This window comes from Cryptomeria japonica, chromosome 1, assembly GCF_030272615.1.
Source record: "Cryptomeria japonica chromosome 1, Sugi_1.0, whole genome shotgun sequence".
Lineage (NCBI taxonomy): Eukaryota > Viridiplantae > Streptophyta > Pinopsida > Cupressales > Cupressaceae > Cryptomeria > Cryptomeria japonica.
Window position 1 is genome coordinate 485038671 of NC_081405.1, and position 72089 is coordinate 485110759.

Here is a 72089-nt window from a genome sequence, read left to right on the forward strand (position 1 = left end):
TACCTCCATGAGATTCACATCCTTCTTAACCATGAAACAAATTTTGGTAGAGTATTTCTCTACTATTTGTTTAGGTATCCTTATTCTAGTCTTCAAAGATTTTTGAAAAGCCTTTAAGTAACCCCATACATTATCATCTCTAAGACTTCCCAATGTAGTAATTGATTGCTTAAGGTGTCTTCCTACTAGGATGTCAAAAGCCCATTGCTTCCTTCCAGAACTGGGGGTATCATTCAAAAAGTATAACATTAAGCATACTAATAGATTTCCATACCAGAAGGTGCCCTTCTTCTCACCTTTAATCTTCTGTAAATTTATCAATAACTCCTCAAGCATATAGTCACAAAGATCTAACTTGATATTTTCTCCCATCATTTTATAAGCGGCCAGAATACATGAACTTGAAATTGAATTTTTTTGGTTATACTGAGTTACCTTTTAGCCTATGATCATACTTCCAAATTTGATGTCGGTGTCGATGATGGTGCTAACCTTCATCAATCTCCTACCTAATGTAGCACCGATGATCTTCCTTACAAAGTCATTTGATACTTTCTTATTCAGATCTCTCCTTGTTCACGACAAAATAGTAATTGCTCATATGGCTTCCTTAGTGATTTTGTAGGGTTGTTCCAGCCATATGAATTCCCCATGTACTCTTCTTAGTACATATCTGACAATCTCATCCTTGAACTCTAGAATATCTAGAATATTAGTGAACCCTAGATATTCGATGTGTTTATATGCCAGTTTGATTTTACTAGATTCTCCAATCAGTTCATTCATATACATCCCCTTGATCTCTAAAGTGCTTAAGTCCTCTATATGACAATGAATATAGGCCCTAACATCTTCCACATATACCACTCCCTTTGGGATGTGAGAAAATGCTTCAATTGAATCTTCCTTGGTAGCCACATGTGGATATCATTTGGAAATTTTCCTAGGGCAGTCCTTAACTTCTACTACAATTGGATTTGCAACAAAAATAGGAGCAGAAGATGATTTTGATTTTATGATTCAATAAAAATACCTTTAGAATTCTACGAGTGAAAACCTCTAACAAATTCTTCCAGATGTCGGTGTGATCGCTCAAGATGAAATCTGATCACCTCTAAATAGCTTCTGATTGCACTTAAGTTTCTCTGAATCACTCTGAAATCACTCTGAATTCTAGGTGAATAATAAAGAAGTGTAATCGACCTTTTATCCATCGAGAAAACCCTAATTTTCTCTTGACATAAATGATTGGTGGTGAATGATACTGGATCTCATTCTGAATATATTAATGCTGGATAATCCTCTCCAATATCTAGAACATCTTCCAAAATCTCCTCTAGGGGCATATGCATCATCTTCCATGAAATTTTCCTACCCCTAAGGCATCTGCCTTAGTTACCGGATGAGCTCACTACTGGTGCAGAAGCAACCTCTTCTTTCGGATAGGTAACCGAGACATTCCCATCTGATGATTTCTCTTCAGTCTTTCTAAGCCTTCTCTATGTATGATCTTGCCGGATTTCATTAACCTTCTCTTTGCCTTTATCATTTGATCATTTATTGCCAACTAGTGGATTTTGGTTTCGTAGAACTTAGCAATATGTCCAACTTCATTGCATGCATAACATGTAACATTGTTCTTTTGAATTGCCTTACTAAAACCGATGAAATTGCTTGAATTGCACTAATTAGCCATATGTCCAAATTTTCCACAAGCATAGCATTTTACATTCATTCTGCAATCTTCTGTCTTATGACCAACTTTATTATATTCAGAACATTTACCGGGAGTAGAATCAGGGTTATGATTTGCTCCGTTTCTACATTGCCTAGCCATGTGACCAAATCTATTGCAAACAAATCATCTACCATTGAATTTATAAGCATCGAATTTCCTTACCGGTGCCTTATAGATTTGATGTTCATTAGCAGTACCAAAACTCTGTCATTGCTCAAATCCAAGTCCATTGGAATCTTCAATCTTCCTTTGTCTCTTCAGTAACTCATCAAGTTGTGCTGAGTTGATCTTGAATTTTTCTTTGTACTCACTTGAAACTATTAAGTCTTCTCTTAGTACTGTCATTTGTCTCTCAATATCTTTCTCATTGCTATGAAATTATACCAAACTAGACCTTAATATTTCATTTTCATGAGTCAAACTACCGCATTCTTCAAATTTGTTCTTCAGGGATACAACAAGATTTTCTTCCTTTTTCTTTCTGTACTCAATATTCTTGGACAACCTCATAGTCATAGTTTGCATTTTATTCTTCATAACCATGTTCTCCTGACTCAATTTCAGACAAATTTCTTTAAGTGCATCTTCATCATCCTGATTTTGCCAAAGTTCTTTTCTCCTAGCTTGAACATATGATAGTCTCTCTTGTAGGATAAGAATGAATTCTTTAGTAGAATCAAACTCATATTGTAGCTTTAAGTTCTTCAATCTTTCAACATCACAATCTTGAAGTGCCATCTCAAGGTGCTTCTCCAAAGCCATATTCAATGATTCTGATTTCAAGATCTTCCTCAAGCTATTAAATTTCCTTTGAGGCACAAGGATTTGATACCAATTGTTGGAAACCAATAACACTGAGAGGGCGGGGAGGGGGGGGGGTGAATCAATGTTAAACCAGAATAGAATATTTTAGTCTTAACAAAACATACATACACCAACTGGTATACCGATGTAAATAAAGTTGAAAGAAGTAATGCAACCAATAAGCCAAAAAAATTAATGAGAAACATAACACACATATTTATATGTGGAAAACCTCAATGATGAAAAACCACAGTGGGATTTGTGACCCACAATATCAATTCATTGGCCATATGAAGAGATATTACAATATATGATGGACCTGCACTTGCAGGAAGGCTTATAGCCTCGAGCACACTTATCATCACAATAGGAGCCTCACTGATTCCATAACTATCTAGACAACAATCCAGAGAATATTGAACTGCTTAATATAGCATCTCCTATGCTAGAATACAGTTCCGGTTTAAGCTCTGTCCATTCCAGTTAAAACTCTAAACCTTAGTACCAGAATAACTCTTACAATAAATTCCTCACATAAATAGTCTATCTAATATATTTCACATTATATTACATCCATATATCCATTCCATATATCTATCCCTATTCTCTTATTCTTCTTCCTATTACAAAATATTCTAATTAATCTCCCCTATATACCCTATATAAATTTATGCCTTATGTCAGCTTACAAGGATATATACAATATCATATTATATGTCGGCCATATAACATAAATGAATAAGCATTAAAACAATTGCCGATGTTGGATCCAAGAGTGTCGACCTCTAATATCAATGACCTTTACTATACCATGTTGGCCTACATTATCGGTGATCAAAGAAATCTTCTATCTTGCCAGTGCCAGTTCCGGTGTAGAGTTTGTGAAGTACTTGTTGGTACACAATATGAAGCTAGAACCGAAAATCATGTTTCCATAAATGATAACATAATGAAACCTAACCAATAGAGTGTCAATTGACAACAACAACTAGCTCGCCTTTGATCATAATCCATAGAATCTGATAGACATCCTCAGGAGTAACTATACTCTCTCCTGTCGGTAAGTGAAAGGTATTATGATCACTATGCCATCGTGCATCTAAGGATGTCAAAAGAACTATGTTCTTCTAATAGGAAGGCATGAGAAACAAATGTACCATTCTGCACGCCTCGAGCACCACTCGATCATCATTTGTCAGTCGACTGTGCATGGAGAGTGTCTTCGGGTATTTCTCCCAAAGCTTTATAATAACTAGGTCCACCTATATCAACACATGAGTACCATATTGTTTCACCTATTCTAAGCAATCAAGCATCAAATTTCAATCAAACAGGGGCACCTATCAAATTGATGACGAGCACAATGTCACACATAGAGTTTCAAACTAGGCACTCTTGACAACTAAGTGCGTTCAACTTAACATATATATCAAAATCAAGTTTCATATCACAATCAAGTATCATATCGAAATTAAGTCTCATATCGAAATCAAGAATCATATTGAAATCAAGTCTCATATCTAAATCAAGAATCATATTGAAATCAAGTCTCATATCGAAATTAAGTCTCATATCAAAATCAAGAATCATATTGAAATCAAGTCTCATATCTAAATCAAGAATCATATTGAAATCAAGTCTCATATCAAAATCAAGTCTCATATCGAAATCAAGTCTCATATCGTAATCAAGAATCATATCGACAAGTTTGACCCATATCAACAATCACTTTGAACCATATCGAATCAGTTGACTCATATCAACCTTTGACTCATATTGACCTTTGACTCATATCAACCTTTGTCCCATATCGACCAATTTGACCCATATTGATGATCAATTTGACCCATATCAACCAATTTGACCCATATCGACCTTTGAATCGTATTGACCATTGACCCATATAGAATTTAAACCATATCAACCTGACTCATATCGACTCTACACATACTTTTCAACATCGCACATCTCAACAGACACGATCGACGCATATCAATGCATCAAACAGGTGCAAAATATCCTAATGAACCTAAAAATCAAATTTACACGTGTCCCAAATTTCAAAATTTTCAAAAAACTCAAAACTATTATAAATTCGCTAGAACAGTCGATAAATGCACTAGAATGTATGTGTTGTACGACTCAATAAATGCATGCACTACGCCGTACGATGTATGCTCTAAAAGATTTAAAAAAGTAAAAAATGGAAAATGCCCTACCATACACGAAAAATTTGGAAAATCTAGCCTAAAAACATTAAAATCTAGCTAAAAATTCATAAAAGGGGATTAGAATTTTGACCTTATTGGTGGGTCGTACTCTGTTGACCTTTGATAATGTCAAACTCGCTCAAATCGATGTTTGTGGTAGGGGGTTCCATTTCTTCTCTCCTCTCAAAGATCCAATCTCCAAATGCCAAGTGCACAAATGAGGTGGAAATGGGCCCCTCGAGGGTTTATATAGTCCATGCTGACGCAGACAACTCTGCTGCTTCAGTCGACATGTGGGCCACGTATGCGCTATGCCCATATTAACTCTTCATTATTTTTCACTATTCTTTTTTAATAAAATGTATCAATAGATAAATATCAAAAAATTAAAAAAAAAAAAAATTGAAGAATTCTGAAATTCCAAAAAATCGAAAAAATTTATGAATTCCTAAAAAATAAAAAAATTTAAAAAATAAAAAAATAAAAAAATTCAAAAATTTAAAAATTATAGTGCATTGCCACACTGCACCAAAAATCGTATCGTAATTTTTCTCAATTTATCTCCCGAGGGGGCATATCGACTTCAATTTTATATTAGTCTCATATCAACACCAGCTTCATATCGACTTTTCATATCAAATCAATTCTTTATATCCAGGGCTTCATATCGACAATTTTGATGAGAACACCATATCAAGAATTCTGGTGACATATCGAGCATTTTTCTTTGAATCAACATGTGGTCACATGTCGCTTCAAAGAGGGGCAAAATGTAGATACCTAAAACTTGCTCCTATCATTTATTCACCTATTAATTAGACCAAGGTTTAGTTAGTATCCTTATTCTTCCAATCAACTTATTAATCAAATTAAACACTTGATTAAAATCCATTTCTTCTAGCCTAGTCTATTAACTAAACTAAGGTTTGATTAAATCCCCTCTAGCCATTTAATTGAATAAATCTTATTTATTTAATTACCCTTTTAATTGAATTTACATTTGATTAAAATCCCTTTGGTACTCTTCCAAGTGAGGGCCACCTTGAATCTTGAAGATCCTTGGAGATAGAGGACCATAAGATGATTTTGAGTAATTTGACTTGATGAACATGTTTTATTCATTTAGATTTCTTGATGTAATATTTCATGGGTGCATTTGATGTTTGCTTGTTGTCTTGCAGGCTCCCAACAAACCAGGTGCACAAATATCATAATATATTATTCATTATTATTCTTCATAATCTTGTAATCTTCATTCATCATATATTAATAAAATCCATTTAGTATTATTCTCCATTAATTCATTTAAATCCATTACTATATTATATTATTAATCCGTTTTCCAAATCTCCTACATATCAACTTCATCATCTATTTATCATCTCTCACTCTATCCATTTCACTCATCTAATGAATGTGGGATAAATGCTCTTCATTTTCAAATCAGTTGTTTATCCCACATTTGTCTTGATATTGGATTTACCCTTGAGGACATCTATTTAAACTCAACCCCCTCGTATTTCATTCATCTAGTAATTTAGTTCACTTTTGCATCCTTGCATTATTGTTAGCCCACACTTTTTATTTCTCTAGCTTTCATATCATTTGTATTTGAATCTTTCAAATCTCTATTTCCTCATTGCCTTTTGTGCATGATATTTTAAGAGCAATATTGTTAAAATAAAAAATCTTGAGGAATAGGAGGGCAATGTAATGAGTTTTGTGTTTGCATGCATGTGTTTTTAGATTAGATATATGTATTTGCATGTGTGTGTGATTTTTGGGAACTCCATTATGGATGTTGGAATTTGAATCATTTCCCTCATCTTCACTATAAATCAACAGATGGATTGAAGATTTCCCTGTAGACTGCAAAGCTACCTAGGTGTCTTAGGGGGAGGCATTTCCATGATTGCTTTGACTTTTGTTGGATCTACTTCAATTCCATTGTGAGGCACAATATTTCTATATGTGACCTTGAAGACACATTTCTTAGGGTTAAGTCGTAACTTGTATTTTTCCAGTCTTTCAAAGATGTGTCTCAAGACAAGAATGTGTTTTTTTCATGTCTTAAGACTTTCCTAGGAGTTTTTCCACAGAGTATTCCATGATGTCATGTATAAGGTCATGAAAAATGGAAGTCATTTCAATCTAATAAGTGGCTCCTATATTCTTTAACCCAAAAGACATGCAATGATAGCAAAATATTCCCGATGGAGTGGTGAAAGTTGTTTTATGTTGGTCTTCCTTGACAATCTTTATTTTATTGTATCTAAAGAAGCCATCCATCAAGGAAAGTATCTCATGCCCAGCTACAAGATTAACAATCATGTCAATATTGGGTAGTGAGAAATCATCTTTAGGACATGCTTTATTGAGATCTTTGAAATCTATACAAATGTGTATGCCTTCATCAAGCTTGCCAATGAGTACAATGTTTGAGACCCAATTAGGATAATCAATAGGTCTTATTAATCTGACATCGAGCATCTTCTGTAATTCTGCTCTGAATAGTAGGACAATTTATGGGTGCATCTTGAGGAGTTTTTTCTTTATTGGTTTCACATCTAGTTTCACTGCAAGGTTGTGTACTACCAGTTCTAGATCAAGGCCTATCATATCAATGTAAGACCAAGCAAAATTGATTTGTCCCTCTTTGAGGAAGCTTATGATGTTATGCTTTTCTTGATCTATGAGAGACTTAGCCACACACACATGTTTCGGGTTTTTTTTATTCCTATGTTGATGGTATATGTTTCTTTAATCACTGTGTGTGTGAAAAGTAAATCAGTATCTGCAAGCTGTGAGACACAACAATAAGTCATTAGATGAATGGTTAGTAAATCAATAATAATTAATGAACAATAAACCATTGCAAAGTGACCTATTTCCTTCTAGTAGATGCGAGTTTAGATTGCTCTCAGATTTCTAAGCTATCCAATTACTAGACAACACCTAAACGAAGGATTTTTAATCTGTATGAGCATAAGATTGAGCTAAATGAATGCAAGATTTAAGTTAGATATGCAAGATTAATCTAACATGATTTAAACAATATATGAATATTTAAGCTAGATGATTTAATGAATATGAAATAACTAATATGAAAATATCTCAATGCAAATTATTAATGAACCTAGAGCAAAAACAACATAATAACAATATATTCTCCAAGATCTTTGAATAGGAGATTAGAGCCTAAATTTATAGAAAACTCAGAAAGAAACCAAAGGCTGAGATCAAATGATGATGAGCAGTCAAGATTTTAAAAGAGGAAGCACAATCCAGGTGAATTGATGTGATTGGCTTCTTTTATTACTTTTAAAGGAAATTGAACTAAAATTAAGATAAAATCAGAAAAAATTGTTTTATTCTCTATTTCTTTCAATTTTAATATTTAATTGTTTTAATTGCTTTCTTTGAGATTATTTATCAATTTTTAATTTGTTTTTTCAAGATTATCTCTAATTTGATTTCTTTTCTCAATTTTTTTTTTGTCAATTAATTCATTTTTTGACTTATTTCCTTTTTTGAATATTTGTGCTCATAATTTCCAATTCCTCTTTTTTGATTTGTTTCCTTTTTTGAAGATTTATGGCAATTTTTATTTATTTTTCAAATCAATTCCTCTTTTTTGTGATAAATCTCTTTTTGTAAATTAATTCCTTTTTTTTGGTGATAAATGACAAATTTATTTATTAATTAAATATGCTAGGATATTTAATTAAATAAATAGGATAATTGATCAAAATGATTTACTTGGAATGATTTAATTAATTAAATAAATATTTAATTAATTTTGAGTGATTAATTTTCCATGTGACTGATGATTGAAGAAATTAATTGTGTGCTCAAGATTGATTTAATTGCCTTTGGTTAGTACCTTGGTGATGTTGTCGAGATTAGGGGCCCATGGTTTAGGTGACCATTTTTAGGGTATTACATTTGCCCCTCTTTGAATTAATGTGTGAGCAATACGTTGGTTCAAAGAATAGTTGATGTCTAGGAGATACCAGTTTTGAACTTGATTGATCATGAACTAGATGAAGAGTGAGGTATTCAGTTTGTTTTGAAGCGATGAAACTGAACAGAGCTGATTAAAGCGACACTGATCCCGAACTTGATTGAACTAGGACCGATGAAGAGAAAACATACCGAAATTGAATTTGATTGATCAAGAAGTGAATCTTACTGATCTAGAACTTCATTGAACTAGATACAGTGAGAGCAGATAAAATTAATCTTGAACTTGATGGATCAAGATAGAATGAGCGAAGATAAACTATCCAGCTTGATTCGATGTGATGAAATTGAAAACCTGCTTGGATTGAGCATGTGATCAAAGATACTCTTTAAACCCTTGATTGAGTTTAAATGAATAATCAGCTTGATGAAAAGCGATGAAAGTGATTAACGTTAAGAGACTAATTTAGATGAAGACAACATCAACTTGATTTGAAGCGATGAAATTGATATGCCCCTAGAGATTGATTTGATTTAGATGATCAAGAAATATCAACTTGATATGAAGTGATGAAGCTGAGATGCCTCTAGCGATAAGGTCTTGTTTGATGTTTGATAAAGATTAGCTGCTTGACTTGAATATTTTGAAATAAATTCTTCAGTTTGAGGTTGATAATCATTGATGTTGATGATGTCGTGAGTATGCACCCTCGGGAGAGAAATCAAAAGATAGCGAGGGTTGCGTAGTGATTTCAAGAATTTTTTTGAGTGATGATAAGTTATTTGAGCACAAAGATTAATGTTGAATAATTAAAATCACAGTTGATTTGAGAATTGAGATTTAGAATTGAGCAAAAATTTACTTGAGAATGAAAGTGCTAAGTGGTCAACATCGTGAAATTTTGACTAGAGAATTGATGTCAGATTTCAATTTTGATCCCGAAAATGGACTTAGGACAACCGATTTAGTTTAGGGTACAATTTTTATGTCCATCGGAGCAAGTTGAAAAATTAAGGGTTTCAATGTATTATTATCAATTTTATAGATGATCTCTTGATTTGATTTCATCATACTTGTGTTGATTGATTATGAGATGTCTTTCTATATGCTTTATTCTATATGTATGCATATCTTTTTAGTATGGATGAATGTTATGGAGGTGTGTATGGATGTTATTTTTGTTTCTTTTCATACACAAATAAATGATGAAAATGAGTAATGAGTCATGTAAATGTTTATTTTTCTTCATGCAATAATATGAATGCAAATAAGTAATAATGAAATGTATGGATCTATATAAGATGCTTATGTATGCAACTAACATCTCAATACACAAGTACTTGATCAAAGAAATGATGATAAAAAAAGAGACCACTTAGCTGAGAAATGATGATGCTTCAAACTCTCATTCAAAAGATAAAGAGATCATTGTTATCATTCTGAAATCACTTGAAATGCATAACATTTAGAATGGATGCAACCTAAACCTAGTCACTGGATTTGGAATTCTTAATTTTCATCACTGAGTGTTTACAAACAAAGCAAGAGAAATAGAGTTCCTTTCTTTTCATATGCTATATTAATTATCTTGTCCGCAATGAACCTTTGTTCGTTCACTTGGATAGATTACACATGCATCTAGATTGCACATTAAAGAAATTCCCTCAAAACAAACAAACAAGTGATGTCAACCTCCCTCTAGCATACAAATAAGTAGAGTCAAGGTATGTGTGGTGATTTCACCTAGATATGAAGGTACTTATCATAGACACCCAGCTAATTAGATGTTTCCAGATCACCAGATTCATTCCTACAAGCATAAAAAAAAGAAAAGTATTATGCTCCCAATCCTTGCTCCTCTTAGTCAAGATAGACTTCCTTGAGTCATTCAGAGGGAATAATAATCAAAAACCAATGCAAAAGATAACACACAAAGAAAAAATTCATGCATATCTCAAACAGTTTAGTGATTGTTTTCAGTAGCCTTGTTTTGCTTGTGTACTCAGTGATAAAACTCTGCAGTAGTTAGGAGACAAGTAACTAACTCAGATTGGATAACCTGATACTACCGATAAAAAGGTGACTTGGTTGATACTTCTTAGGACATGTAAATTAATCAGTAGATTACCCTAAGACTAGGATGTTTGATCGGTTTCAAGCCAGGAGGGTTCAATAGAACCAAGATGCCATGAAAGTGACTAAAATATATGTACAAGCGAAAGCAAAGATGTAGGAAAGCAGGAATAAAAATGGGAAATGACAACTATGCATTGACAGATGGAGTGCTTGAGTACAAGAGGCGCCTGTTTACTAGGTTTTCACCTGCTTGACAAAGATTTTTTTTCTCTTTTTATTTTTTTTTTAGGATATTTTAGGATTTTTTAAAGACATTTTAGGATTTTTTTAGGATTTCTTCAGGATTTTTTCTAATTTTTAGGATTTCTTGAGGACTTTTTAGGTATATAGTCTGCTGGAGCAGAGAATATTTAGGTGAATAATTTCTTCAAGTGGATGGTGTTGATCAGTTCATGGAGCTATTCTCCTTCTGATGTTGAGAGTTGATAGGCACCAGAGACAAAGACTACAATAATGATGTAGGGACCCAGCCAGTTGGGTTCAAATTTCCCTTTGTTTTCTCAAAACTGTTGATTCTTAGGATTTTCTCTCAGGACAAGGTCACCATACTGAATTTATCATTGTCGAACCTTTTTGTTGTAACCTCTAGACATTCTCTTTTGATATGCTCTTAGATGATCAAGCACAACTTGTCGATGTTAATCCAGCAACTCAAGTTCCTGCAATCTAGATATTCTATAGTCTTCATCAGTAACAACACCTTGCAAATAAACTCTTAAAGATGGTATTTCCACCTCAATAGGTAAGATTTCTTCAGACCCATACACCAAAGAAAAAGGTGTAGCCCCAGTAGGTGTTCTAATACTTGTTCTATAAGCCCACAGGGCAAGATTGAGTCGCAAATACCAATCCTTTCCAGATTTATTTACTGTTATGTGTAAGATAGTCAATAGATTCTTGTTAGATGTTTCAGATTGTCCATTACCTTGAGGGTAGTATATGGCTGACTAGTGCTATGTTTCAAATTGTCAATTATAATGGATGAAGGTATACCATACCTGCAGATGATATAATTAAGAATGAACATAGCTACTTGTTTACCGGTTGCTTTGATGAGAAAAACCACTTCTACCCATTTAGTGAACTACTCCATGGCAGTTATAATAAACTTGTGTCTGTTAGATGATGTAGGATATATCTGGCCAATGAGATCAAACAACCATTGTTGAAAGGTCCAATGTGTAACAAAGGGTATGAGATCCCTTGCTGGAGCATGTATAAGGTTACCATGTAGCTGGCACTTCTCATAGGTTTTAGCAAATTTTATAGCCTCTTTCTCCATGTCTAGCCAGTAGTAGCCAACCCTTAGTAGTTTCTATGATAAAGTTAGACCGTTTGAATGGGATCCACAAACACCTTGATGAACCTTAGATAATGTGCATTGGGACTCCTTAGTTTCTAGACATCTAAGAAAAGTACTATCTAAACCTTACCTAAATAGGTCATTAGCAATGATGACGTACTGCGAGGCATTTCAAATTAGGTTCCTATTTTAATTTTGGGAAAGATGAGCAGGGACAACTTGGTCACCTAGGTAAGAGTAAATGTGGCTGTAGCGAGATGATTCATGTCCAATAATAGAATAGATCATCTGGGACTCAGGAGAATCATAGGCAAGATAATGTAACTCTTCCACCAAGAATTCAAAGTGAAAAATAGATTCCTGTAGTTGTGGTATAGATGCCAAGGTGGCCATTGCATTCGCTGCTCTATTTGCCGATTTGGGGATCTGCTGAAATGATACAAAGGTAAAGTATTTCTTGAGATCATCCACCATTCTCTTATAAGGCATTAGTTTCTCATCTCTAGTCTGATATAGATTATTGATTTGGTTGATGATGAGTTGAGAATCTCCATAGATGTGTAATTCAACAATCTTCCACTCGATGGCTAGCTTGATCCCGTTTACCAAATCTTCATATTTTGCAATGTTGTTTGTGCAAGGGAAGAGAATCTTGTAAGCTTTTGGGATTAAATATTTTTGAGGAGTAATAAAAAGTATTCTGACACCAAAACCATGTTGAGTGAAAGACCCATCAAAGAACTGGTGAATACTAAGAGGGGGGGGTGAATTAGTATAGCAAAAAATACTGTAAACAAACTTTTAAATAGTTTAGAAGATAACTGGTACAATAGATTCACTAATAAACCAATTAAGATAAATGCAAACCAAATAGAAAACAAAGCATTCACCCACAAGAGCAAAATCACCATAACACAAGATATTTGACATGGAAACCCAAATGGGAAAAACCACGGTGAGCATAAAATCACAAGTAACTATCTGTAGAATAGAAACTAGACTGGTTAAGGTCAGACCGGTTAAGGTCATACAATGTTCTTCACTAGAACATATCCTATTAGGAATCTAGATCTTTGTTAGGAGATAAGTCCTATTAAAGACTACCTTGTCAGAGGATTTTAGATCCATAGTTGTGAACCACCTTGTTAGAGGATTTACAAAGGCTTTGCTAGGCCTACCCGGTTAAGGGTTTCAACCTTGTCGAAGATGTGAGTAATCAACAAGTGAGTGATCTAGCTAATAGCAGCGACTGCTTAATTAGATCCTTGATAGCTCATTGTTAATGTATTTCAGAATTACTTCAGTCTTCAATATCTCCACACTTTATCTCTTCACACAGACTTAATCTTTTCTGCAAAGATCACACATAACCTTTTCTATTCTATCTCTCATACATCATACATCATGCATGCAAGCCCTAGACATGATGTCCTTATAATTGAAATTGATTTCATGTCGGTCCAATAGGATTAGACTAAAAGTGCCTAGGTTCAGTGCATCTAGACACATTTGGTACACGACATAAAATCACCGCCAAAGAGTTGGTGGATGATAACTCATCATAGAGTAATACCGGTTAATACAATATACTAATTACCGGTTGTCAAAAATGAAGACTGGTAGAACATAGTGTTCTGATCAAAAGTTAACTACCACTTGGGTCCTTCGTACCGCTTGATCTCCTTGAACCACTTGGGGTCTCCATATCGCTTGAGCTCTTTAGTCAATCTGTGACTGGTAAACATCTTCTGCAAAATATCGATAGTCTAAGACTATACATTACACAATACACAATACCAGTTGGAACAATTACCAGTTGAGTCATAACTCATACATCAAGAAAGTCTGTGTCCATCAATGACAATCAAAACATCATCAAAATGCCAACAAGAACATATTCCATGATCGTTGAGTAAGGTGCATGATTGATTCATCCAAAAATTCTATATGTAGAGGTTGACTATCTTCAAGTGGAGCATCAAGAAGTTGGTCTGCAATAACTTGTCCTTTGATGGCTTTACGTTCTACATATTCAATATCAAATTCCATAAGAACCATGACCCATTTAGCCAGTCTTCTTGTTAGCGTTGCTTTGCTGAGAAGATATTTGAGTGGATCAATCTTAGCCACCACCTTAATAGAGTGTGCTAACTAACATGTAGTGTCTTAATTTTTGTAATTAAAAGACAAATGCCAAACACACCTTTTCTATGATTGTATAGTTCATTTCATAAGACACCAATGTTCTGCTGATATAATATATGGCTCTTTCCTTTTTATTCTCATCTTGTTGTGCCACAAGTGCCCCAAGTGAAGTATCTGTAGCTGATATGTATAGAATCAATGGTTTACCTTGAATTAGTGGCATAAATATGGGTGGATTAGGAATATAATCTTTGATTTGTTTTACATGTTGTTCACAATGTTCATCCCAATTGTATTGAACTCCTTTCCTTAATACCTTTGTGAAGGGTTGAGCTTTGTCTGCTAGTTAAGATATAAAGCTCCTTATTTATTGAAGATGTCCTTGTAAACTTCTCATTTGACTGATATTATTGGGCAGAGGCATTTTCATTATGGCTTGGACCTTTTCAGGATCAACCTCAATTCCTTTCTTTGAAATTATGTAACCAAGCAATTTCCCTGATGTTACTCCAAATGCACACTTTTTAGGATTTATCCAGAGCTTGAATTTTTCCATTCTATCTAGTATGAGGCCTAGCTCTTGAATATGTGTATATCTCTTCATGGTTTTTACTAGGGTGTCATCAACATAATCTTTCATGTTTTTGTGCATCATATCATGGAAGATAGTCATTACCGCTCTTTGGTAAGTTGCTCCTACATTCTTTAGTCCAAATGGCATGAAATTCTAGCAGAAGATTCCCCATGCACATGTGAAGGCTATCTTTTCTTAATCCTTAGGAGCTATCTTGATCTGATTATAACTAGAGAATCCATCGATTAATGAGTGCATTTCATATCCAACAATCATATCTACTATCATATAAATGTTGGGCAATGGAAAATTGTCTTTCGGGCATGCTTTGTTGAGATCCTTGAAGTCTGTGCAAAATCTAATAGATTTGTCTGCCTTTGATACAGGTACTATGTTTGATATCCATTCTACATAGTCTATAGCTCTGATAAATCCAGCTTTTAGCAATTTGTCTATCTCAACCTTGACTAGCAATGCCACATGAGGATGCATCTTATGAAATTTTTGCTTGACTTGTTTAACTCTTGGTGTAATAAAGAGATGACGCATGATGAGATTAGGATCCAGTCCTGGCATATCGGATTATGCCCATGCAAAGTTCATCTTCTTTTCTGAAAAGGGGTTGCTGAAATCTTTTAACTCTTCTGCTGATAATGATTGAGCTAAATGAATGATATGTGGTATCTTTGGACTTCCAATATTGACTGGTTGAGTTGGTTCAATCAATATTGAAGACCTTTCTTGGAAGTGACTTGGCATCATATCAAGTATCTCACCCTCAGGTGCCTCAGATAGATTTTCACCCTTAGGTACGTCCTTTATTTTTACTATTCTTTATTTTGACACAGCCACAATGTGGTTTTTGCCATCACATCTCTTATTTTTTATTTTTTTTTGTGACTGAGATACTTGATGTCTATTTCAATCATGTTCTCACTTTGCTTATTGGTGGAAGAGTTCATTGGTTCAACTGCATTAAGGTAGCAGGCTAATGTGTAGTCATTGTCGAAGGTAGGTATATTTGAAGGTTGGTTGTAAAGAGTACATTCAATTAGTTTGGGATGTATCAAGGATAAAGTTTGAACAGGTTCAAAGGCAGTTCACGATATTATCATCATAACCTCGGACTGACCAGTTGAGTTCGAGAACACTACCTTGCGTAGGTGTCTCAAGACTAGGAAGAGTTACAACATGATTATAGAAGTTCATGTTAGTATTTATTAGACCTAATCTAATCGATCTAATCCTAGCATCATCCCCTACTTCAAACTGGACTACATACTGTGGTGTGACAGTAATAGGGTCAGTAGACAACATCTCAACATTCATGACATAGTAGTCATAATATGATGTTGAATAGATGTTGTTATAGATAGAGCTTCTGTCTGAGTTATGCGAGTCATAAGATGAAGTTTATGACTCATCTTCAAGTGATTTAGTAAAAGTATGTATAGTATCAATACCTATATCTTTGTTTCTGCAAGTTCCTTCATGATTTGGTTCATTGATCATTTGTATTTGACACCCCTGTGGACATAACCTTGATGGTTTTGTTAATCCCCATCATCTTTCGCATTCAACTTCCTCTAGACTGATGAATGGTCTTGCTTCTATAGCTTCTAATTCTTCATGTGTAGTTCCATATTTGATTTGTTCTATCTCATTAGAGGGAGATATAGTAGGTGAAGAATTTTCTTGTGTCTTTTCTTCCTTTAATTGTTGTCCATAGTCTTCTTGTCTTTTTAGTCTGATTTCTTCTATTTCCTTTTGTAGTTTTAAGCGTATTAGCTCTTTTGTATCATCTGTGATATCACTAAATTCTTCAAGCATTTCTATAGTAGATGTATCTGAGAGATGATTTAGACCCCATTCATATTCATTTGAATCAGTTTTTGAATCATCTACCTGCTATCTACTAGTATATGTGACCGAAATATTCAGTCGTGCAAACAATTCTCTGATTCTTTCCACTTCTTCTCTCATATCCTCTGAGACTTCTACTTCTTGTAGTGTTATAGTTGATACAATCGGAACTTGATTACCATCTACTTCCTCTCTCTAGGTTGGCAATTCTTCTTGTTCATCGTCACACCTCTTCCTGAGTTTGTTGAGTATTAATTTCCTGTGATGTTGAAGGTAGTACCTCTTTCTTCCACTTAGGTTGATGGTGAGAAGTATATTTTTGATTTGATGACTTTCTTGGATCATATCCCAGTCTAGCTTTATCATTTGTAGACTTAGTTTGTAACTGAATAGGTTCAACAATACCTTCTTGATGTTTTCCTAGAGGACTGGTACTTGAATATCCCATGCGTTGAAGCATATTATAGCCTGGACCATATTGTGTCAGGGAAATCTCACAATGTTGTATTTCTTTGTTTGCACTATCTTCTTTGAAAAGCCATTTGAAAACAACATCCTCTTCTATTTCAGCTACAAGGGAAGTAGAGGACTGCATAAAGAGATGGTCATAAATGACATTTGGAGTTGAAGTTTGTGGCTTCATATCCTCTGATGGTTTTCCTAACTGTCTTGGTGATGGAGGAAGAGACATTAGTGAAAGTAATGGTTCTATTTTGTATCCATCCATGCTAGTATTTGTGATTTTCAACTTCTTCTCTAAATATTTCATTAAAATTTCCAAACTTTTAGCTATAGAGGCTACTCTATTATGAGGAACAAAAGAATCAACACTCTGGGTTAATGCATTATAGGTATAGCTTGTATCAACATGAATACTGACTTCAACTCCGTTATAAGGAAATTTCAAGCACTGATGATATGTAGAGGGTACTGCCTTCATTTTGTGAATCCATGGCCTTCCCAATAAGATGTTGTATGAAAGAGGAAGGTCAAGGACCTGAAATATGACATCTCTTTCTATAGGTCCTACCCTGATTGGTAATAGTACCAGACCTTTAGAGGTTCTTTCTTCTTCATTATAAGCTTTGATTTTTATTTTCTTTGTTGGATCAATGACATTTTTAGAAAAATCCCAGTTGTGTCAATAGATTGTAGGTACAACTATTCAACCCAACACCTCCATCTATCAAAACACATTTAACTCAGTGTTTATGGATCATAGATTTGATGTGTAATGGCTGGTTACGCGGGTGATCCAGTGAGTTATCATCTTCTTTAGATAAAGTGAGGTAATGAGGAGAAGTCAGGTGACCCACCATAGATTGGAATTGATTTACGTCTAAATATTTAGGGACACTAGTAGTGAGAAAAGCCTTGTCTAGGATCTCTCAATGAGCAGAAGAGATCTTAAGCAGTTCCAAAATGGACATTTGAGCATTAGTTCTTTTCAGTTGTTCGACAATGCTATAACTAGGTGATGATGATGAAGCCTACTATTTAGATTTGGCCATGATTGTGTCTATTTGACTATTTGAAGGAGTTGATAGGTTTGAGCAGAGGTTGAGGAACTAGCTCCTTGGAGAGTAACCTTCTTTTGAGTGTGGGTCACAACATTGGCAGTTTGTGCTTGATTTTGTTTATCTTTGATTATGATCACATTGCAATATTCAGATTGGGAAGATTCAATCATGTTGATCACGTTGTTGTTGTTAGTGTAGGTATAATTGAATTTAGCACCTCCCTTGGATTTTGAGGAATCACCTTGTTCATAAGTTAGTAAGGGATCTTTAAAAGCCTTATGATCAACATTAGTCATGTGATTTCCAATAATGATTTTGCCAGCATCGATGAGATCTTGAATTTCATGTCTGAGCTTCATGTAGTTGTTTGTGTTATGTCCCTTGTTTTGATGGTAGTCATAGTATTCATTTTCTCTCCACCATATGGGTTTAATTTCAAGATCATATGGTCTAGAATTGTCTAGCAATGTTATTATATCATTTGCCAATAAAGTTTTAAAAGCTGATTCATATGATTCATCTAGAGGAGTAAAATCACGCTTAGGCTTTGAAAGCCAAGGTTTCTCTTTAAACCATTATTTTGATTTTTTTGGAGGATTTTCCGCTGCGTTTTCAACTGCTTTGAGTACTTGTGTGCCACTAGCTAGGTTAAATATTGTGGATTTTTCTTTTTCTTGAACAATGTCGACCACTCTGTCATTAACAATGTTTTTGTTGTTATCTTTGTCATATTTCTAGTATTTGTTCTTTTCTTTAGAACTAGAACCTTGTGATGTTTCTTTCCAAAGTGATATATCTCCTTTCTTTATGAGCACATATTCCACTCTGATGGCACTATCTACCATTTTTTTGAATGAAGGATACACTTACATTTGGATACTATATTTCAATTCAGGGACCGGGTTATTGACGAAGATATCCATTTTCTCAGAATCTAGAATGGGCCATGAATATCTAGAGAACATCTTTCTCCAACATTGAAGAAAGGTAAGAAAAGGTTCTCCTATTTTCTGTTTAGTGTTGCAAAGTTCAATCATAGTCACTGGATGATGAATGTTATAGGAGTACAACTGTAGAAACAATTGTATTAACTCCGTAAAAGTTTTGATTCCCATAGGTAGGCTTGAAAACCATTCCATGGCTTGCCCTCCTGAAATTCTTGGGAAAAGGCACATGAGGTATGTTTGTTCATGCATGAATTCCATACCTAAAGTGAAAAATTCTCTGACATGGTCTTGAGGATTTTCATTTCCATCATATTTATCAAACATAGGCATCTCTACTTTTGAGTGAAATGGAGGCATGTAAAGGTTTTTATCAAATGTAAATGGGCATATTGTGTCCAAAGAATATTGCTTTGATGATTTATCTTTGTTTTTCAGTTCTGTGATCTCAGTTTGTAATGCTTACAATAATTTGTTTACCAAGATTAAAGGTATCTCTTCCTCCTTAGTGATGAGGGTTTCAATGTTATAATTGATAGGAAGTTTGGCACCTTGCTTCACTAGTTCTAGAAAATAGTATTCTTTTTCTCTAGCCATGATGACTTTCATCATCTTTCGAAAATTATTATCATTTAGACATTTAGTTATGCTAGTTTCTGAAGGTTTAGAGACTATGGATTCTTCTGATGAGGACTCATTGTCAGTGGCATGATTGCTGAGGTTGTCATAAGTATCTCGCTTAGTTGCTTGTATTTCTTGCCTTTCTCTAGACATGGTGGGACATAGGGTCTGATCAAAGATTGGTAGGTTATAAATTGGTATTTGTGATAGTGAAAGTTTATTTGGGCCGAGTTCCTCTACAAACAATGGATTGTCATTTTATGAAAATGATTCTCCTTTACCTTTGTCTGTTTTGCTGTGAGAACTTCTAGTTTGAACAGACATTTACAATCGATGGGACCAAGAGCTAGATGTGTTGCAGAAGTCAAGATCAAATTGTAGCTAGTTGTTCATTTAATGTAGTGATTGAGTGAAGTAACTAAGATCTGGTCTGGTTTCATGAATGATCTATCCTGTGTAAGATGTTATCTAAGTTAGGTTTGATAGGATGCTGTTTGAACTAGTTGAGAGATGATCGAAAAAATCATGCAACGGAATGACAGGGGTACACTATCAAGATCATTTATGCTCAGAAGGATGATAACTAGTTTTATGCTTGATGTAGACTAGTTTAGGCAAGTTTGACTATTTTGGAATGAAAAAATCAAGAATTCGTACAACAGTGTTTTATGACCCAGATGACAATTTAATATCTCCCAGACGATAGAGATAGTTTTTTGTACGAGTTGCTGCCTGATTTCCTACGACAGTTGGGCACACTTTAGATGATAATCTACTGACTGTGATGTATATTCGTACGACAAAGGATTGGACATAGAAGGGATTCTGACAGACAAATTTTCAATGACTAACAAAGACTAGTTTTTGATAAGGACTAAGTTTTTGATGTTTGACAGAGACTAGTTTTGGACACGAACAGTTTATCATTGAGTTGTTGATTTGTTTTCTCCATTTTTAGCATTTTAGTTTCAGTTTTAGGGATGAAAACACAAAAAAAATGCAAGATACATAATAATTCAATCACAACATGCTAACCCTACAAAAGTTGGCTTAGAGAAGAAAATATTTGCTTGCTAACTTAGGTACACACCCAATAGCTAATCAAAATATGGCTATTGAGTCTCATGAAATGGATTCTCAATGCTATATTAGATGACTCCAAATGCTAATGGGGACATGATATGGCAAGTGTCTTGGTAGAGTTACTATCTCTCTTGCACAAAGATTATCCCCCTTTTGGAAGTGAATTGGGTAGCTTCTATCTTATAGTGCTTAGTAAGGGTTCCATTCAAAAGGACCACCTGACTGTCATGCAAGTGTGATTTAGATACAAAACCCAACAGGATAAACCATGTAGTCACACAAGCATGATTTGGACCGCAAGGCCCTACAAGATGCTCAACATGAGACACTCCTTATAAACGAAGCAGTAACACCGATTATTCCGTCTCCTGGGACTTTCACCCTAGAAGCATTTTATTATAGTGATTTGGATTCTTGGCTTTGGCCGGACTCACTTGGGCCGTTCCCTGTCACCGAGCCTTAGGGGATTCTCGGGAGGCAGGCCCTCTAAAGGTATCAACAGATCTTAAACTCTAATAGAAAAAACCTCAAGGTCTGGATTTCTGATTGTCCAAATGGACAAGAGAATACTCTCCTACTTTAGATTTCTCCTAAAAACACGTAAAACAAAGTTCTTTCCCTTACAAAAATTGAAGTGTTCCTAAAAAGATTAAGAAGATAGAATGTTTGTTTGTATCTCCGCAGGCAACTTGCAAAACAAAGATATCAGTAGTTTAAGTTTATAATCTTTGGCAAGTGTATGTTTAATGATTGAATTATTTGTCAAGAGAACTTGCAAACATTAAAAGCCCAAAATTAGATTCCAAAATAACATTAAAAAAAATCATCAAAAGAAAATTCTAGCACGCAAACTGTAAATTAAACTAATCTAACAAGAATTTCCATTTTTTATGACTATCCTAGTTATGACATTTTTGATATTATTGCACTATCATCTATAACTTTTGAACCAGTATTAATTAGGAAAATCGCTTTAGTGGATATGTGGGAAAAATTATTTTGAAACAACATATAAATTTTTTATTTAGATCCAATGATTTAATAAAAAGTTATGCCCTCCGAACAAAGACCATTTTTGGTTGTCACAAAAGAAAAAGTAAAATGATAGTACTGCACTCTATCATTCATAACTTTAAAACCAGAAATCCTTAGGAACATCTCTTCAGTGAAAATGTGAAAAACTTGGTTTTAAACAACATATAAAAAATTGGTTTAGATCCAATAGTTCAATAAAAAGTTATGCCCTCCAAATAGAGACCATGTTTGACTGTCACATAAGAATAAGTAAAATGATAGTACTGCACTCTGTCATTCATAACTTTCAAACCAGAAATCCTTAGGAAAATCTCTTCAGTGAAAATGTAGAAAACTTGGTTTTCAACAACATATAAAAAATTGGTTTTGATCCAATGGCTCAATAAAAAGTTATGCCCTCCAAGCATGGACCATTTTTGACTGTCACAGAAGAACAAGCAAAAAGAAAGATTTTTATTTGCGAATTTAACCCATGTTTATTAGTTATAAAAACCAAATATTAAATTTGTTCAAGAAACATTAGAAATATTATAAATCATGGGTTCAAGCCCAACGATGGGCACCAAAAATGTGTGTGTGAAAAGTGAATCAGTATCTGGAAGCTGTGAGACACAACACTTCAATAAGTTATTAGATGCATGGTTAGTAAATCAATAATTGATAATGAGCAATAAACCATTGCAAAGAAACCTATTGCCTTCTAGTAGATGCGATTTTAGATTGCTCTCAGATTGCTAAGCTATCTAGTGACTAGACAACACCTAAACAAAGGATTTTTAATATATGAGCATAAGATTGAGCTAAATGAATGGAAGATTTAAGCTAGATATGCAAGATTAATCTAACATGATTTAAGAAATATATGAATATTTAAGCTAGATGATTTAATGAATATGAAATAACTAATATGAAAATATCTCAATGCAAATTATTAATAAACCTAGAGCAAAAACAACATAATAACAATATATTCTCCAAGATCTTTGAATAGGAGATGAGAGCCTGAATTTATAGAAAAACAAAACAAAACCAAAGGCTGAGATCAAATGATGATGAGTGGTCAAGATTTTCCAAGAGGAAGCACAATCCAGGTGAATTGATGTGATTGGCTGCTTTTATAAGTTTTAAAGGAAATTGAACTAAAATTAAGATAAAATTAGAAAAAAACTGATTTATTCTCTATTTCATTCAATTTTAATATTTAATTGTTTTAATTGCTTTCTTTGAGATTATTTATCAATTTTTAAATTTGTTTTTTCAACATTATCTCCAATTTGATTTCTTTGTTCAATTTTTAATTTTTTTTTTTTTGAAAATTTATTCCTTTTTTCATTTATTTCATTTTTTGAAGATTTGTGCTCATAATTTCCAATTCCTCTTTCTTGATTTGTTTCCTTTTTTGAAGATTTATGACAGTTTTGATTTATTTTTCAAATTAATTCTTCTTTTTTGTGATAAATCTCTTTTTGTAATTTAATTTTTTTTTTGTGATAAATGACAAATTTATTTATTAATTAAATATGCTAGGATATTTAATTAAATATGCTAGGATATTTAATTAAATAAATAGGATAATTGATCTAAATTATTTAATATATATTGAGTGATTAATTTGCCATGTGACATTGATGATTGAAGAAATTAATTATGTGCTCAAGATTGATTTAATTGCCTTTGGTTAGGACCTTGGTGATGTTGTCGAGATTAGGGGCCCATGGTTTAGGTGACCATTTTTAGGGTATCACGATCAGCAGTGATGATTTCTCTTGATACAAGGGAACCGTGGTAGGTAGGTCAAGACCCTCATCTTCTAGCGCCTAATCTATTTTTTAACTAGAAGATACATCCTTTGTTTTTACTTTTTCTTTGTCCAAAGGTGCGTCATAGAGGTTTTCACCAAGGGACTTTGATGATATGATGAAAAAATAAGTATCTGGTTGATTACTGTGAGGGCGGGTGAATCAGTAAATTGAAAAATTGATACAAACTCCCAAACTCAAATACTCAAGATAAAACTTATCAACAAAATAACTCTATCAAGATAATATCTCATAAGATTACCGGTTTAACTGTTATGACAATTTAATAGTAAACAACTTCAATCTTTTAAACATCAAAATGCTTAATCATATGTCAACATATTTATCTCTCATTGCTTCCAGTTAACATGCCTTATCTGAATAGTTAAGTAGTGAATCAAATAAACAAATAAAATCATAACAAAAGCATTCACCACATGACACAAATATTTATACATGGAAAACCAAATAGGTAAAAACTGTGGTGAGATGAGACTCACAAGTATAGCTATCTGAACTCTTCTGAAGTTCGACCTATTAGGAGTCAAGTCTGTTAAAGCTTTTACAATAAGTCCTATTAAGAACTGATTCTGTTAGGAATCACCCAGTTAAGGGATTTACAAAAATGCCTTGATGAAAAGCAAAATACCCTGTTAGGAGTAACCTTGTTAGAGGGTTTGAGAATCCAAGCTAATGGATCACCTTGTTAGAGGATTTATGAAGTAACCAAGCTCGTTAGAGCTTACTCGGTTAGAGGATTTCAATTCTGCTATGATTGTTAGAAGACAATAGGTTTTTCTTGATTTGTTTGAATAGAACTACATCTGCTTGATCAAATCCTTCTTAAGCTTCAATCTGCCTTTACTCAAACTGCAGATTCATTCTCTGGTTAGGCAACCTTACACTCAACTAATTTTTGAAAACTTTTGCCAACACCAAAATAAAACAACTTCATCGACCTTAAATGCAAATCAATTAGGTCGGTAACACAATAAAAACCTAATTCTCATCATTGAGATTACAAACAAGTCAGTACAAGCATGACCGTTAGATTTCATAACAATCCCTTCACATTAATCAAAAAAATTCCAACTGCTCCATGATTACCACTTCATTAGACTTGTAACTCATCACACACTATTCATTAGATGCACTCCACTTTTCTCCTTCCCTAGACAATCAAACATGCCAAAATAACTTGAAATTATCTTCATACAATGACCACAGGTGTCACCATCATTACTGCTCAACATCAGATCTTAAACCAACAAACTTTAATCAGTTAGGGTTTAACAAAAACAACTGGTAGGGTTTACCGGTTACATAACATAGAAAGGGTTTAACCTCATACACTGATTCAACTTACAAACTTACATACTGGTTTACAACATCTTCCACAAAGTTCATCCTACCAGTTACAAGACAAATAATATTAACAACAATAACATCAACAATATCATAAATACCATTATCGGTTCAATTCGCTATTGTGATTAGTGAATAGGAATCCTAGTTTACATACCAAGTATTTACCATGCTCTATCGGTCATCATCTTGTCACTAGTTCACATAATCAAACACATAATTCTTCTCCCCCTTTGACAATAATTCTAAATTTAAAGTAGAACATGTAATTTCAGATTCTCGCTGTGTATCAACATGTTGTAATTGATGCTCCCCCTATGGAATACATCCATGTTGGCATATGTGTAGAGCATGATGACATGATGATATTGTATGTTGTCATTGATGTCAATATGTTGAAGTATGAACCGGTATATTGTAGTAAGCTAATCGACAATAGGACCAGTATGATGATGTAAACCGGTACATGTGAAAAAGTGAAGCAATATGTTTGTTCAAGGTGAACCAATATTTTGGAATGAGAACCGGTATATGGAAGTTTTGTATCGGGGCTTCATTTGGCATGACTAGCGGTTGGTAGTCTTAGCTTCAGGGTTTCCGGTTGATGCATAGCTTGTGTGATTCAACCGATGACATCTTATGATGAGTTAGCATTGTAATGAAGACCAGATAGTGTTGCCACATCAACCTTGTGCGCGTGAAGGATTTCCTTGAGGATCTTTCATGGACACTGATCCTATCTACCTCAGGAATATGCAAAGTCTCTGTAAATGGTGGAGAGCATGTGATGGGTTATCAGCTTCCTGAAGCAGCAAAGAATGAACATTGGAGAATGTCTTGAGATATATTCAAGATTGTTGTATTCAATACAGTGTGATTAACAGTTAGGATTGAACCGACTAAATTGTTAAACCTAAATGTTTAGGGTTTAGGGTTTATGCTACCGACATATCTATTTCCTATAAGGTCATTGATGTTTTTCATTTTGAAGTTGTTGGAAAATGTTATGTGTGTATCCAAGTGAAGATATACTTGATTTCTACCAGACTGGAGAAGTGTATTGATACCTGCAGAGTGTGATTGCAGAAGAAAAGGAGCTAAAGTGGATCTATCTTGGCATTGAGTGCTGTTATCAGATCAGTGTATTACCTATTGACTTCTAACCATTTCAACAGTTGGAAAATCCCTTAACCGGGTAGCTTTAACAGGATTTTGTGTAAATCCTTTAATAGGGTGACTCAATTCAATGAGTTCTTCAAATCCTCTTGTGAGGTAACCTTTAACAGGGTTCTAACCTTTAACTGGGTATTTAGCCATTCCTTAACCAGGTGATCCCTAGCAGGATCGGATCCCAGCAAAACCTATTATAAAAGTCTTTAACTGGACTAGGCTCCTAAAAGAGCGGACTTCAAAAGAGTTCAAAGAACAACTTGTGGGTATTCATCCCCACCGTGGCTTTTCCTAGTTGGGTTTCCACATAAAAAATCTGTGTGTCATGTGTGATGCTTTAATATTTTTTGTTAAGTGGTAAAGCATGTTGAACCGACAGTCATTATATTTCTAATGATATTGTACGTTAGGAAATAGGAAATCATCACAAACAAGTATAAACATAATAGCTCAATCACAAATGCATTCATTGCAATGATCTATCCTAAACAACACTCAATAGAGACATGAAATAAAGACATTCAAAAGCAAAGATTATGCAAACCAAAGATGTGATTTGAATGCTCCTTCATGCGGCTCCATTGTTCTTCTTTCCTCTTCAAATGACTTTTGGTTATGGATCTCACCTACAAGTGCACACACAATTGAAAGCAAGTAGACGGGGTTTTTGATCAAGAGTACTAGAAGCATAAATTCGATAGTCTGATTAAGGATTATTCTCATTATTAGCCAAGATTGAAGAAATTCATCCAATTTATAGAAGAATTGGAGAGATGACAAGATTAACATGATAGTGATTCGAATGGAAATTTAAATCAAGAATAGCAAAATTATGACATGTCTATGACAAATTGCTATGCAAGGATTTATGACAATTTATGACAAATTTCTATGCAAAGATTTATGACAATTTATGACAAATTTCTATGCAAGGATTTATTGATTGTCAATTATGACAAATTATGACAAATTTCTATGTCATTTCCATGAATTTAGGAGAGAAATAGGAGGAAATTGAAATTAGGAATTAGAAAATTAAGAAATTAGAAAATGAGGAATTTAGGAATTAAGAAATTTGATGAAAATTAGAAATTAGGTAAATTAATTAATAATTTATCATTTATTAATTAATTCACAAAGAGGAATAATTAGCCAATTAAATGAACATTTAATTGCAATGAGAAGACTTAGGATAAATAAATAATTTATTAATCCTAGAGAAAGAAATGACAAACCAGGTTAAATGATTAAATCACGAAACCCTAGAAGATGAATTAGGTCTTGATGAAAGATAATTGACTTGATCATGATTTGATTTTGGATTGATAAATGACCAATGTGATAAATGATTTGATTAATAAATACGCCAATTGACGAGGAACAATGACGAATTGATCCAGATTGACATAATTGAGACAGACAACAATCGATGACAAATCGATCGCCAAATGACAAGATTGACAAGAGGACAAGAATCGATGACAAAATAGATTGCAAAATGATAGTATTGAAAATGACCATGATCAATGACAAATTGATCACAAAATGACAAGATCGAACATGACAACGATTGATGACAAATCGATCGTCAAACGACAAGATTGAAAATGATAAGGATTGATGATAAATCGATCGCCAGAGGACAAGATTGATAAGAGGACAACAATCAATGACAAATTGATCGCAAGATTGATAGGAGGACAAAACCCTAATTAGGATTGACGATGTCCAAAATGATGACAAATAAGCACACACATTGATGCAATAGGATAAGATCGATTAAAATCATGATTGGATAGTGTTGTCAACAAGACCAAATTTGAGAGCGAGATGAATGAAGAATGTAGAAGAATGACTCGATGCTCGCAAATGATAAAAACCAAGTGCATGACATAGGAGAAATGTTAATGTGACGCAAAAAACCTAAAATGAGGCAATGCGCAAATGTTAAAGTATGACTTCGCAAGCGTTGACCATTTGTAGGTGTCTACATTTTGCCCCGCTTTGAGACAATGCGATTTTAAGCGTTGTTTCAAAGAACTTAATGAAAATGCCCCAGACAATAACAATGATATATGCATGCCCCCTCGAGGAATTGGCCGGAAACATGCAGAAAATAGGCCAATTGATCGATAAAAAGGATAGGATCGAACGGACTGACAATCGGATACCGGATGCATGAAGGACAACCAATTGAAGATGCAAAAGACCACGACCAACATAAGATGGAGAGGGTGCATGTCCATCTATGCACTGACAAAGATCTATAAATGAGGCCAAGAGAATGAAAAAGTGCTCATTTGCACTAGCCAAGGAGGAGAATTTGTTGCTCTGGACAAGAACACTTGCAGAGAGATGGCGAACATTCCAATGGCGGATCACCTCGGGGAACATGTACGTACATTCAGATGACTGGATGACACAAGAGCAGCGGTATGGATCTTAAATACCCATGTTTTCAATTTCATGAATTTTGATTGCTTGCGGGACATTGCGGGGCCCACAGGGGATGCAAAAAAGGACTCCTGCGCTTGTGTAGGGCGAATCCTGCGCTTGTGTAGGGTCTTCTGCACTTGTGTAGGGAGACACAGGCGCAGGTTACCTGACATAGGTGCAGGTTACCTTACACAGGTGCAACTGTGCAATGCAAACCCTAATTTTGGTCAAAATGATATGCCAATGATCCGGAAAAAGGGGACAAGGGTAGGATAGGTCAAATTAGATGAAAAACACCCTGATTAGACATGAAAAAGAGGAAATGCAACCCATAGGAGCAAACCCTAAAACTGACAAAATTTTGCCCCAATTGTGATGCAGAGTCGACAATATCCGTTGATCACACGGGAAAACCGACCAGATTGCTTTATGCTACGACATAGACTCAGGAGCACAGAGAGAGATACCTTAGCAGGACTTGGGATATACTATGTCACATTCATGCCTGAGATTAGGGAAAACACAGGACTGCTTACCGCATTGGCAGAGTGATGGCATTTAGAGACTTCCTCATTCCATCTGGCGACTGGAGAGGCGATGGTGACACTAGAGGATGTATGGCGTATCCTCCGCATTTCGATTCATGGAGAGATGATACAGTATGACCCAGTGACAGGGAGAGACGCACTGTGCAGATTGTTTGAGTGCGACGCAGATGAGTTGGATATCGTCGAGAGGGAGATTGGCTGGGAGACTATGGCATCAGAGTATGATCGACGATACGTGGTGATAGCAGTGGTAATAGTATGTCTACTAGTGAGAGACAGATGAGGACATGGATTCCCTATTAGATGGGGAAGAGTGCTGGAGCGGATGGCGACAAAGGGGATGGTGTACGCATGGGGACCATGTGTACTAGCTATGCTCTATTTTCAGCTGCATCAGATAGCATATCGGGGAGTGCAGACTTTGAGTTGTGGAGTTACATTACTACAGGTATGGGCATTTGAGCACATAGCCATATGTCGACCGATTACAGATAGACAGGTAGTACCACACTGACCATATGTGTATTGCTATGGTGGAGCATTGAGACAGGGTCCTTTTGGATAAATATTGTACTGGCGACATGAGCTAGACCGACTGAGAGAGTTCATATGGAGGCCATATCGTGATTGTCCGGGATGGTCAGATGACAGTGAGGAGTTACCATATTGTAGATAAGAGAGGTACCTGATTGGGCGACTAGTGAATCGCCAGAGAGTAATTGAGTTGTACCTGCCAGAGAGAGTCAGACGATAGTTTGGAGAGAGGCAGGATGTACCTCGGAGGACTGCGCATTTTGCCTGATCGCACAGAGAGACGAGTCAGTGGGGGAGTATGATTCAGCCACACATAGCATATGCGGACTTCTCACAGCTACAACAGAGACAGTGGGAGTGGAGATCAGATGTGGCAGACGCTGGGATGACAGATGAGTATGAGAGATGGTTTGCACGATGACGACCAGTGCCATTGACAGATCCGGATATTCCAGTACTGAGGCGACAGGAGGACTTCCCACTCACAGGAGAGGAGGAGGGAGATGATGAGGATGAGGAGGATGAGGACGGGGATGAGGATGAGGATGATGATGGGGATGAGGAGGGCGGGGATGATGAGGACATAGATGAGGATGGGGAGCAGGAGGCATTACATGACATACCCATAGAGCCAGAGACAGCTAGGATAGAGGAAATGGAGATATTCAGGGCTACCATAGCGAGTCAGCAGGATCACATTGAGACTTTAGAGAGAGAGCATGATTAGTTCAGAGCGGAGATAGCTAGACTCACAGTGGCTCAAGATACAGCAATTGCTCGGGCACAATGAGAGGAACAAAGAGTCACTGAGTATATTGGGTCGATTCGGGATGCCAGTGTACGAGAGCTAGGAAAAATGTTGGTAGAGACTGGAGAGGAGATATGCCATTGGAGGACACTATATGAGAGTGCAGTTCCACCGGAGCAGAGAGCACCTTCATATCGGGCACGATCGAGGACAGAGAGTAGGGCACGCTCTCGAAGGTCATTGAGCAGCATGGGGGTGAGTGGACCGATGAGACCACCATAGCCAGGACCAGGAGGGACATCATCCGCAAGACCTTGCAAGGATGAGGAGGACCGAGGGAGCACCCAGTGATAGAGGCACGTGCTCCTTAGATAGACAGTAGACATTATGTAGTTTGACATTTTATAGTCAGCCTGCGGACCATATCGAGGACAGACAGTCCGATTTTGTACTCCGATATTATTGTGACATATGATATGATATGCATCGATATGATGGGATGCAACATGTTATGACTTATGTTATTTTTCCATGTATGGATGACTTATGCACTGTTTATGTATCATTATGGAATATGTATGGATATGTTTTTGTTTATGTGTTTTTGATGCATTGAAAACATGAAATGGATAAAATGCTTGATATGGTGCTTAATGTAATGCAAATGTACTAACCAAATGGATGCAGGATGTAGCATATGTGTGCGAGGAAATCAGAGCACTAGACCGAACTGACTATCTGAACTGATGGAAGAAATGTTAGTAAGAAGAAAATGAGACAAAGAACAGTTAGAGATGAAGAAAACTTGCTTTCAGTAATGCACTTTGTAGGTGAGAACCTTTATTTTAATGTAGCAAATGGATGCATAGCATCATGGCATTGAAGGCCAGAGCTGAAATGCAACCCCTTTTTGCAAAAGATAGACACATCACAGACAAACAACAATCACAAAAAAGAAAAGGGACCATGATCCATCCCGGTCACTCTAAATCACTTAGTGACATCATTGAGCAACATAGGAACATGACCGAAGCCAAAGATAAATCAATAAAAAGATAAGATGCACAAATTCCAACAAATCAAACAAACTCCTTGATCTTCATTGTCAAAAGTTGAAAGTGTTGATAGGACGATCATGCTGTCTGGTTTCAGGACATGCGGTACCCCGTCTAAGACAAGACATAGTCTAGTTTCAAGTATACCACACCCTGTATAAGACCCATGATAGTAGAGACAAGGACAAATGATTTTGAGGTTGATTGATATGACAATGTTGATCAGTTTGAATGTCTGGTTTGAGTGAAAAGTTCATCTGTTTACGCATGATTTCATTAAAGCACAGTGTTTGATTGATTGCGAGTCGTTGGATGGATGCTCAATGATCTGTCTATGCACAAAAAGAGATCCTTTATTACAAAATGCATGTTTTTGGATTTTAATGTTTTGAAATGTTTTTGTTCATTTTTTCAGGACTTTATTTGATTTTTTTTTTTAATGATTTTTTCAGGACATTTTGCAATTTTTATGATCTTTTTTTTCAGGACTTTAGTTGATTTTTTATGATTTTTTTTTCAGGACATTTTTGAAATTTTAAGAATTTTTTCAGGACTTTATTTGATTTTTTATGATTTTTTTTCAGGACGTTTTTCAATTTTTTAGATATTTTTTTAGGACATTATTTGATTTTTTGGAGATTTTCAGGACATTTTTCAATTTTTTTTGAGATTTTTTTTCAGGACATTTTTAAAATGTTTTGGAGATTTTTGCCCCCAGTGTCTAGCAAGGCAAGGAATATGATAGGTGAATAAATAGGCTTTCTAAAATGTTGGTGGATAGAGGGAAGACAAAGGCCTTTTATCATGGAGACAATACAGATGCAATTTTCAAGGGCTATTGCGTGATGGGACAAGAGACTAGATATGACAATGTAAAGTAGTGACATGGCATGAGGGACATATCAAGAGGTTTTTGAAACCATGTTTAAATTTTGCATCCTTATGTTAGATCAAGATCAAAGAATGAAAAAGAGTGTATGGATAGTGATAAGATATGGATAGGATAAGCAAGACCAAGAATGGATAAGGGACATGGACTGAAGGTTGGGATTGGCTAAGGGATAGTGGCAGAAAGTTGCAATAAGACAGGGAATATGGATGAAAAGTTGTAATAAGCAAATGGATAAATGACCAGAAGCTATGATAGACTGAAAGATGCAAACAAGATGCATGATGCTCATGAAGATCCTCAGCCTTGTCAAGATCAAAGGAGGAAAGAGGAAATGGATATGAGGGATGATAGGACATGAAGGGTAATGACAGGGGTTCGATAGGATAATGAAGGATGAAACTTGCCTCCAAGTGTGGTATGCAAGAAGTTCATAGATTACGCATGATGCCTGTTTGCCAGGTTTTCATCACGGTACTTGCCCAAGGCACCTGTTTACCAGGTTTTCACCAGTGGACGAATTATTTTTGCTTTACTTTTTTCTTTCTTTTTTTTTTTTTTCTTTTTTTTTCAATTTTTTATTTTTGACTTTTTCAATAGAAGATGGACACATGATAGTGGATGGAAGAAGGACTCAAGCGTCTTTTTGTTTGGATAGTAGCCTTGAAAAAAATGGACCATGACCTTTAAAAGTATGCTCAAAGACGTTGGTAGGATAAGGACATTGAAAATAAGATGAAACTAAGGCAAGGATTTATGCAAGGGATTGGACCAGAGGGATGGAAGGATGAAAAATATGCATTGGATAATGGATAGGGTATTGGAAGAATTGGGATTTAGTGGATGGAAATGAAGGCAAGATCAACATTGGCACACACCTTGAGGGATGGTGGATTGATGGAGGAAAAATGAATCTCAGATTGTGAGATTTGGATGGAGGAATAGCTTGGGATTTTGGGACATAAGGGCCCAAAATGGAAGAAGGAGGTGATGGAGGAATAGACTTGGAAAGTTTGGATGGAGGAATAGCAATTTTGGATGCCAATTTTGGTGTTTCTTTAGGCTTTTGTGCTTCAAGAAGCCGCTTAGGGATCCACATGGTTTTTGATTTTTCATGCTTTTGTGGTTCCTTGGAGTGCATTGCTTGCACAAGGGATTTAGGAACCCATATATATTTTGACTTTTCTTTATTTTGCTCAATGGGCCTCTGTGGCCTTTTGGATATTTCTTTTTCTTTATAGATCATATTGTTCTTTGTTTTGACATGTCGATTATATTGGACATGTTGATCCTTGAATACATGTGGATTACTAGACTTATGACTTTTATGCTTGGCATCCAAATTGCTTGGAGGGGGAAAGGAATGCATGGATGGATATGAATGAAATGGAGGCATTTTGGCTGGACGAAATTTACTCAAGGATGTGTGCCTTTGCTGACCTTGCATAGGAGATGGAGGGATATAGGGACCTAGAATGGATGGAAGGTGTGATGGGGAAGGGATATGTTTGGATTTTGATGGAGGAATACCAACGTCTTGAGAGTGAGTTGTGTAGACATGACCCTTAATATTTTCTTTAACATGAAGGGATTCTTGCTTATGAAGATCTACTCCTTTGCCTTTATGAATATCTTGACTTGTAGGATACTCTTTTCTCTGGGAAGAAGATGCGATTCCATTATGAGGTGGATATGATATGAGAGAAATAATGAGCTCTTGAAGTGGATCGGATTTCACCAAAGTGGAAGAACCCATTATGCATGTCAAGGGTTCCTGAACATCTTGCACTGACACATTATAATCATGAGGGAGATTAGGATCATGAGGGGGACTAGGATTGTGTAGTGGACATGGTTCAATGATAGGCTCTTCAAGAGATGGAATGGGAGAAATAATGGGATCATCAAAAGAAATGCGATCTTGGAGTGGATATGAAGCATTAGGACAAGGAGATGGAGGAACAAGTGGATCTTGTGGAGGATCTGAAGGAATAATTTGATCTTGACAAGGAGGAAGATCATTGGAATCCTCTTTAAAGGTGCTTTTCTCATGACTTTTAATGGGATCATCGGAAAGGATGGAAGGGATATCTGGAATGTCAATGGGATTTGAAAGGACATTGTGTTCATGAAATGGAATGGGATCATTTGGGATTGGATGGACTGGGATATCTTGATCTTGCTTGGGGAATGGAGTGTCAATAGGACTTTGGATAGGATGGACAAGAATAGGGGAATCATCGTGAATGTCTGGGAAGATAGGGTTTTGGTCAACAATTGGATGGGATGATAAGGTTTCAGGATCTTGATCTTGATTTTCTTGAGGACTCATTTCTTCATGCTCTAAATTATCCTCTTGACATGGGGTTGCACTTTGGATATGCATGGAGGATTTTGACAAGGGATTAATGTTTTGGCATGAAGGAGATGCACTTTGAACATTTGTGATGGATTCTGGCAAGGAATCAATGCTTGAACATGAGGAAGAGGGACTTTGAGTGGGGTCCTCTAAAACAGGTAATGGCAATAAAGTGCATGGTGGCATTGGGTCTTGTATTTCTGAAACATGACAAGGATGTGCATCATGAATTGGATTATCGTGGCAATCAATTATGGATAGCTCTTGGGTAATTGCATCCTTGGTGGTATTGTTTGATGAGGACAATATGGAAGGTTCCTGCGAAACTTCTAGAGGTGTAGGGATAGATGCCACTGGAGAGTCAATTTGTTTGCAGGGGGATGAGGCATTGCTAGACAGAATTGTATTATTTTGATCTTCCTCAAAGAACTCACTTGGTAGTTTCCTTAAGAGCATTGCAATAAAGCCACCTTTCTTTCGAGGTTTTGACATGATTGGATCTGGAATTTGAACTTGTTTTTGGTTTGATGTCATGTTTTGATATTGAACTTGGTTCAATTGTTCCGACATGTTTGAAACTTGGGTTCGTGTGTGCTGCAACCTTTGTTTTTGAATGTTTGGTTGTTGTTGTTGACATTGATATTCCACCATTGGTTGAACCATTTGTTGACATTATATAGTTGGTTGGACATATTGTTGAAATTGGACCATTGGTTGTGTTGGTTGCATATGTTGGACAATTGGTTGTGATGGTTGAAAATCTGATTGATAGTAAACACCTTCTTGTTCTTGTTGTGGAGGCACATAATGTTGAAATTGATGTTGTCTCTTTTCTTGAAATTGTTTCATCATCTCTATTTGGGAGAGGAGAGCTGGTATGTCTGATCGTTCGATAAGAGACCTTACATCAATTGGCTCAATCTTTAGATTTTGACCTGGAAATTTTTGAAACATTTTGGACATTTGTGATCTATTCTTCTCAATGTTTTTCACTCTTTGTTCCAATATCTCCTCTTCTTGAGCTAGTTTCTCCTCTAGCTTTTGTATTTGGAGACTTGTTTCATCATAAAAAGTTTGATCAATGTTGCTTTGTTGTTGGGTTGGATAGAATTGTGGTTGCATTGTCGGTTTATATGTCAAATTTTGTTGTATCATTGGTGCTTGGAACCTTGTTTCAATAGACATGTCACTATGAAAATGCAATATTTTTGGAATTTTTCAAGGGCAATATATGATATGCAACTAAATGCAAACTAAATAGATGAAAATGCCATCTATGGCAAGAGTGCAACCTATGTTTTTGGTTGTTTTTCAAGATTTTGACAAACTTTTGAATGCAAATCTAAAAGAGAGACCCTTAGGAAATTGAAATGATGTCTAAACCTCAAAGGACAAAAGGACCAAGTGACAAAAGGACAAATGACAAAGTCTCCCCTATATGCTTGGATACTAAGCTAGGTTTGACCAAATGATATTGATGACAAAAGGACAAAAGATTTGATAAGGTCTAGACTTCTTAACAATGACTTAGGGTTTATCAAAGATTAGGATTACTCAAGTATGACAAAACCTAATTTTGGCACTATATGCAAAAGGACATTACTATGCAAGTGACCTTAATATGATATGATAATGACCTAAGCTTAATGAAGAGACCTAGGGTATGCAAATATGAATGAATGACAATGATATGACTTTGATGCAAGAGGACATATGCAAATGGATGACTCTTATTGATATGCAAAGGAATATGACTTAGGTGACACCTAACCTTGGTACTTGACAATGACTTTTGCAAAATGCAACCTAAGATGAACTTAAATGTAAGTGACATGCTTGTTGAGATAAGATTATGAACAATATTTGACAACAATGTTTGAAGGTGTATTTTGAACCTTGTTGAACTTTTGTTGGATGAATGTCTCTTATGTTTAACCTTGTTTTGAATCAATTTGTCTTGCTTTTGAAATGAGATGTAATTCAACTTTTGACAAGAAAAGAAGACAAGATATTACAACTTAGACTCAAGACAATCATGCTCATTTCCTTATTTCTTATGGTAGGCAAAGACATTAGGTACTTGAGAGGTAGACTCATTATGGGATTCAAGGAGAATACATAGATGCTTGACCCCACGGGCTCCCCTCCACGGCACTCACTTCTCAGGGCAGCCAAGCATCAGTCCCCATGGAAATCTCCCCATGGAAAACTTACTATCTCTTCCAAGTATCCGAATTTGTCCTTCTCAAGCAACTAGAAGGGTTTTTGGCCTCTAAATACAAGGTGTTTAGTAAGGATTTCTATTAAGCATTACTCCTTGATGTCACGCAAGCGTGATTGAGACATTAAGCCCATCAAGATACCAAACAAATGTAGTTGCGCAAGCATGATTTAGACCAAAAGGCCCTACTTAGATGTTGATATGAAAAAGAGTCCAAGGGTCATCACTTCCCAAGTAACTGCAATTCCCACGTAATACTTCCTTCAAAGCTTTCGCTCATCGGGGTATTTTTTTATAGTGAGTTAGAATGCCAAGGAATTATAGCCGTACTCACTTTGGGTCATTCCCTTCTCACGATTATCACTTGCTTGCAAAAGCAAAGTGGTCGGGAAGGCAGGCCCTCTAAAGGAGACAAACAATCAAAGACATGAGTATGGTATCGAAGATCTGGATTTCTGATCACCCTAAGAAGGATGAGAGCATACTCTCCTACTCCAATGTCACACTCAACAATCAAAGCACAAACACATTCATTCCAACCTATTTAAAAATCACTAAGTGCCTAATTAAAAAACACAAACACAAAGTTTGGTTGTTTCTCCAAGGCAACCTGCAAAAACTCGAGTTAGAAGTTTGATTTGTTGTCTTTGGCTATCGATTCTGCATAACACATGTTAGTAGTTTGATTTATTGTCTTTTCCATGTGTATGCCAAGATTCTGCACAGATAATTAGTACCAAAATCCAAAGCACAGAAAATAGAATGCAAAAACTAAACAAATTTCAAATAAAACACTGCATTTTTACCCCTGTTCTGGACTTCACACAGGTGCAAAACCCATGACACAGGTGCAGAATGCAGGACACAAGCACAGAATGTCTTCAACATAGGCACAAAATGCTCAACACAGGTGCAGGTTGCAGGACACAGGTGCAGAAGTCTCCAGAAAACCCTGCACGACCCTGTTTTTGGGTTTTTTGGCCTGCAAATCAACTTGAGAGCACTCAAAACACCATAAAGAGGTTAGAAGGTTAGTGTTCACATCGGGTTCACCAATTAATGTATGTTAGGAAATAGGAAATCATCACAAACAAGTATAAACATAATAGCTCAATCACAAATGCATTCATTGCAATGATCTATCCTAAACAACACTCAATAGAGACATGAAATAAAGACATTCAAAAGCAAAGATTATGCAAACCAAAGATGTGATTTGAATGCTCCTTCATGTGGCTCCATTGTTTTTCTTTCCTCTTCAAATGGCTTTTGGTTGTGGATCTCACCTACAAGTGCACACACAATTGAAAGCAAGTAGACGAGGTTTTTGATCAAGAGTACTAGAAGCGTAAATTCGATAGTTTGATTAAGGATTATTCTCATTATTAGCCAAGATTGAAGAAATTCATCCAATTTATAAAAGAATTGGAGAGATGACAAGATTAGCATGATAGTGATTCGAATGGAAATTCAAATCAAGAATAGCAAAATTATGACATGTCTATGACAAATTGCTATGCAAGGATTTATGACAATTTATGACAAATTTCTATGCAAAGATTTATGACAATTTATGACAAATTTCTATGCAAGGATTTATTGATTGTCAATTATGACAAATTATGACAAATTTCTATGTCATTTCCATGAATTTAGGAGAGAAATAGGAGGAAATTGAAATTAGGAATTAGAAAATTAAGAAATTAGAAAATGAGGAATTTAGGAATTAAGAAATTTGATGAAAATTAGAAATTAGGTAAATTAATTAATAATTTATCATTTATTAATTAATTCACAAAGAGGAATAATTAGCCAATTAAATGAACATTTAATTGCAATGAGAAGACTTAGGATAAATAAATAATTTATTAATCCTAGAGAAAGAAATGACAAACCAGGTTAAATGATTAAATCACGAAACCCTAGAAGATGAATTAGGTCTTGATGAAAGATAATTGACTTGATCATGATTTGATTTTGGATTGATAAATGACCAATGTGATAAATGATTTGATTAATAAATACACCAATTGACGAGGAACAATGACAAATTGATCCAAATTGACATAATTGAGACAAACAACAATCGATGACAAATCGATCGCCAAATGACAAGATTGACAAGAGGACAAGAATCGATGACAAAATAGATTGCAAAACGACAATATTGAAAATGACCATGATCAATGACAAATTGATCGCAAAATGACAAGATCGAACATGACAACGATTGATGACAAATCGATCATCAAACGACAAGATTGAAAATGATAAGGATTGATGATAAATCGATCGCCAGAGGACAAGATTGATAAGAGGACAACGATCAATGACAAATTGATCACAAGATTGACAGGAGGACAAAACCCTAATTAGGATTGACGATGTCCAAAATGATGACAAATAAGCACGCACATTGATGCAATAGGATAAGATCGATTAAAATCATGATTGGATAGTGTTGTCGACAAGACCAAATTTGAGAGCGAGACGAATGAAGAATGTAGAAGAATGACTCGATGCTTGCAAATGATAAAAACCAAGTGCGTGACATAGGAGAATTGTTAATGCGGCGCAAAAAACCTAAAATGAGGCAATGCGCAAATGTTAAAGTATGACTTTGCAAGCGTTGACCATTTTTAGGTGTCTACAGATATATTACCTGTTTATGCATAAGAGTGAAGTGGAAATGAGATATTAGATTGTGTAGAGATCTAAGTGTTTACCGGTTTATGCTATTCATACACTTACTGTGTGTAACTGGTAGTGCCCTGTTTTAGACCGGTGTTACGGTTTACTAGTTAAGTGTAGTCTTTGCAGTCAAACTGGTTGAGGTAAAGTTTTCATCTATACTAAGTCACCCCCCCTCTCAGTATCGATTTGGTACTTACTGTTCATCATTATTCATCAATTGGTATTAGAGTGTCTTCGAGGTCCTCTGTGTTGTAAGCTTAACCAGTTGAGGAAAAGATCCTACTCCAATGATGAAGAGGGAAGGTCCAAAGTTCAACAAAGATAACTTTAAGATATGGAAGGACATAATGAAGATCTACATCAGAAGCATGGGTGCTCAACACTGGAGCTATGTTGAGAATGCTTATATTATTCCTACCGGTACTCTCACCGATGACCAAAAAAGAGAGATTCAGGAGAATGGACAAGTCATGGAAGCCCTAATCAACAGTCTATCTAACATTGAGTTTATTGATGTTCAAGATAAAGATAATCCCAAAGAAGTATGGGATGATGTGGAGAATATCTATGGTGGTGATGAGCATGTGAAACAAGCTAAAGAAGAGAGCCTTAGGGGAAAGTTTGAAGACATGCAGATGGTTGAAGGAGAGACCCTTCAACAATATGGAATAAGAATCAAAACTATTGTTGGAGACATCAAGAGTGCAGGTGGTAAAATAGATGATTCCACTATTGTTAGCAAAGTCTTGAGATCCTTATTATCGGTCTATGCAATAAGGGTTGCTACTATTAAGGAGTTGAGGTCTATAGACAAGACAAATATATCCCTAGACTCCATCATTGCAAAGCTAACTGCATATGAGCTAAATAATTATGATGGTAGTATTCAGAAGACTGAATCAACCTTTAGAGCATTTGCTGCACCATCTAGAAAGGAAAAGAAGCAAGTACCAGTTGTGAACCAAGACAAAGCAGAGAAATGGATGATGAGGAGATCCTGATGGAATTTGAAGCTCTTCTTGCCAAGAGACTTCCTAAGGGAATTCGTAAATATAGAGGTAAGCTCCCTTTGAAATTCTTTTCTTGCAATAGGATAGGACACATTGCTGTAAACTATCCTAGTGGTGATAATAAGGACAAACCAGAGAAGTTCAATAAGTTTAAAGGAGGAAATAGAAGAAACTATTTTGTAGCAATTGATGAAAGTGTCACTGATGAGGAATCAAAAGATGAAGAAAGTGAAGACATTGTATTTGTAGCTGTATATGGTGAAAATGGATAACAACAATGTTGAAAGACTAAATAGATTCAACCACAAAACCCTAGCCTAACAACAACAAAGATCCACCATAACATATGAAGAATACCTAAGACAATGCAAATAAAATGAAATCACAAAGATTATACCATCACATGTCCAATAGGGTTTGGATCTCCATTCTTCCTATCTCCATTGATCTTGTTTGACGTATTTGCTCTCAGATTTTATGTGCATAAGAGCTCAACAAAGAACAGAATGTGGTCAAGGATCGCATATGCCAACTGTAGTCAAGTATATAAAATTGATTAGGGTTTGATAATGAAGGAAGTATCCTCTTATATTGAAAACACTATATGAAATGGAGGGATAAGATTGAGAGGTGTAAAAGGAGGTCGGCTATGATTAGAGGGTAGGTAAAAGAAATAATAAAATAATGAAAGGGGTAGGTAGTGTATGGATTAAGAGATGAATGACATGTGTCATGGGTAGAAAAGGTTAATGAATTAATTAAATAAATAAAGATTTATTTAATTAATAGAAGGAGTGGGATCAATTAAATAAATAAGATATTTATTTAATTTTAGGAAAAAGGATAATTTAAATAAATAAATGTATTTATTTAAATGAGAAATAAGGCTAGAAGAGGATAAATGAATTAATGAAATAAATAAAGATTTATTTAGTTAATAGAAGAATTAAGCTTAGATAATTAAATAAATAAAATATTTATTTAATTAGATTGGACAATTTTGGGTGTCTACATTTTGCCCCTCTTTGAGACAATGCAGCTTATCACGTTGTTTCAAAGAAGATAAGATGAACTGATACAGAGTTGCCCCAAGATGGGAATGATATGCCCCCTCGAGAGATTGGATGAAAATGTCTGGAAAGATCATAGACAGTCTCTCGATAAGAAAGATGAGATAGAATGGATTGACTGGATAAAGTGACAAAGTCATGAGATAACAAAGACTGAGACAAGAGACTAGGGCTAGGGTAGTCTATAAGATAGACCATGAGGGAAATACATCCTCATTGTCATCCACACATCCAAGAGATCAGAGTGCAGAGCAAAATAGAGTAGCAACAGTCAGTAGCGATGGCCTTTGTTCATAGATTCGATCGCGTTCACCGATCCTAGAGGCTAGCAGAGGCAGGAGAGCCGGTAAGTACCACAAAACCTTCTTGTACTTTGATACATTTATTGTTGTCATTAATGCATGCTAGATAGGGTAATAAATGCACTTATAATAGGGTCCAAAAAATGTCAAAAATGCCCAGGCGCGTTTGCGTTGGTGCCAGGCGCGTCTATGCTCGTGAGGCGCGCCTGTGTTTGTGCCAGGCATGTCTATGTTGAAAAATGTGTCTGTGCAAAATGCGGCCGCATCTGTGATGTGTAGGCGCGTCTATGCCAAAAAGGCACGTCTGTGTCACCCAGGTGCATCTGTGTAGAGCATAGGCATGTCTGTGTGTTTCAGGTGTGTCTGTGTAAAACAGGCACGTTTATGTCAGGAAAGCGCGTTTGTGTCCAAAAAATATGAATTTGTGTCTTCTAGGTCAAATCAGCAATTCTGTGATGAACATACGCTATTGATTGGATAAGCTGCTAAGAGGATACATTCAAGTAGGTCCTCTAGGGAAGACTAGGATTGTAAATAGGGCTAGGATTGACAGTTCTATGATAGAACATACGTTGTTAATTAGGAAACTAGTCAAGAGGATTCACTCAAGCAGAGGCCCTAGGATAGGATAGATCAAGGCACTTTGTGATGAATAGTGAGTACCAAGATATAGTACTTTGTGATGAACAGGGAGTACTAAAATATGAGCAACACTTTTTGATAAATAGTGAGTGCAAATGTGAGCAACACTTTGTGATGAACAGTGAGTGTCACACATGTTTTTCTTTGTGATGAACATGGAGTACTACTAGGATAAATAGCAACACTTTGTGATGAACAGTGAGTGTCACAAGGATAGATAGTAACACTTTGTGATGAAAAGTGAATGTCACTAGGATAGTTAGTCAGATGCACTTAGATAAAAATTAGCATTTTGTGATGAACATTGAATGCCACGATGACTGACAGGATTGATTTGCTTGACTGCAGGAGTATTTGCCTATGTTGGAGTCACATGAGAGATTCCTGTCGATGCAGAGATTGTGACCTGAGCTGACCTTCGAGGACCGAGTGGCTATTAAAGCTATGGGTCTGAGACATATTCTGTATGTGCCTGAGTTTCAGGCAAACATGGGACTGCTGATTGCTTTAGCTGAGAGATGGCACTCAGAGACTTGCACTTTTCATTTGTCGATGGGTGAGATGACAGTCACCCCAAAGGATGTATACAGGATCCTGAGGATACCGATCAACGGGGAGCTGATTCCCTATGATCAAGATGGAGACAGGGAGGCCCTGAGATGAGTGTTCTAGGACCCAGGATTGGAGATGAGGGCTGGACATGTGGCTTGGGACACCATGACAGTTACAGGATTAGCGCTGCCAGTAGTGATAGGAGGAGCGATCAGTGGGTTCTTGTGTCCTGATAGAGTGATGCGAGGGTTGGCTATGGGCTGGGGAGGAGCATTAGAGACACTGGTGACATAGCACACCAGATATGCTTGGGGACCGTGTGTGCTAGCACACCTATATTATGAGCTGCATCAGTTTGTGTACCATGGATCAGTGGGATTGGGCTGTGGGGTCACATTGTTATAGGTGTGGGCCTATGAGCATCTACCAGTGATGAGACTGATACATTTAAGGGGCAGAGGTCACAGACATAGTTTTGTACACTTGTATGACATGATCACTTCGCAGCCACGGATTGGTAGGTTAGAGCATTGGCAGCGGGTGATTGATGACATTGATATGGTCATATGGAGGCCATACCTTGGAAGTGAGTAGTGGGAGGATGATGCGGTAGAGCTACCATACACCTTCTAGAGTAGGTATCTGATTGAGCGGATGCCCTATGTGCTAGAGAGGCAGTTGGTGGATAGGGTGGGCAGGCAGTTCGGCAGGATCCAGTGGATGCCATGGGGTTCAGGCATGTATGCACGGACTGTCAGAGATCAGGCATAGTGTGGGCCTTTATTATCATATGATCAAGTTGTTACACAGCTAGTAGAGATGATGCCCCTACCCTGGGACATGTGGCCAGAGATAAGGATGCCGGTATGGATGCTGAGTACACAACATACTAGGCCGAGCATCCATTCCCACGCTTGACGGATCCAGGAGAGATACTAGATGGAGATGGTGGTGGGGATGGTGATGATGATGGAGATGATGGAGGTAGAGGCTAATGGAGGAGGGGGGCAGTTGGAGAGAGGAGGGTGGCACCACGGAGGGAGGGTGGAGAGGACAAGCAAGCTCAGGTGGTGATGGGTCACGGTGGATTATTGCTATAGGTGCCAGCAGCATAGGGTCCCAGACAGGTGCAGGTATAGGGATAGATACAGGGACAGGCACTAGTACAAGTACAGGCATAGGGGTAGGCACCCGTACAGGAGGAGCCACAGGGGGCTGAGGTAGAGTAGGATAAGCTGATAGAGTTGAGGGAGATTTGCCAGGGATAGGCAGATGAGATCCAAGAGCTAGAGAGAGAGAGGGATAGGCTCAAGAGGTGGCTTAGAGATACTGAGCGGGAGAGGGATCAGGCCATTCAGCGCTACATAGAGGCTGAGACAACATTGAGGGTTGGGAGGCAGGTGGTAGAGGACACAGGGGCTAGATATGCCTATGTTCTGCGGGCAGGGGAGGAGATTGGTTACTGGTGGAATCTCTATTATGGTATGGTGCCAGCTGATCAGCGGGCAAGGAGCTTCCCTAGACCATCGCGGACAACGACAGCTACGGGAGGGAGCCGGAGGAGATAGGCATCTAGTGGTGGGGTTATGGGTCCTCCACCACCACCAGATAGAGGAGACAGGAGGGATAATCCTGGGGTGGGTCCTTCAGGGGTTCAGATTCTGTCGAGGCTAGGTGGCTCTGAGGGAGGGAGTTCATCATAGCCGTAGAGGGCTCCCTATGTAGCAGTATTGTACCATTTTTGTATGATGATGTAGACACCTTCGGGTGATTGTAGCCATATGATTTTTTGACATCATTATATCATGACACTTTATATATATATGAGATGATTCATCTTTGCGACAGCTATATGCATGCGTACCTATGTGATGAGATGTTTTTATGTGATGCTTATGACATGGATGCAAATATGTACATGATGCAATGCAATATTTTTTGTTCTTTTATATTTTTAATATGTTATGCAAATGCAAATGTGAATGTATGAAATGCAGATAAATATGATAATGCAAATAATTATTTACATGATGAGAATATAAAATGTGCTAACATGTGTTGTGTGCAGCGTGTGATGTAGTTGTGATATCTTTATGTATGTATGAAATGCTTATATGTGGTAATGCAGGTGCAACTACATGAAATGCAAATATTTTTGGTGTGTCATTATACTCAGTCATGTGATAGCAGGCTACACAGACTCGAGAAGACGATGGAAGTCAATCAAGAAAGGGGGATGAAAGACAAAAGATATGAAAGTGAAAGAGTTTCTTGTGCGTTATCATCATTGAACTTTATTATGGCAAGTAGGTTATGACAATCGAGGCATATGCTCGACCCAGAAAGTCATTGTACCTATTTGTATGGAGATAAGACAGTCACAAACAAAGAATGCCCCAGTTCATACTAGACTCACAGTGTCCTCATATCCTTGGACAAGTCATAGCATTACTAAAAGACAATCCATAGATAGCAAGTACAAATAGGTGATGATACCCCATCCTCGCTTTTCTAGTCAAAGACATCTTGAAGATAGAATCTCTAGTCAGAGACATCCTAGAAAAGCTAAAAGACATGTCACCAAAAGATAAAATCAAAAGAAAACCAAGACTCGACACCAACATCCACTGTAGTCCTCAAATTTAGTGTCTCTTGTCACTTGTATAAGTCTTATTTGATTGTGGTCACAATGTTTACTTTCACAGAAAGGATAGATAGCACTGAACCATATGTTGTCTGAGTCTATTGAAAGATTAGATTTGTTGAAGCCCATTGTTGCTACTGTGTCTCATCTGAAACTGACTGAATCCATGAAACTGATACTTTATTGTGGAGAAGATGGAACTTTATTGTGGATCTGTGATGCAAATGTTGCTTTATTGCGAATTGTGCGCGGATAGACTGAAGGAAGCTGGAAGAAACTGTACTCCTTGAAACATGTGATGTTCTCAGTTCCACACCCATCACTAGATGTAGGATTTTCCTTAGCCACAGATAGGATCTGATTTATTATGGATGGAAAGGGAGGTGAAAAGGGAGGTTTATTATGAATGGCTAACCAATCTTGGGTAGATCAATAACAAGCCATGATGGGAATGGGTAAGTTTATTATGAATGAATTGGTTGTGAGTGTGTGAAAAGTGAAAGGATGAAAGTGAATCTTGAAGGAGGGAGGAGCAATGTCTCTACACATGGCACTGGTGACCTAGTTTTCACCATGGTACTTGCCCAGGGCACCACCAAAGTGGTTTTCACTATTGGACGAAATGTTTTCTTTACTTTTTTCAATTTTTCAATGTTTTTTGTGTCACAAGGCGTCTGTTTGCTAGGTTTTCACCAAGTAACGATTTTTTATGTTTTATGATTTTTATTTTTTTTGTATTTTGAATTTTTTTGTATTTTTGATTTTTTTTGATTTTTTTGTATTTTTGAAATTAGGATACTCTGAAGAGCTATGTGTAGAACCTGCGAAGGTGTATGCTATTGATAGGATCCTCCAAAGGTCCACCTTCTGTAGTTGAGAGATGATATGCCCCAGATCCATATGCTGCTGTAGTGATGTAAGGACCAAGCCAATTTGGTTCAAACTTTCCCTTCTTCTCTCTGTCTTGCTGATTTTTAGGATTTTCTCTGAGAACCAAGTCACCCACCTGAAATGTGTGAGGCTTCACCTTATGATTGTAACTACATTGTTCCTTGACTAAATGATGTGTAGCTTGAGTGACTATCTTCCTTGATAAAGGATCTGAGATAGAATTACTAGTGTGTGGACTACGTAGGCCTATATGCATGTCACCTAAAGAAGTTTGGGCATCCCTGATAACAAAGTCCTTCAAGGAAGCTCCATTAAAGGTCCATGATGTATCGCTAAAAGGGGATGGATGTGTGGAACAAGTGGATGAGTTATGAAGGCTTATGATTGTGAAAAGAAGTGAAAGTAGGATAGCATGATGGAGACTTAGGATCAACAAGTATTCTTTTTGATTTAAAATTTTAGAACTTTTGCCCCCAGTTATTTTGATATTAGGGGAGATCAACTCTTTCTCTTTTTGGTTTATAGGATTTTTATCCTTGACTTTGATTTTTGCAGAGTCCAATAGCTTTTGATTTTGATTTGGACTGAAGGACTTTTCTTTAGTTTTGACTTTTAGATTTTTCTTTTGAAAGCTTGATTTTTGATCCCCAATGAGTAAGGCCTTTTGTAATTCTTGTTGATCCAAGTCTGGAAGTGGAGTGGAAATGGAAGGAGTGGATGAAATGATAAGTCTATGTGAGCTCTCAAAAAGACTGGCGATATGCTTAGTAGATTCTTTGTTGGAACCACTCTTAGGACTATTGATATCAAGAGTTGCTTGCACCACTAGAGGAGATTTGCATTCAGACTTAGTAGCCACAACACTAGGTGGTTCATACCCAATTCCTTGGCATTGCAACTTGTTTGTAGACTATTCTTGTTGACTGAATACCTTAGGAGATAATGGGAGTTGGTCAACATGAAATATATACTCACCACATCCTAGGTCTTTAATCTTGAACTTTTCTTTTAGCTTTGCTTGTTTGGATGTAGAAGCTTTTAAGGATTCAGGATCCACATATGCTAATGAAGGAACAACTTTGCGATTGACTAGGATTGTTATTTTTGATCGAGGTTGCAGATTGTTGCAATATATGAATGGATTTAAATCCGCTTTGATGGTCACTTCAACTCCATTGTGTGGAAACTTGATACATCAATGATATGTAGATGGTATTGCACTCATCTCATGAATCCAAGGATGTCCCAAGAGTATGTTGTATGTGAGATCTAGATCAAGGACCTGAAAAACCACATCCTTTGTAATGGGCCCAACTCTGAGAGGTAAGGTGACCATGCCTTTGGATGAATGCTCTTCATCATCATATGCCTTGATGGTAATTTTGTTTATAGAATTCACAGCTTTATCAAAATATCCCAATTGTTTAATTGTGCTCGATGTACAAATGTTTAGACTAGCTCCTCCATCTATCAGGACTTGTTTTATTCGATGTTTGTGTATGAAGGCTTCAATGTGTAGTGGTGCATTATGTGGTTGGCTCACGGAGGTGTTGTCGGCTTCTGTGAATGTAAGCGAGTGTGGAATGGAAAGGTATCCCACCATGGCTTGAAACTGGTCCACATTCAGATTAGTAGGAATGACAGTGTCTCTCAAGATTTTGTCAAGAATAGCTTTATGTGTGGGGGATATGCGTAAGAGCTCAAGGATGGAGATGAGCGCAGGTGTCTTCCCTAACTGTTCTACAAGGTCATACTTAGGTTTGGTTGATGAAGAAGTGGTATTTTTAGTTGGAGCACCTTGCAAAGTGAATTTACCTCGGCGGGTTGTAACATGACATTCAAAGGTAGGTTCAGAAGACGATCCAATGCCTTTTAGAACGATCTTGGGTCTCTGGGTAGAATTCTCAAGGGTTTTGTCCTTGATGATAATGGTAGAGACATAATTGTCCATCAAGATGTGGTTGATGGTTGAATCATAGTTATAAGATTCTCTGGTATAGTTGGTTTGGTCATTTGTGGCTTTAGCTTTTCCCTTGTCATGCTTTGGGAATGGTTCCTTAAACATCTCCTGTTCTTGATTGGAGGAATGTCCTTCAATCTCAATGTCACCTCTATCAATAAGATCTTGTATGATGTTCTTCAATCAATGACAATTTCCAGTGACCCTTTCTCTTATGAAATTCACAATACTCATCATCATTCCACCAATTTGGTTTAACCTTTGGTTCATATGGAGGAAAATCTAGAACTGTGATTACCTTGTTTGCCACTAGCTTTTTGAAAACTGACTCAAGTGGTTCTCCCAATGGAGTGTACTTCCTTCGTGATTTAGAAGTCATTTGAGTATTCACCAGATTTGATCTCGAAAAAACAAATTTGGGTCACACTATATTGGCATCAACAAAACCATCATTGACTGTGTTCTTGTTTTTATTCCAAAATCTTGGCTTGTCTTTTCCTTTAAAGTCATCTTTGTTTTCCTTGAATATCTTAATGACTCCTTGTTCAATTAGGACCTTTTCTGTCGCTAAGCCTTTTTCAATGATGTCCTTGAAGGTGGACAAACAAGCTTTCCTTAGATCATAGCCAATGTCTTTGTTAACATTTTGGGTGAACATTTTTACCATTTGTTTTTGTGGAATTTCACAAGAGCATCTGCTAGCTAGATTCCTCCATCTTTGTAAAAATGATGAAAAAGACTCTCCATCTTTTTGCTTGGTGTTGCACAAAGTAGTGACTGATATGTCTGTCTCTATGTTGTAGGAGAAATGTTGAATAAATATCTCTGCTAGATCACCCCATGACTTAATACCAGGTGGGAGTTGGGAGAACCATTCCATAGCTTGATCACCTAGTCTTTGTGGGAATAATGTCATCAAATATGTCTCTTCTGCTGCTACCTCAATGCAACCTATGAAAAACTGTCTTATGTGTGCCTTAGGATCCCCTTTTCCTCTATACTTATCAAACTTAGGTGTCACAAAGTGTGTAGGAAATGGAGGCATTGGAATGCTTTTGTCAAATAGATAGGGACATATGTCTCTCATTGTGTATGTTGGCTTTGGTGTATTTATGTCCTCCATTTTCTTTTGTAAGTCCCTGATTTGTTGCTCCAAATTGCTCTTAGGTGGAGATCGACTTCTTGGACCATACCCTATGCTTGAGGCACCAATTGGAGGAGGAGCATGCTGCATATATGGATGATATTGATCATACACATGTTCATATGGAGGAGATCTATAATGATGCTACATATATGGACCACTTGGTATAGATTCATGTTGAGGAACAAAATATCTGCTTTGTCCATGTATACCATACTCTACAGGCATGTCATGTTCTAATGTGTTGCCCCAAAATTTGACATGGGGTTTCCTTGTGTCCAAATTTTGAGCATGCCTTTGAATATCCATTTGCTTTGGTGGTTGATCCTTAGCATTGGTATGTGATTGAGCATATTTTTTTGCATAAGACTTCCATAATGGTCTGTGAAGGTGAGTATCATATGCTTGACCATGTGTATGTGGGGCCTCTGGTTTTTGAAACAAAGATGATGGTGATTTAGGCACCATATGTGGTCCTCTATTGCCTCCACTATTAGGCCTCCTTTGATCCATGTTGGAGTGAGTTTGTTGCAAAGGTCGATTTTCCATTATTTGAGACATGTCAAAATCATGAGGTATCTTGGCTCCACTTTGTGCCATCATTTGTAAGAAGTATTGTCTATCCCTCCTCATTATTTCCTCAACCAATTGATTGAAACGGGGATCCATAATGGATTCTTCCACATCTACTGAATGTACGAAAAAGTTGTCCATATCATCATTGTGATTATCATTGTTATTTGTAGTGTCCATGCTCTCAACATTTGGAATGTTTATATAGGCATCCATGTCAGGTAATGTAGTATGATCAGAATTGAAAAAGATATCATTGTCATACTCATAATAACTCATGTTTGCAGAGTCTTGAGCCTCTTTAGTTTCTCTCCTAGATTTTTGATGACGGGTTTCAACCATGAACTAGGTATTGACCGAGATGTGTGAGACTAGATGAAAATGGAAAAAGTATGGAAGACCAAGGGTTGGATGGAATGCAAATGAATCTGAAATGTACTTGCAATGTCCAAAGTGTAAGACCAAGTATGTATGTAGTAGAGTAGGTGTGACTTCCAAAGAGAGGATAGTTTCTCCTGATGAGGTAAGTTGACCTTGAATCTAAGTAAGACCAAATGAGACCCAAAAGTGATAGACCTTGATGAGGGACCACTTAGCAAAATGTTGTTGTATGTAGTGTGTTGACAAAGTGTAGTGAGGACAAGCAAGTGACCTTTTGACTCAAGTTTAGACAAATGTGAATGTAATGTAAGGTGTAAAGCAATGATGGACTTTGTGAGACCCAAAGACAAGTTTAATGCTAAATGAAACCTTGGAGAAATGACCTAGGAAGCTCAAGAATGCCAAAACTGACTGTGTTTGTTTGCTGGATTGTAAAAGTTTTTTTTTTTCAATTCTAAACACAGACGCGCCTGTATACTACACAGACGCGCCTGTATACTACACAGACGCGATTTCCTGACACAGATGTGGTTCTGTTTAACATAGACATGCTTCTGAGATTTTTGTAAAGTGCACTATTGATTCTGGAAACACAAACACGTTTCTGCCCTTCACAGAGACGGTTATACAACACAGGCGCTATTATGTTAGACACAGGTGCGTTTCAGCAAAATTTGTGCAATTTTTTCCAATCTGTGAAGTCATTTTCGTTGTGACCAAATCTGACTATTTGACTATTTTTCATGACAAGAGGACACAGTGTTGATGAAGACCCAATGTTTGCAAGTGTCTAGACTCAAAATGACTCCAAGAAAAGTGTGTTGTTTGATGTAAAAAAATGTTTTGCATACACTTGAAGACACAAAAGACACAATGTTTTGCTGTTTGGTCTTGAATGTTTTAAATGTTTAATATAAGTCAAGCACAATTCTTATGGCTGGCCAAGACAATAGTTGTTGATCCGACATGGGGTTCTACCCCCGAGGCTACGCTATTCAGAGCGGATACTTAGATGCTTGACCTCACTAGCTCCACCCTCAGCACTCACTTCTCGGGTCAGCCAAGCATCAGTCCCCATGAAAACTCCCCGTGGAAAACTTTGTATCTCTACTAAGAACCGTATGTGTGTGGGCTGCTACCAGAGGTCTGACCTCCTACCCCAACAACTAGAAGGATTTGGGCTTCTAAAACAAAAAGGTGCTAGTAAGGGCATCCGCTCATGTGGCCATACATGCGGCACTTTCAGCTCTATAAATACAGAAGGCTCCCAGCCGGTAGGGGTTACGCCCTACAAATGATCAAATAAATTTGATCAAACGGGTTTATGGGGAGACATAGTGTCGGTATGAATTAATCAGCACATGTTATCCATAGTTTTCACCATGAATACAGTTGTTTATAGTGGTTTGGAAGAGGTGGGTTTTCCTCGCTACCACTTGGGTCGTTCTCTTCTCACTAGTAGTCCTAATGACCACATGGGAAGACAGGCCCTCTAAAGATTAAACAAAAAGATCCTATTGCTCAAGACACAAAAGACAATGATTCAATTTTAGTGCACCAATTGAAGTGTTTGCTAGTCTATGACAACAAGGCACACAATAAAAAAAATCCAAAAACCCTTGCCAAGGACCTGCAACAAAGAGTTGTTAGTAGTTCGGATTGTTTGAAATAATTACCCCTTCTTGCAAGCACACAAGTTAGGTAAATTTTAAATCCAAAAGACTTTGTGAAAATAGGGGCCTTCAACCAAGCTTTCAAGACAAGCTGCACCAATTTTGTTAGCTAGGTCTAAAAATGTTAGCTCAAAATAAACCAAATCTGAAACCTTAAATGCAAAACCCAAAACTAAATCAATAACTCAAAATTTGAAACCAGTGCACACAGACGTGATTACCTTAGACACAGATGCGACTTTGTGATGTAGACGCGGTTCTTTGAGACACAGATGCGTCTCCAGAACCCAGAAGCGACTTCTAGACACAAATGCATCTAAAAACACTGCAGATGCGCCTTAGGAACACAAACACGGTTTCTAAAATCTGCAAAATAAAATACTATCGATAACATAGACGCGGTTCCAGATGTTGCAGATGTGCCAGAAAATCAGAAATGCGATCCGAAGGTATGCAGATGCGAAAATATCAAAATGCTGCCGAAAATGTCAGATCTGCAACTTCAAAACCCAAAATATGCAACAAAGATGTTAAATGCAAAAGGGACAAGAGTCCCACCGGGCGTGCCAAAATGTATATGGTGAAAATGGATAACAACAATGTTGAAAGACTAAATAGATTCAACCACAAAACCCTAGCCTAACAACAACAAAAATCCACCATAATATATGAAGATTACCTAAGACAATGCAAATCAAATGAAATCATAAAGATTATACCATCACATGTCCAATAGGGTTTGGATCTCCATTCTTCCTATCTCCATTGATCTTGTTTGATGTATTTGCTCTCAAATTTTATGTGCACAAGAGCTCAACAAAGAACGGAATGTGGTTGTAAGTAGGATCGCATATGCCAACTGTAGTCAAGTGTATAAAATTGATTAGGGTTTGATAATGAAGGAAGTATCCTCTTATATAGAAAACACTATACGAAATGGAGGGATAAGATTGAGAGGTGTAAAAGGAGGCCGGCTATGATTAGAGGGTAGGTAAAAGAAATATTAAAATAATGAAAGGGGTAGGTAGTGTATGAATTAAGAGATGAATGACATGTGTCATGGGTAGAAAAGGTTAATGAATTAATTAAATAAATAAAGATTTATTTAATTAATAGGAGTGGGATCAATTAAATAAATAAGATATTTATTTAATTTTAGGAAAAAGGATAATTTAAATAAATAAATGTATTTATTTAAATGAGAAATAAGGCTAGAAGAGGATAAATGAATTAATTAAATAAATAAAGATTTATTTAATTAATAGAAGAATTAAGATTAATTAATTAAATAAATAATATTTATTTAATTAGACTAGACAATTTTGGGTGTCTACAGTAGCAATTAAGGAAGATGTGTTAGACAAGAAGGCTCTTGTCTCTCGCTTTGATAATTCCAATGAGTGGATTATTGATAGTGGCTGTTCTCACCACATGACTGGTGACCAGAGTAAGTTTTTGTCTCTGGAAGAGTATGATGGTGGTGTGGTCTGATTTGGTAATGATGCACCATATATGGTAAAAGGCAGAGGGTCCATCTCTCTAAATGGAAAAGTAGTGCTGATAATGTGTATTGGATAGAAGGTCTCAGACACAACCTTTTGAGTGTTTCCCAACTAAATGATAATGGACTCACTATGGGATTTAGAGATGGAGTGTGCAAAATAAAAGGAAAGAGTGGTGAACTGTTGGCCACCGGTATGCAGACCAGAGGTAACTTATTTCAGCTGAATGCAAATATCAGTACATGTCTAATGGCTAAGTTTGATGATAGCTAGATATGGCATAGGAGACTCTACCATGTAAACTTTGATAATATTGTGAAGACCAGTAAGATCAAGGCAGTTAGAGGATTGCCTATGCTGAGCAAACCAAAGAATCCTTTGTGCAGAGAGTGTCAACTGGGGAAAATATCTTCCTCAAACTTCAAAGGTAAATCTTTCACTGCAGACAATTTACTTGATCTTGTGCATACTGATTTGTGTGGTCCTATGAAAACTAGGAGTGTGAAAGAAGATAGGTATTTTTATGATTCTTACTAATGATTGCTCAAGAATGATGTGGGTCACATTCTTGAAAGACAAGTCTGAAGCTTTTGGAAAATTCAAAGTGTTCTAGGCACTGGTTGAAAAAGAAAGTGGTAAGAGGATTAAGTGCCTAAGAACTGATCAAGGAGGAGAATTCACTTCCGGTGAGCTCAAAAAGTACTGTGAAGAGAACGACATCAAGAGGCAACTGTCTGCCCCCTGGACTCCACATCAGAATGGCCTAGCAGAGAGGAACAACTGGACTATAGTTGAAGCAGCCAGAACGATGCTGATCTAAGGGAAGGTTGCTCACACCTTTTGGAGAGAAGCGGTGAGCACTGCAGTCTACACAATGAACCAGGTACTCATCAAGAAAGGTAAGGATAAAAATCCTTATGAGTATTGGACTAGTAAGACACCAGTAGTAAGCTACTTTAGATTGTTTGGTAGAAAATGTTATATCAAGAGGAGTGAACATCAGAGCAAGTTTGATGCAAAATGTGATGAGGGAGTATTCCAAGGGTATTCCACAAAGATAAAAGCTCTCAAATGTTTCAACAATAGGACTCAGAGAATTGTTGAAAGTATCAATTTTAGAGTTGATGAAACCTTTGAGAAACCTGAGGAACTGATAGTGAGCAAGTAGGAGATGAATCAATAGTAACCTTCTAGGAACCAGTTGCAAAATAGCCTAGTACTAGTAACAATGCTCCTACACCGATAGATGCTGATGCTAATGAAGATGAGGATGAAGAAGAAAAGCAAGAGGAAACAACTAAGATCATTCCTAGGTATGTAAAGTTGAATCATGATCCAAAGTAGATCATAGGAGACAAGGATGCATGAATTCTTACAAGAAGAAAGATCAGAGAAAATTCTTGCATGATCTCTGAATTTGAGCCTAAAACATTTAAAGAGGCACATAAAGATGAAGACTGGATCAAGGCAATGGAAGAGGAACTTGACCAGATAGAAAAGAATGGTACATGGTCTTTGGTACCCAAACCTGAGCATAAAAATACCATTGGCACCAAATGGGTTTTCAAAAATAAGCTGAATGAAGATGGCACAGTGGTAAGAAACAAAGCCAGACTGGTGTGTAAGGGATATGCTCAAGAAGAAGGAGAAGACTATGGAGAAACCTTTGCTCTAGTAGATAGATTGGAAGGAGTTCGTATGCTTCTTGCATATGCAGCCTTCAAGGGATTTAAAGTATATCAAATGGATGTAAAATCTGCATTTCTGAATGGAGTACTTGAAGAGGAGGTGTATATAGAGCAACCAGATGGGTTTTCCCTATTAGAAGATAGTGACATGGTGTGTAGGCTACATAAAGTCCTATATGGATTGAAGCAAGCACCTAGAGCATGGTATGAACACTTGCACTCCCATCTTGTGAAGATTAGATTTGAAAAAACAAGTGAAGATAGAAATATCTATCTAAATTCAGAAGGAGATCAGATTCTGATTTGTGAGGTATTTGTTGATGACATAATTTTTGGTGGAGATGACAAGATGAGTCATGATTTTCTAGATGAGATGAAGAAGGAATTTGAGATGTCACTTATATGAGAGATTAAGTTCTTCGTTGGACTACAGATTCAACAAATGAAAGATGGAATCTTTATCACTTAGTCCAAGTATGTCAAAGAGGTGTTGAAGACCTTTGGCATGGAAGACAACAAACCACTTGGTACACCGATGGTGACCGGTTGTAAATTATAAAAAGAGGATGACTCAGCATTGGTGAATGAGAAGGAATACCGATCAATGATTGGTAAGTTGCACTATGTAGTACATAGCAGACTAGACATTACACATTTAGTAGGCATTACTGCACGGTTCCAGAAAAGTCCAAGAGAATCCCACTTGGTAGCATTCAAGTGGATTCTTAGATATTTGAAGGGAACTATTGACTATGGATTATGGTATCCATATAGTAATGATTTCAACTTGAAAGTGTTTACAGATGCTGATTGGGTTGGTAATGTGGATGACGAGAAAAGCACAACCGGTGGTGCATTCTTTCTTGGTGGTAGACTGGTCTCATTGATGAGTAAGAAGCAGAGCTGTATCTCTTAGTCTACTATAGAAGCAGAATATGTTGCAGCATTTATGAACTGCACCCAAACAATTTGGATGAAGCATCTATTAAGTGGCTTCAAAGTTCCTGTATCTGAACTGGTAAGTATATTTTGTGACAACACAAGTGCAATTAACATTTCCAAGAATTTAGTTTTACATGCTAGAACCAAGAACTTCGAGCTCAAGTATCATTTCTTGAGGGAGAAGGTTCAAAACAAAGAAGTTGTACTGGAACATGTTTCCAGTAAGGAGCAGTTAGCAGACATATTCACCAAGCCTCTACTGAAGGCTACCTTTACCTATTTGAGAGGTGAATTAGGGGTGTTGCCCCTTCAAGAGGTGAACTAAAGGTGTGTGCTCCACATCAGTCAGGTATTGCATAGATAAATCTTTTTCAGGATTGGTGTGTTGAAGGATGCTACTCCTTAGGGGGAGCAACATAGTGGAACATAGCTGTATGTGCCTCCACTTTAACATTGTTGTCAAAGGGGGAGAAGATGTGAAGTGAAGAAGATGTGAAGTAGATAGATATATTTGTATATTGCCATCAATGCCAAAGGGGGAGATTGTTGGCCTATGTGCAGAGCATGATGACATGATGATATTGTATGTTGTCATTGATGTCAATATGCTGAAGTATGAACCGGTATATTGTAGTAAGCTAATTGGAAATAGAACCGGTATGATGATGTAACCCGATACATGTGAAAAAGTGAAGTGGTATGTTTGTTCAAGGTGAACTGGTATGTTGGAATGAGAACCAATATATGGAAGTTCTATATCAGGGCTTCATTTGGCATGACTACCGGTTTGTAGTCTCAGCTTCAGGGTTTCCGGTTGATGCATAGCTTGTGTGATTCAATTGATGACATCTTGTGATGAGTTAGCATTGTAATGAAGACCAAATAATGTTGCCACGTCAACCTTGTGCGTGTGAAGGATTTCCTTGAGGATCTTGCATGGAGACTGATCCTATCTACCTCAGGAATATGCGAAGTCTCTGTAAATAGTGGAGAGCACGTGATGGGTTATCAGCTTCCTGAAGCGACAAAGAATGAACATTGGAGAGCATCTTGAGATTTGTTTAAGACTATTGTATTCAATGCAGTGTGATTAATGGTCAAGATTGAACTCACTAAATTGTTAAACCTAAATGTTTAGGGTTTAGGGTTTATGCTACTGACCTATCTATTTCCTATATGGTCATTGATATTTTTTATTTTTAAGTTGTTGGCAAATGTTATGTGTGTATCCAAGTGAAGAGATACTTGATTCTTTCCAGATCCGAGAAGTGTATTGATACCTGTAGAGTGTGATTGCAAAAGAAAAGGAGCTAAAGTGGATCTGCCTTGGCATTGAGTGTTGTTATTAGATCAATGTATTACCTGTTGACTTCTAACCATTTCAACAGTTGGAAATCCCTTAATCGGGTAGATTTAATAGGCTTTTATGTAAATCCTTTAATAGGGTGACTCAATTCAATTAGTTCTTCAAATCCTCTTGCGAGGTAACCTTTAATAGGGTTCTAACCTTTAACCAGGTATTTAGCCATCCCTTAAACGGGTGATCCCTAGCAGGATCAGTTCCTAGCAGAACCTATTATAAAAGTATTTAACCAAACTAGGCTCCTAACAAAGTGGACTTCAAAAGAGTTCAAAGAACAACTTGTGGGTATTCATCCCCACCAAGGTTTTTCCCAGTTGGGTTTCCACATGAAAAATCTGTGTGTCATGTGTGATGCTTTTCATGCGATGCTTTAATATTTTCTGTTAAGTGGTAAAGCATGTTGAACCGACAGTCATTATATTTTTGATGATATATTACCTATTTATGCATAAGGGTGAAGTGGAAATGAGATATTAGATTGTGTAGAGATCTAAGTGTTTACTGGTTTATGCTATTCATACACTCACTGTGTGTAACCTGTAGTGCCCTGTTTTAGACCGGTGTTACGGTTTACCAGTTAAGTGCAGTCTTTGTAGTCAAACTGGTTGAGGGAAATTTTTTGTTTGTACTGATTCACCCCCCCCTCTTAGTACTAGTTTGGTACTTACTGTTCATCATTATTCATCAATCCACTCCTACATCAATCCATGTAAAAATTTTGCAAGTAATTCAAGGACTGATGCAATCAACATCATGTTTAACTAACTTCATGAAGGGGTACAACCCCTAGTTGTCTTCTAAGACACTCAAATGTAGTCTTAGGCAGAGGTTTGGTAAAAATATCTATAAGCTTCTCCTTGGTAGAAACATGCTCTAAGATAACATCTTTTCTTTGAAATTTCTCCCTCAAGGAATGATACTTCAGTTCAATGTGCTTGGTCCTTGTGTGCAAAACATGATTCTTAGAAATATTTATGGCCCTTGTATTATCACATAAGATCTTTATAGGTTCTGAGATCTTCATCTTAAAACCTTGCAAAATGTGCCTCATCTAAATAGCTTGTGTGCAATTCATATAAGTTGCTACATACTCATCTTCAGTAGTAGATTGTGAAGTACAACTCTACTTTTTACTACTCCATGAAACAAGCCTTCCTTCTAGAAATAATGCTCCACTAGTAGTACTTTTCCGGTCAGCAACATTTCCTACCCAATTAGTATATGAGTACACCTTCAAATTAAAATTTCCTCCATATGGATACCATAACCAATAGTCAACTGTACCTTTTAGATATCTAAAAATTCTCTTGGTTGCTATCAGATGAGCTTCCTTTGGATTCTTCTCGAATCTAGCAACTACACCAACTGCATAGGCAATATCTGATCGATTGTGAACAACATAGTGTAATTTTACAATCATTGACCTGTATTCTTTTTCATCAACAAACTTAGATGCATCTTCCTTGGACAATTTACAACCTATAACCATTGGCATTCCAACTAGTTTATAATCACTCATGCAGAAAGTCTTCAAAACCTCCTTCACATACTTAGATTGAGTAATGAAAATACCATTCTTCATTTGTTGTATCTGCAAGCCTATGAATTTTTTTATTTCCCCTACTAAAGACATTTCAAATTTATTCTTCATTTCTTCTGCAAAACTATTGCTCATGACATCATTACCTCCAAATATAATGTCATCAAAAAATACTTCACTAACCAATATTTCATCTCCTTCAGACTTGAGATAAATGTTGCTATCATCACTGGTTCTTGCAAAGCCTATCTTCATTATATGTGTATGAATCCTTTCATACCATGCTCTGGGTGCCTGCTTTAATCCATATAAATCTTTATTCAATCTGCATACCATGTCTTCCTTATCTGTCAATGCATAACCAATGGTCTACTCTATATAAACCTCTTCTTCCAATATCCCATTAAAAAATGCAGACTTAACATCCATTTGGTATACCTTGAACTTCTTATGGGATGCAAATGCAAGTAATATTTTGACTGTTAGGAACCAGAAGGACAACTGAGAGGCGGGGTGAATCAGTTGTTAATAAATTATAAATGCAAATTATTCCAACTTAAACTTAGTATTGGTAAACCAAAATTAATACCGGTAAAATAGATTAACATTTAAATCAATATTGGTGTAACTTAATGTATGAAACAAAAAGAGAAACAACATCCACAACACATGACAAAGATTTTGATGTGGAAACCCTATAAGGGGAAAAACCAGGGTGGGAAACCTTACCCACAATTAGTTGATACTATTGCAGATAGTAAGTGTATACAAATGGGGTCTACACATGCATATAGGCCAACTGCCTAGAGCTCATTGCTCAAACACAAAATAGGAGTCACATTGATTATAGTAGGATGGTTAAATCCTATAACAATGTACTACTTCAAAGTAGCATTTGCAATGCTGGATTCAGTACCGGTTTAAGCTCTGACAAAAACCTTCATAACCTTCCTTCAACCTCTAGATAATTTCTACATGATTCACACAAGGATTTACTTATATGATCTTCAATATTTGCAAATACACTTATACCATTTCCATGCTACATTTTTTATCTCTCAAATGAGATTTTACATTTATACAAAACCTTAAGACCATAATATGAGGTCAACTCCCTAATTTAAATCAATTACAAAATAAGTCTTGATGTGATACAATATGTCAGTCTCAATATATTTACACAATGTCCAATCAATAAACCATTTACAAAATGTTCCGTGCTAATCAGGAACATGATATCTTGTACTGGTCCATAACCTAGACCTATTTGCTAGTAAAGGCAAATATGTCAACCCAATTAGACCAATAAGAAAAACACCAAAACCAAACATCCAATCCATGTCTTCGACATAACCAAATGATCTCCAGATGATAACAAGTCATCATTACTACCGGTGAACCATATAACCTATTGGTGAACATATACCGGTGACTGTGCATAAGCCACTAACCATGCCGATGAACACAATGTGCCGGTTCAACAACAAACCAATATAACCAGAGTGCCAAATCAATAATGTAGACCTCCAGAAGGATAAGTGTTGACATCAATGACAAAACCAATGCAATACATGATGAAGTCACCCATAATACCAACAATCTCCCCCTTTGGCATTGATGGAAACACTAGATGGAAAAACATCTAAATGCCAAAACCAACAAACCAACAATCTCCCAAAATAGATCAATACCAAAAATCAAAATCAAAATACATCTCTCCAAGTAGAATGTTCATCTCTCCCAAAGTACAATAAGTACAATGTTTTTCCATAGATATCTCTCCCCCTTTGACATCAAATGCCAAAGCAGTTAAGAATCAATATATAACATACAACTAACTAGTCCCCCTGAGAAGTATCTCTCCTCCATAAAAGCCAAAAAAAGATTTTTTCGTTAGTCATTGTCGATTTGATGCCAATCTTCAACATCTATGTCTCAGCCGGTGGGGAAATTACCCCAAGCTGCTCTCTGAGATATTGAAATGTTTCCTTAGGCAAAGGTTTTGTAAAGATATCTACAATTTTCTCTTTAGTATTCACATAAACCAATTTCACTTCAATTGCTTCAACATTCTCTTTCAGAAAATTGTACTTAATAGAAACATGCTTTGTCTTAGAGTGAAATACCGGATTCTTTGATATATCAATTGCTGCTAAATTATCACAATAAATAATTACCAGTTCTTTACATTGTACCTTTATATCCTTCAACATTTTCTTAATCCATAATACCTGAGTACAATTAGTTGCGGCTACAACATATTCTACTTCTGCTATAGATAATGATGTACAACTCTACTTCTTGCTGATTCATGAAATCAATCTTCTACCAAGAAAGAATGCACCACCAGTGGTACTCTTTCTGTCATCTACATCTCCTACCCAATTCAAATCTGTATATGCACATAACTCAAAACTATCATTCTTAGGATACCATAAACAAAGATTTGTTGTGCTTTGTAGGTACCGAAAAATCCTTTTCACTATTGATTCATAATTTTCTTTAGGATTGCTTTAAAATCTTGATACAATACATACTGCATTCATTATATCAGGTCTAGTTTGTGTCAAATACAGTAAACCTCCAATCATATATTTGTATCTTATTAGATTTATAGGAGCTGAATCATCCTTCAATGTCAATTTATCAGTTGTAGTTATAGGAGTACTTACTAGTTTGGAGTTTTCCATACCAAATTTCTTCAAAAGTTCCTTCAAATATTTTGTTTGACATATGAATATTCCTTTATTTTTTTGTGAAATTTGCAAACCTAGAATTTTTTTTATCTCTCCAATCATAGAAATTTCAAATTCTTCCTGCATCTTGTTAGCAAAGTCTTTACACAATCCATCTTCACCTCCAAAAATGATATCATCCACAAAAACTTCAATAAACAAAATGTCATCATTAGTGATTTTGTAATACAAGTTACTGTTAGCATTACCTTTAGTGTATCCAAGCTTCAAAACATATTTATCCAATCTAGCATACCAAGCTCTAAGAGCTTGCTTCAATCCATATAAAGCTTTCCTTAATCTGCAAACCATATCCTTATCATCTGTCAATGAAAATCCATCAAGATGTTCAATGTAAACTTCCTCTTCAAGATCACCATTCAAAAATGCACATTTTACATCCATCTGATATACTTTATAGTTCTTATGAGTTGCAAATGCAAGAAATTGTCTAACTGCCTCAATTCTAGCTACCGGTGCAAAAATTTCATTATAATCAATTCCTTCTTTCTGAGAATAACCTTTACAAACTAATCTTGCTTTGTTTCTGATTATGTCACCATCTTCATTAAGTTTATTTCTAAATACCCATTTAGTTCCAATTACATTTTTGTCTTTAGGCTGGGGAACTAATGTCCATGTATTGTTCTTTTCAATATGTTCTAATTCATCTTCCATTGCTTTTATCCAATGTTTATCTTTACATGCTTCAACAACAGATGCTGACCTTCAACTTGAGAAATTAAACATACCTCTTCATTTTCCAATCTTCCTCTTGTCATAACACCTTGATATTTGTTTCCAATTATTTGATTCTCTAAATGATTCAATCTTACATACCTGGGTTTATTCACATGTTGTTGTTCTTCAGTCACAGTTGAGTTTTCTGATGATGCCGAAGTGACTGGATCTACATTTTGTGTCGGTTCATTTATAATCATTTCAACTGCCAGTTTAGAATCTACAAACCTTGAATCTCCTCTAAAATCTTCATCTATCTCCACATTAGTACTTTCAATGATTTTCTACAATCTTTTATTATAACATCTATATGCCTTGCTTCTAGATGAAAAACCAAGAAATATTCCTTCATCACTTCTAGGATCAAATTTTCCAATAGACTCATCTCTCCTAATATAGCATTTGCTTTTGAATATTCTAAAGTATTTAAGAGTAGGAGTATGACCAAACCATAACTCATAAGGGGTCTTACTGGTTTTACCTTTGATGTAAACTCTGTTGAAAGTGTAAACCATTGTATTCACTATTTCTCTCCAGTACACATGAGGTAGATTTACTTCCATTATCATGGTTCTTGCTGCATCCAAAATAGTTCTGTTCTTCCTTCCTACAAATCCATTCTGCTGAGGTGTCCGGGGTGCTGATAGTTGTCTTTTGATTCCATTCAATTCATAGAATTAATTAAATTCCCTAGATGTAAATTCTCCTCCTTGATCAGATCTCAAACACTTGATTTTCTTTCTGGTTTCATTCTCTACCATTGCCTTGTATATCTTGAGTTTCCCAAAAGCTTCTGATTTCTCCCTAAGAAAAGTAACCCAACACATCTAGAATAATCATCAATTATTAACATAAAATATCTATCACCCTGAAGACTTCTTGTTCTTGCTAGACCACACAAATCAATATGAATTAAATCAAGAATATTATTGAATTTCTCAGAAATGCTTTTAAATGTTGTTCTAACTTGCTTTCTGATTTGACATTCCTTACATACCGGATTATGAGGTTTCACAATCTTAGGTAAATCCCTTACAATGTTAGTTGAACTGATCTTTACAATGCAATCAAAATTCACATGACATAGTCTCTTATGCCATAACCAATTTTATCAATGTGAGCAATCAAACATGTCTTATCACTAGTATTCAAATGAAAGATATTACCTTTAGTCTGATTACTAGTTGCAATCTCCAATCCAGTTCTGTTTATGATTTTGCATTTTCCATTTTTGAATTGTAACTGAAATCTTTTTTCCACTAATTGACCAACACTCAAAAGATTATGCTTCAAACCTTCAACATAATAAACATTGTCATTATTGTGCTTACCATCCAAAGAAATAGTTCCTCTTCCTTTGATTAAGCAAGCTTTTTCATCTCCAAATATTACTAGACCTCCATTACATTCTCAGAAAGACAAGAATTCTCTTTTATCACCAGTCATATGATGTGAGCATCCACCATCAATGATCCATTCATCATTTTCTTCAATTTTTGTTGCTAGTGCCTACTCTACTAGTTTGACAGTAGGTGAGGGTTGATTTTCTTTTATTGCACCAAATGCCCATCCATTGTCTGCTAGATATTCATCTGAATCATTTGTAACACTTTCATATGCATAGTAACATGATTTATTTCTATTTTTCTTAAATCTATCTCTGATATTCAGGGTTAGGCTTATATGTTCTCTTTGCTTCCTTTCTCAATCTTGCATTTTTATCAAGACACCTAGAAGCTATATGACCAATTTTATTGCAATTAAAACATTTGAAAGGTGCTTTAAGTTCATACTTACTTCCTATTGGACATTTGGGCATCTTCCTTGCAAATAGTGCTTCAAGTTCTTCAAGTTTCTCATTTTCCCTTCTGATATCTTCAAGTTCTTTTGCATAAAGTGCTTTCCAATCAGATTTGTCAAATGATGATGATGATGATGCTACAGATGATGATGCTTTGAAATATAAATCAGTCTTGATTGTAGCAATAGGACCAAATTTCTCAAGCTCAAATGCTGAAAGCTTTCCAACCAAGGTATCTCTAGATATTGATATATTAGGCATTGTTCTCAACTGATTAATAGAATTTACTTTTATTTTGTAAGCCGGTGGTAAAGCTCTTAAAACTTTAGAAACAATTTCATCTTGACTTAAAGATACTCCACAATATTGTTTTCCTAAATAAATTTCATTAACTCTTTCCATAAATGCAGATTTTCTTTCATCTTCTTCCATTTTTAAATTTTCATACCTGACCTGGTAACATTCCAGTTTTTCAATTTTGATAGTGATATCTCCTTCATTCAATGTTTCCAATTTATACCAAATAACTTTAGCAGTAGATCAGTCTGATAATCCCATGATTTATTGATCTGATAATGTGCTCAAAAGTGCTTCTCTTGCTTTGCAATCATTCTCCAAGTCTTTAGCCTATGTTGGTGGATGAGGGTTATTTGGAGTAGGACCAACATAGCCATTCTTTGTAACCTCCCATATATCTCTTCTAATGCAATTTGAATGTGTCTCCATTCTGATCTTCCATATACCATAATTAGTTCCATCAAGTTTAGGACTGTTCTTCCTGAAAATATTTGCTTCCATAGGATCTCCTCAAGCTATTAGGCTTCTACAAAAAGAGGACTTATCTCTGATACCAATTGTTAGGAACCAGAAGGACAATTGAGAGGGGGGGGGGGGTGAATCAGTTGTCAATAAATTACAAATGCAAATTGTTCCAGCTTAAACTTAGTGTCGGTAAACTGAACTTAATATTGGTAACACAAATTGATAGTTAAATTAGTACCAATGTAACAAAAAGAGAAACAACATCCACAACACATGACACAAATTTTGACATGGAAACCCTGTAAGGGGAAAAACTACAATGGGAAACCTTACCTACAATCAGATGATACTATTGCAGATAGTACGTGTATACAAATGGGGTCTACACATGCAGAAAGGCCAACCACCTAGAGCTCACTGCTCAAACACAAAATAGGAGTCACACTGACTACAATAGGATGGTTAAATCCTATAACAATGTACTACTTCAAAGTAGCATCCACAGTGTTGGATTTAGTATCAGTTTAAGCTCTGACAAACACCTTCACAACCTTCCTTCAAACTCTAGATAATTTCTGCATGATTCACACAAGGATTTTCTTATATGATCTTCAATATTCACACATGCACTCATACCATTTCCACGTTACATTTTTTTCTCTCAAATGAGATCTTACATTTATACAAAACCTAAGACCATAACATGAGGTTGGCTCCCTAATTTAAATCATTTACAAAATAAGTCTTGATGTGATACAATATGTCAGCCTCAATACATTTACACAATATCCAATCAATAAACCATTTCCAAAATGTCTCGTGCTGATCTGGAACATGATATCTTGTACTGGTCCATAACCTAGACCTATTTGTCGGTAGAGGCAAATATGTCAACCTAATTAGACCTATAAGTAAAATAGGAAAACCAAACATTCAACCCATGTCTTCAATATAACCAAATGATCTCCAGATGATAACAAGTCAGCATTACTACCGTTGAACCATATAACCTACCGGTGAACATATATTGGTGACTGTGCATAAGCCACTAACCATGGTGGTGAACACAATGTGTTGGTTCAACAAAAAAAAAATATAGCCAGAGTGCCAAATTAACAGTGTATACCTCTAGAAGGATAAGTGTTGACATCAATGATGAAACCAATGCAACACATGACAAAGTCATCCATAATACCAACGCTGACACCTTCCACTCTTGCTTCTAGTGCAAATTTTTTGCCATAATCTTCTCCTTCTTGTGCATAACCATTGCAAACCAACCTAGCCTTGTTGCGAACTACAACACCATTTTTATTCAACTTGTTTCTGAACACCCATTTAGTACCTATAACATTCTTATTTACCATTTGGGGTATCGGGGTGTAAGTGTTGTTCTTCTAAATTTGAGCCAATTCCTCCTCCATTGCTTTAACCCAATGATCATCACCAAAATCCTCCTTAGCACTTCTTGGTTCAATGGTGGAGATCATGCAAGAGTTCTCTCTTATTCTTCTTCTAGTAAGTACTCCAACATCCTTCTCTCAATAATCTCTTCAGGACTGTGATTTAGTCTCACATATCTAGGAATAACATGATCATTCTCTTTAGGTTAAACATCTTCATCATTTTCTTCATCTAAATTTATCTTTTCCGGTTGAACAAGTGCATAAGAATTTTCCTTACCGGTTTCAGATTAAACTGTTTCAGGTTCCAAAAGCAAAATGCAAGGATCTTCATCATTTTTCTTTGAACTGGTTCCTTCTAAAACTTCAAGATATTCATCTACTTGAACATCAACACTCTCAACAATTCTCTATGTCCGGTTATTGAAACACTTGTAGGCCTTACTCTTGGTGAAATAGCCAAGAAATATGCCTTCATCACTCTTAGTTTCAAAATTTCTAATGTAATCACCTCTTTTAATTAAACATTTGCTACCAAAGATCTTAAAATAACTAACATCAAGTGATATTCCATACCAATATTCATAAGGTGTCTTGTCCTTACCTCTTTTCACTAGAACTCAGTTTATTGTGTAGACAGTTGTACTTATAGCTTCTCTCTAAAATTTTTTTTGCTACACATCCTTGTATCAACATTGTCTTAGCAGCTTCAACCACTGACTAGTTGTTCCTCTTTGTTTTACCATTCTATTGTGGTGTCCTTGGTGCAGAAAGTTGTCACTCGATACCATTTTCATCACAATACTTAGTGATCTCCTCAAAGGTAAATTCATCACCTTGATCTGTTCTTAGACGTTCTTTACAAAGATCATTAACTGTTTGTCTAGCTGAGCCAGACCTCTTACTGTCTTAGACTTACTCACTTTAACAATGTTGTCAAAGTTTATATGACAAAATTTCCTATTCCAAAGCCAACTATCATCTATCTTTGCAATCAAACAATTCCTAACTTTAGGATTAGATGAAATAGATTACCTTTAGTTTGTTTCCCAATTGCAATCAATTTACCTTTGTTGTCAAATATTTTGCACATACCATTTTTAAACTCCAGTGGGTATCCTTTTTCATTCAGTTGTGCCACACTCAAAAGATTGTGCTTTAGACCTTCAACCTAATAGACACTGTCAGCACTGCTCTTCCCATTAAGAGAAATAACTCCCTTACCTTTAACCATACAGGATGAGTCATTGCCAAATCTGACACCACCGCCATCAAATTCTTTCAAGGAAAGAAATTTTCTCTGATCACTAGTCATGTGATGTGAACAACCACTATCAATGATCCAATCATTAGAGTTATCCATCCTGAACACTAAAGCCTTTTGGTATGATATCTCTTCCTTAATAGCCACAAACACAATATCTTCACTAGAATCATCATTAGATTCATCATTTGTAATACCACTGTCAATAGCTACAAGACAATCTCTCTTGCCTTTACCCTTGTACTTCTTGAATTTGTCTCTCTTGTGTTCATTTTCACTATTAGGGAAATTTTCTGCTATATGACCAATCTTGTTGCATGCAAAACACTTTAAAGGTATCTTACCTCTGTATTTACCAGTGCCTCTAGGCAGTCATTTTGCCAACAATGCTTCAAGCTCCACTAAACTGTCTTCATCATCAACATCTCTATTGGATCTAGATTCATAGCTATGGCCGGTATCTCCACTTCTTCTCATAGATGGGTTAGAGACAGAAGTTCTAAATGCAGATTCTAATTTTTGTACACTACCATCATAGCCATTTAACTCAAAAGCAGTAAGTTTGCCAATGATAGAGTCAAGAGTTACTGTTGTTTTGTCAATGGATTTCACCTCCGAATAGTTGTAACTCAAATAGCATAGACTGGTAGCACGGTTATTAGTACCTTACTAATCACTGTGGCATCTTCCACTTTCCCTCCTACAATATTTATTTTCTCGACTATTTCTTTTATCCTTTGACCATACTGTTGGATATTCTCACCTTCAGATAGTTGTAACTCGAATAACTTAGACTGGTAGCAGGGTTCTCGGTACCTTACTAATCACTGTGGCATCTTCCACTTTCCCTCCTACAATATTTATTTCACTGACTATTTCTTTTATCCTTTGACCATACTGCTAGATATTTTCACCTTCAGACATTCTCATGTCATCAAACTTTCCTCTTAAACTCTCCTCTTTAGAAATCTTAACATGTTCATCACCACTATAAATCTCTTCAAGTTTTTTCCATACTTCATATGCAGTTTCAAGACCATGCACATCCACATATTTAGCATCAGATAGGGAACTTATAATAACCTCCAATGCTTGATTATTCTCTTGCTATTATTTCTTATGATCATCAGTCAGAGTTCCAATAGGTGCAATATACTTAGTTTCTACATGCTCCTAATACTAACTACCAAGACTCTTGATGTAAATCTTCATTTGGTTGCTCTAGATTTAATAGTTCTCTCTGTTTAACTTAGGACCTTCTTTCTTCATCATGATCTATAGGATCTTTTCCTCAAGCTGTTAGGCTTAGAGATCTAAGAGGACCTGAGATGCTCTGATACCAATTGATGATATGATGAAAAAATAAGTATCCGATTGATTACTAAGAGGGGGGGTGAATAAGTAAACCAAAAAGCTGATACAACCTCCCAAACTCAAATACTCAAGATGAAACTTATCAACAAAATAACTCTATCAAGATAATATCTAATAAGATTACCGGTTTGACTATTATGGCAATTTAACAGTAAACAACTTCAATCTTGTAAACATAAAAATTCTTAATCATATGTCAACATATTCATCTCCTATTGCTTCCAGTTAACATGCCTTATCATAATAGTTAAGTAGTTAATCAAATCAACAATTAAGATCATAACCACAAAAGCGTTCATCACTTGACACAAATATTTATACATGGAAAACCAAAATAGGTAAAAACCATAGTGTGATGAGACTCACAAGGATAGCTATTTGAACTCTTCAGAAGTTCGGCCTTTTAGGATCCAAGCCATTTAAAGCTTTTACAATAAGTCCGATTAAGAATTGATTCTATTAGGAATCACCCGGTTAAGGGATTTACAAAAATGCCTTGATGAAAAGAAAAATACCTTGTTAGGAGTAACCTCAGTAGAGGGTTTGAGAATCCAAGCTAATGGATCACCTTGTTAGAGGATTTATGAAGTAACCAATCTTGTTAGAGCTTACCCGGTTAGGGGATTTCAATTCTGCTGTGATTGTTAGAAAACAAAATGTTTTTCTTGATCTATCTAAATATAACTACATCTGCTTGATCAGATCCTTCTTAAGCTTGAATTTGTCTTTGCTCAAATTGTAGATTCATTCTCCTGTTAGGCAACCTTACACTCAACTAATTTCTGTCAACTTTTGCCAACACCAAAATAAAACAACTTCATTGACCTTAAATAAAAATCAATTAGGTCGGTAACACAACAAAAACCTAATTCTCATCATTGAGATTATAAACAAGCCAATACAATCATGACTGTTAGATTTCATAACAATCTCTTCACATTAATCAAGAAAATTCGAACCGCTCCATGATCACTGCTTCATCAGACTTGTAACTCATCACACGCTATGCATTAGATGCAATCCACTTTGCTCCTTCCCTAGACAATCTAATGCACCAAAATAACTTGAACTTATCTTCATAGAATGACCACACGTGTCACCATCATTACCACTCAACATCAGATCTTAAACCAACAAACTTTGATCGGTTAGGGTTTAACAAAAACAACTGGTAGGGTTTATCGACTACATAACATAGAAAGGGTTTAACCTTATACACCGATTTACCAGTTCAACTTACAAAACTACATACCGGTTTACAACATCTTCCACAAAGTTCATCCTACTGGTTACAAGAAAAATAACATTAACAACAATAACATCAGTAATATCATAAATATCATTTACTGGTTTAATTGACATCAATGACAACATATCATTAATGCAATCTTTATGCAAAAATGCCAACATACTTTTGATTTTTGTTTTGATTTTTCATTTTTGTGATTGAGGGTGTTGACTTGACTGCCAAAATATGCCTCTCCATTAAGTTGAATCTCATTGATAGTCATTTGATTTTCAAGGTCTCACATGTTTAGTAATGCCAAGGGGGCATTATCACCAAGACAAATGTGTAGAGTGGGTGGTTCTTGTCGGTCCCAATCAATTAGTTCTAGGTGGATGCATTATAGATCTAATGGGATGGAAAGTATGACAAGGGTGATGGAGTTTTCATATGCATCATTGAGAAGGTCATCGAGGTATTTGAGTGGCACTTCATGGAATTCCTCTTCATTAGATCATCGATATCAGAGGGAGGGTCTATTGGAATGTTGGAGATGGTAGCCTTAGGCACTAGGGAGTAACCCAAGCCCCTGTTGTACTTCTATGAGGCTAGTGAGATGGGTTATTTCCTTCCTTGTTCTTGAGGTCCGAGACCATGTCCCTTATAACCCATCTTTTCAAAATAGTAAATGCTTTTGGATACATCTCTTTGGGAACATATGTTGGTGCTTAATTACCTTCTTTGTAGAGATAGGAAGTGACATCAGTATCAATATTATCTTCATCAAGTGGTCCCCATTGTTGAAAGGTGGTCCTCTTGCATTATATTGTAAGTTTCTTTTGAATCTCAATTTCCCTAGTCCTACCATAAGACTTTGGAGAGGGTTGGAGATGTCCCACATATAAGGTGTTCTATATTATTTATTTTCCATAGCTATTGTCGGCTATCTTGACCTTTATCTTGGGTTGGGTGGAGATGGATGTGACATTGGAAGAATCAGATGGAGGTATTAGAATGAGTGTATTGAGTAGACAATGGTAGGAAATCTTTTCTTCAAGGAGTTTGTAGTAGTGGAAAGGCTATGGGTCAACCTAGATAGTGATTTCTTTATCATTGCAAGAGAATTTTAGGCATTGATGGTAGGTGGAT